The 72,089-nt window shown below is 39.8% G+C and overlaps 2 protein-coding genes across 8 annotated transcripts in view; both read right to left on the bottom strand.

Annotated features, from left to right (window-relative positions):
• Window positions 1-11,608, bottom strand: part of dgki (diacylglycerol kinase, iota) — a 71,621-nt gene extending 60,013 nt beyond the window's left edge. For 3 of the 7 annotated variants that reach the window (XM_034112350.2, XM_071201816.1, XM_034112351.2), the window contains exon 1: window positions 11,118-11,606. In XM_034112350.2, coding sequence (XP_033968241.1) covers window positions 11,118-11,335 — 218 coding nt within the window. In that variant the 5' untranslated portion in view covers window positions 11,336-11,606. Of the gene's footprint in view, window positions 1-11,117 lie in introns of all 7 variants that reach the window. The other 4 variants (XM_034112355.2, XM_034112353.2, XM_034112356.2 and 1 more) reach the window with 3 other exon arrangements.
• A 20,620-nt stretch (window positions 11,609-32,228) lies between these two features.
• Window positions 32,229-66,076, bottom strand: creb3l2 (cAMP responsive element binding protein 3-like 2). The gene is made up of 12 exons (XM_034075200.2): window positions 65,513-66,076; window positions 44,905-45,151; window positions 43,914-44,128; window positions 43,749-43,827; window positions 42,865-43,067; window positions 42,261-42,407; window positions 41,808-41,866; window positions 41,598-41,666; window positions 40,141-40,240; window positions 39,634-39,763; window positions 34,400-34,634; window positions 32,229-34,017 (listed from the first exon to the last, which is right to left on the bottom strand). Exons 1-12 carry the CDS (start codon window positions 65,609-65,611, stop codon window positions 33,954-33,956), a joined length of 1,647 nt encoding a protein of 548 aa, XP_033931091.1. The 5' UTR covers window positions 65,612-66,076; the 3' UTR covers window positions 32,229-33,953.
• Window positions 66,077-72,089: the final 6,013 nt, after the last annotated feature.

Here is a 72,089-nt window from a genome sequence, read left to right as displayed (position 1 = left end):
TGAGGCAGGAAAGCTCAAAATTAGAAGAAAGATTAGAGGATCAGAGAACAGTAACGTGAGGTTGGTCCTGGAGGGAAATTAAAGTAATGATGTCCTTTCTACCGAGACGCAGACTTAAAATAAATGGGTTCTTTTCCAAAAATACTCAAGTATTTCATGTCTTAAAAAAGGTCAGGTGTCCTGACGGTGCTAGAAAATTAAAAGCTTGTGTTTGTCATTTTCAATGTAGTTTCGTATTCTGCAGGAAATAGCAGTGAATGGTGACAAATGACAAGCTGAACCTGGGCAAAGTTTGACATAAATGAGTCATCATAATTCTTAGGTATTCTTTTTCTTTCTATTATGAGAGGCGCACAGATATAAAGAGAGCTGCAGTGATGGAGTCGGTGTCACCTCATCGGCCTCTCGACAGGTTCATTATCGGCTCCAAGCACCAGACAGATGGGGCTGTGGTGCGTGAGAGGGGAGGGGCTACTTAAAAGGTGCAGTCAGCAATCTAATACAGTTTATTTCATGTCAAATTCACCAGATATTGCTTACATTTTATACCATAGTCATTGGTCATGGGGGGGCCCGGCCATCACGTTCTTTTATTCAAATTTGGCCACTGCCGAAGTGCCCTTGAGCAAGGCACCTAACCCCCAACTCCTTACTGGCGCCGGCTAGACTAGCTGCCTCCGCTCTGACCTCTCAACTGCATGTGCATGTGTGCTTAAAGATTCTTCTTCTTCTTCTTCTTCTTCTTCATTGAAGAATGTTTACGCGTCGATGGTGTGGTTTGGATCTGAACCGAACAAATACGTTTTGGGGTAATTTGTTGAATACCTATAGTCCTGGTGTTTTCTTCAAATACACAATACCTCAATACTACTAGTATGAGCAGGAGATCAGAGGTACTTATTCCACTATTGTAAATATTCATCAAGCACATTGGAACAAAGCAGGCTCAAGGCATACACTTCTTCTCATCAGTTTGCCACAGTAAGATGGGCCTTTAATCCCCCGTCTTCCCATAGAAAAACCTTTGTAAAAACCTTCATCCAATTACATAAAGTGATTAAAGGAGATCATTATGCAGCTTACCCAACATTACCAGCCAGGCAACACTCGGACCTCCAGCTCTCAGACTCTCTCAATAACAGCTCGTAACCCAGCCCTTTCACTCAGGCCCACAATTAGCCGTCCAATCAATCATTCAGTCCACACACACTTACACCCACTGTGTGTGTGTTCGGCTTCATTCTGTTCTGCTCATTGTAAGTTGCTTTGGTTTAAAGAGTCAGCTAAATGAAATGAAACTTGAGTTTTTAAAACTGAATGAAAACAAAATCTAATCAGCATAACCTTGTTGAATCTCCCCATTATATATAACTGTCTTGAAACAAGCATTATTCTAAGTCTTAAAGGTGGGGTAGGTAATTCACTTCAGAAACACTTTGTTATATTCCATGGAATGCTCTTAACGTCCCGATAGCAATGAATATATTAAAGGCATTGACAATAATACATTAAAAAAATGCATCTGTCGAAGCCGTGGCGCTGTACAAAGCACAGACCAATCATCTGAGCCGGCCCAGCTAAAATAACTGGATGGCCTACCTGCCTGTCAGCCTTCCATCTCGTGAACAAACTTATCTCGTGCCCTCATTGGTCATGTGCGCGTTCGTGTGTATTGGAGGACGGGCTCTGGAAGGAAGGAGCAGATTTTTTCCGGCTGCGTAGTTTCAAATTCTAGCGCACTCGAGCTGGTTCCTCCATTCTTACCTACCCTACCTTTAATATTCTAGTGTTTCAATTTCTATCATTATCTTAAAATGATTATTGTTTATATGAATTATAATTCGAAAAAGATTAAGCATTTATCTTGATTCTGTTTTATTCATAATGTTTTAAAAAGTACCAGGAGTTCGTACTTTGTATGGATCCATCGAACATCAAAAAAGATAAAGAATAACCTTTTTCTAAATCATGTTTCATACAGAGCAATAAATGACATAGAAACCCAGCCGGTACACTAGCTCTGTGACAGGTATAATTTCCTTTGTATTGTGCTTCGTGGACTTTTAAGTGACGCGTGATCAAAATGATCCATTTGATAAATTACCTCATACCAATTAACAACTCAGTCACTCTCCTTCTGATACACTAATGAAATGAATAACCATGAACTCGTGAGTGGAAAGACCCTGGCATTAAAGAATACCTTGTGTAACAATAAAGCTAATTATTGTTTCCCTTTCTGTCTACCTCTATGAGCGTGTGAACTGTGTATTTTACCATTGCTTTTACGTTGACTAAACGTAGAGCTTACCCCTGCCCTGTGCCTCGTTCCTTCACATCAGAGGAATGTAAACAGACACCTACAGTATATAAAGTGGGAGGACGAATGGTCGGGGCAGCGAGTCCTGTGTTTTACCCAAAAAGAAATCACAAGACTTTCATTGCATTCAATTGTTTCAGGGCGATTAGATGACCGTCACGTGTGTATTGATGTGGGCATTAGGTTATCATCATACTTCATTTCTGGTCTGGATAGGAGACTGGTATACTTTCAGACAGGCGGAAGAAATAACTGTACAACATAAACATAAAAGGATTAACCGTCCAGGTTTATCAGTTAAAGCCAATCATGTGATATTTTACAAAAGTTGCTTTCTCCAAGGAATATACAGCAAGATTGGACTGCACCTCGGCCACTACAATTATTCAAATCTATAGAAATTAAAACACTTCTCATTTATGTATAAAGCACTTGAAAAGGTTTGGCTTATGTAGAGCTCATTTAATAGATTCTTGCTGCTCTGAATATGTATCCTGCGCAAGCCCCTGAAGAACAGAACTTGCTTAGGCATTGACAGCGGTTTTCTGGTTTAAAGTCGAGTTTTTTGGACCCAGTCATCCATTGTGGCTCAGAATGACATTCAAGATGTTGTATATGTGGGTAAGATAGGAACTATTGTGCTTTTTGTTTCGGAGGTACAAGTACGAACAGGGAACATTCTGGTTAAAGTCTTGCAGAAACCTCCTTTCACAATTAGACAAGAAGTGCCTGATGGAGAAGGAAGTCATTGACTAATCTTCAGCACGTCAAGGTTTCTCTGCAACAAGGTTCCTCTTTATAACAGCAGGCAGATCCACTTCTCTTTTCTCTTCTGCCTTTCACCTGCAGTTTTTTAAAGCTCCATTTCCAAGCAGGAAAAGCTTCTTACAGCCAGCCAGACGACTAATAAGGAGCGGCTCCTGACTGCCAATCCCCCATAATGCTTCAGCACACGGCATTATGGGCAAAATAACCCCCAACACACACACACCCTCAGACACTCCTGAAAAGGCCAGGAAAGGAGAGAGAGAGAGCAGAAATCTCACAGTTCCTAAAACAGACTTCATCATTCCCCGGCTTCTTAACAGAAAATGATTGATATGCAATTATGCATACACAAACATGAGCAGCCAACTGGAACAGCATTACTCAGAGAAGGTGGGGGGGGTGGTGTACTAACACCTCTGTCTGTCTGTAATACTGTATGTGTGTATGGAGAGATAAGAGAAGGGAGAGCAGAACATCCTAATGATTAACACAGGCTTTACACTCACACTAACGTACACATTATTCAACACGTTTGACTGAGGCAGGAAGAGATAGCCTCCCCTCGGTATCGCAGCATCCGTCCTGTCTAAAGTGCCTATATTCAGTTTGACCTCATCTTTGACCTGTCCGTCACTTCATCCAGAACATGGTTAACTTATCTTAAAGCTTAATTTTCGGCCTGAAAAATATATAAGTAATACAAATGATTAAATAATGTATATTGACAATTTAAAATGCTAAGGAGGTTCGTAATAACTCCACCTTATCACCCCAAACAATCATGAAAAGTGTTTGTTTCAATCCAAACTCCATAAACAGTCTCATAAAGTGCGCTACGTACACACGGTTCCGTTGCGTTGACGCTTGCCGGTGGGGCGCGCGTGTCTGGCGCTTGGGGTTAACGCTTGGGGTTAACGCGACCAAGAACCAATCACATTAATCTCCCGCCCCGGACACACAAAGCACGCGGTTTGATTGGCTAGCGCTTGTACTGGCATATCATTTGATTGGCTCTGGCTTCCGTCGACGCTTGAACTTTTCCCAACTTTCACCGCGAGCAACGGAGGCAAAGCGAAGCAACGGAACCACAGTGCAGTTCGGCAAAGCGTGACGTCACCCCATTCAAAGTGAATGGGAAGCGTCTTCGTTGAAGCTTCCAACAGAACCGTGTGTACGAGGTGTTATGGCCAGTGTTTTTCAAATCCAAGCGTCATATGATAAGATTGTTTTGCAGGACACTGGTGACAAATACAAGTGAACTTTAATGGAAATGTAAGTTCACGAAATCCGAAATGATTGGACAGCATTGATTTAGAGTAAATAGATGATCGAATGCTTCACGGTTAAATTCAAATGTTTGTTTGTTTTTTTATAAATAAACGTAATGACTATTTCTCTGGTGTTTTTGACAGTAAAACTATATGCAGCTCAGTAATCCATGGGAAACTCTCCACTGAAACACAGCAGCAGTCCAATAAAATGGACAACTATGTATGACTGGAATTAACAAGACCCTTGACAAAAAGCCAACTGCTGCTTTATATAGCAGCACACACTAATGAAGCACTGGTTTCAAAAATGTATCTGTTGGCCCGTTATGTCTTTTAAATTATACATATATCCATACAGCTTTCTCCCATCCTCCTTCTAATGGGAAAAGAGTATCATAAATATGCATGTATATCTGTTCTTCCATACTGAAGATGAGAGAGGGAAAATTGTGTCACCGAGCCTTGCATTTCATCAACAATTGGTGCTCTGATCGTCCACTTAAAAATTAATAAGCAGTCCAGACTCTGAGCCAAGCATTGCTGAATAACACAGACTGAGCTACAAAACCACTCTGGTTGTATCAAACATAAGGGAGCAGCTCTTACTATAGTCAAACAAAGGGTAGCGAGCTCTGTGTGGTTATTACAAAAAACACAGTTAATCTTATGTTTTATTGTATAAGGTTTGGAATATATACAGACTACATAAGGGAAGGACAAGGATATAAAACATATAGTTATCAACTACATGTAAGGATGTTTTAATAGATACATTTTAACGTGGACATGCTGGTGGGGATACATAGAAAGGTCAGGCGATCACCATGTTTTATGCTCTGGGCACCATGAATGTCTGTGTGAATTTGTTGGGCAATCCATCCAACACTTGCAAAGATATTTGATTTAAAAACCAGAATGTCAATCTCAAGATTAAAATCAAAGATCACAAAGTCAGTACAATGCATCCTCTGAGGACTATGAATGTCTGTAGAATATGTCATGACAATTAAACCACCAATGAATCTCCAAGTGGCGGACATCGAGCACTGACACATCACTATGGCTAAAAGCGAAGTTAGTAGCAAGTATCATGGCGTGCATACAAACCTGACCTATGTGACTGTGACATTTCAGAATACAGGCATGTTTGCATGGGCACCACGACTTATTGCTGATAGGGACTGTTTTTAAATCGTTGCTATTGCGTTCTTGTGAATGCTTTTAGTTCTCAGGTTTCCCTGGTCAAATTGATCTTAAGCTCAATGAGACTACCTTAGAAAATAAAGATTTAATAACCAACTGAAGCTGTACTCCTTCCAACCGATGACCTATGACACAGGGGCACAATGGATGTTTAACAACCGGTCAATTTAAACTGGAAGATAGCACTTACTAATCTGGTACAATCAGATCTCTGGGAAAAAATAACTCTGGGAACATAGGAATTACCTTCTTTAAATATCTGTGATTTTAATGACATTATTCATTCCGTAATTGCCCTAAATTTGTCAGTCTTTCAAAATACATGACTGACATGTGATCCATATTTACTTTTGGTGCTTGGATGTTAAAAGATCATATGTGAGTACTCCCTGTGATGAGCTAAGTGTATTGAACGTTGTTCCCTGTTGTGTATAATGAGTGTTTTATTCTGGGTTGGCCTTCGAAACTTAATTTCCCCAGAGGGAAAACGATGCTATTGTTCTGCACTTTGATGCGGTTAGACAATTACTGTAAGCAGCATGGCATCACAGAGGTTTCTCAAATTGAAATGTCTTTTTTTCTTTAGGTTATTGACCCGTGTAGGTTGTTTATATGAAAGACGATCACCAGATACAAAATGCACGAGTACCTTTAAGAGCCTCAAGGTAAGTACGCCTATGAAATCTGATAAAGGCTCTGGCGTTTTATTCCGCAACCTACAGTATCAGTTTTCTCTTGAGTAATACAAATATTGATTTATAATTTGTCAGCGCAGATCTGTCGCTATTTCTCCTTTCTCTCAAATCGTCACATACCTTTGACTTTGTCTCAAACATTTCCTTCTTCCCTCTCTGCCCATCTTTCTCCCTCTGCTCTCCGTCTTTTATCCTAATTGAAGGCTGGAAAGAGTTTTATATTCTGCCAGCATCACATGATGAAAGGCCTTTGATCACTGTTTACCCCTGCAGGTGGTGCACAGTGGTAGCAACATGAGATACATTCATATCTTTGTATGTGTTCCCCCTTCTTCATGTCTCTCCAGTCTTTCGTCCCTGTCCCTGCTGTATATATTTTCCCGCAGCCTCAGAGGACATGCAACCCCAAGTCAATTGGACAAGCGCGTATTGTGATCTTCTGTTTGTGAAGTGGGCTGTAAATAGTGGAGGATAATGTTACAACATCCTGTCTTGTGGCAGTTTCTGTTTCTGCATTGTTTCCCCAAGATGGCGGTGGTGAAATCTCACCACATGGGAAGCTGGTTGGTGAAACATAGCGTTTGTTTCATTGTATATTTCCCTCCTGGGCAAACAGGTCATGGTGGCATGTTGACCCAGCAGAGTCATGGTCCGAGTGTTGGTCTGCCAGGAGAATTCGTTTGGATCACATGTGTATCTTTACAGTGAAGAGTTGGCAGTGGGAAAATAAATCTGTGTGCAAACGAACAAAAAAACAAAGAAAGGAAACAACCGCTCACCACCCATTCTAGACTATTGATTTGCAACTACAGCCTAATTGTTTCATCTATTATTGAAGTAGGAATCTATAGCATCTAATAGCAAGAGTTCCATTAATGCCCATATAGATTTGAAATTGATGAGTAGATCGACAGAAATAAAGAACCCCCAACTATTCTATTTATTATATCGGTTTTTCATGCAAAAATGGAACACAATGTACTTTAAAGCCCCTTAAAATAGATGTCCTGCTTCATTTATTTATTGTACTTTATTTCCTACTTATCTACATAATCTGACAGTAATGTCTTTGGGTTTTGGATCCACAGATCAAAACATTACCTTGGGCTTTGAGGACACTTCTCAATGTTTTCTCTATTTTAAAGACAAAATGATCACTCGATGAACCTAAGAAAATGATAGGCAGTTATAGTTGCAGCCCTATCAACATTGGACGTTTACAGAACTGGATGATTCCCTTTCTGGTGAGCTGAAATGTTAACCTAAGTGAAATGCTGACCAGCTGACAGTCACAGACAGGAAGTGCCTAGAAAAAGCACTTTGTGACTCACTAACTCACTTACAGATAGAGAGTCCGGCTGGTTGAATGAGCAGCTAATTGATGTAATGTCATACAGACTATCTGTCGCGCTGACTAACTGGTACGCATGACACACAAAGCAACTGTCTTTCTGACTGTCATACGGGCGGACGGGTGAGACGTCTAATAATAGATAAAAAAGGAGGGACAGTATTCTGGGAACACACACACACCAATTGTGACGAATGTCTGGCAGATAAATTGCACGTGCTTTACGCTGCCATAAACACAAAAGCACGTGCACACACACACTGCCTTTGATGTTCAATGTCATCATTTCTCAGCTCTTTCATATCACCACATATGGTAATTCACTCCTTGGCACTGGCCACTTCAAAGCTATGTAAACTACCTTCCTTCAAACCATCTTCCCACCGGCTAATGCCATTTCCTCCACATGGCTGATCCCATGAAGAGGGAAATGCATAGATTATACATAGCGTTATCCAATGAGGCCAAAGGTCAAACAACATCAAGGCATGGCGACTTACTGCGTGTCTATGCAACTGTTATACATAGAAGAGAAAGAAGATTTATTTGACATAACAGCACCAGACTGCATTCATCGAGTCCATACAATTAGCATACAGTGGAGGATTACAAATAAAGCCAGAAGCTTGTTTCTACCAGAAAACAGTCCTTTCTTTTAACTTCCTTGAAATAAAGACTTCACTTACTTCCTTGAAATAAGTGAAGTGCTTCTTCATTAATCGTAAGAGGTTCCTCTTGTATTCACTCAAACACATTTATTTTTTAACAATAATAGTGAACAATGGCTACACTTTGTTTCATGAGCAACATGTTCTCTTTCCAAATGGAATGAATCCAACTGGGGATTTCCAATGAAGCCGTTTACAGTACACCAGCACTGAGATACATCACTGGGAGAGGCTACAGAGCTGAGGGTGACATGGGTGGAAAATAAGTTTGCCGCCTCATTGTTCTTGTGAAGTACAGATTCCCTCCTATATTTATTCTGTCATTTTTACTAACAATCCCATTTCTATCAGTATACATATAAATATATGAGAATTAAAGAGCTTAAACCCACAAAAACGTGGGTTGAGCGTTAAATGAAGTGCAGCACTTTTAACTGAATATCTGACTGAAGTTTAGGAAAGGATTAGATTGACAAGTTTAGGAAATCTTCAATAGAGCATTGAAGTCATTGTGATGTTACTAGGCAACCAGTGAGTACAAATAAATAGTCCAGCACATAACGTCCTGTAAAACCACAACCACAAACCACTGATTAAACAAATACAGCGTGTCAATTAGTGGGCTACAGATGTGTTGCTTTTATCTATGGACAGATTCCAGTCTTCATGCTAAGCAAAGTTTACCAGTTGTAGCTTCATTTGTATTGAACCGATTGAGAGCTGTTTCTTTGTGCTCGTCTAAATATTGGCAAGAAAGGGGTAGTTATCTTGAGGTGTACATTGCTGCTCGGCTGCACACATTCAAACAGATCTAGCAGCTGTTGCAGCATCTTTAAGGGCAACCTAACAAATGTATTCCCCTTAAAAAGCTTTTAAGGAGCTAAACCAAAATCGTTTTGCCTCCATCATGCACGCAAAACTAATTAAAAATGTCGGAAGCATAGCTAACAGCATCCCAACCAGTCAAATAAGAACCTTTTCGAACATTAATATTTGACTGGATTTTAATATTTCAGTTAGTGTTCTGCAGCTTAAGATTGATCAGTGCACCTTTACACGTCCCAAATGTCTCACTCATCTCTTGAATTTATGTTGATATAGTAATGAAACCTCATGGTGAAACTCTGCAGCACATATGACGAGGGTCAGATGATCATCCTTTACTCCAGATGACATAGATTTGACATGCACAATTGACCAAATCCATCCCTTTAGCAGTTATCTGCGGGGTTTCTTTGACAGAGGAAACAGATTAATCAGAACAAACTACTCCTGCAGTTATAACATGGAGAGAGTGAACCAGCTGTGGCACTCATGATGATGCACTATCTCCTGGAAACCTCACTTAACCCAAAGCGGTTCCCCTGGGGAAACACACAGAGGAAGTGAAACTCTCTAAATGACGGCACAATAAAAATGAGGATAACCTTGGTAAAGTAATTGCCTTACAGTACCTCGCTGTAGCTCAATTGGGTGTTTCAAAAGACTAAATAATGAAACGGACAAATCGTTATCTGCCAAATAGGATTATACAGTAACATCCCTAGATTAAATAGGAAGACTTTCCCTGTCAAAAGGTCTGTTTATTCAGTTTTAAAGTGTGTACGAAACATATTTAATATGATTGAGATGTCTATTACTCATGAAATAAAAAGGCTTCATGTAAAGCTTATACCTTCTTGTTTTTAATCAAATTAATTTGGGAAATTTATCAAACTAATTAGAGAAAAAAATGTGTTTGCTTTGTTTTTTTCAAATCAAAGTGCATAAATAAACATGAAGAGTGAAAATAGACCAGCTGTATGCTCAATCAATTAATATTGAATTGCTGATTGAATTTCGCAGATTATAGTAACTTAAACTGTTGATTTACTTGCCACAATTCCCTAAATAAAACAACCAAATATCAACTAGTTAATGTGACACAAACCAGTTAACATCTTTGGTTTGACCTCCAAATACAGATCCTTTTGGGAGAGACAGAGCCACAATCAAAGACCAAATTGACAGGCAGACAGATAGATGCCACACATTCCTGACAGTGACATTTGACAGCTAAAACGTGTGCGTGTGCGTGTGTGTTTGGTCTCTGGCCAGTTTTCACTATCAACAGCAGCTGCCAGTCGCACCAGGGTGTCAGGCTGCTGCTGGCATTCTCTCACACACACACACACACACACACACACACACACACACACACACACACACACACACACACACACACACACACACACACACACACACACACACACACACACACACACACACACACACACACACACACACACACACACACACACACACACACACACACACACACACACACACACACACACACACACACACACACACACATATATAAAACATACACAGACACACACACATATTTCCCCAAAAGCAATACTCCCCCTCCCCCCTATTCACATGCTCCATCACAACATGGCTACAACACCACAGGGAGATGCACACACACACACAAATAGACACACAATGTTTTAGCCAAATTGTTTTGATTCATCACTGACATGAGCTTAAATGCTGCTGCTGCTGTGTGTATCAATGACATGTTGAGGATGTGAACAGCATGGCAATAACGTGGCGAGCCCTGACAAGCTACCATACCAAAACATATGAATTTAGCAAGAAAAATATGAATAACCTCTAATATAATCCCTCACTCTCTTTGTGTCTCTGTGTTGTGTTTCTACGCTTAGGCTGACCGGCATGTCACTCTTACCATATCACTTAGCTATATAAAATAAACATGGGTGCTAGCTTTATTCATAACAGACCAACATGAGCAGTATCCTGTCCCAGCATCCTCCCCGCTTCCCCACTCACCGATACGAGGTCTGTTTTCTGAACGCCAGTCCTCTTAATTTCTCCTCCAGTGTGTCCTGCTCGATGTCGGGCAGAGTGCTGAATGTGTCGCTGCAGCAGCCCACGGAAGCTTCCTCTGAACCGGCTCCGGACTCCGAGTCTCCCCCGTCGGCTCCCAGAGAGGCCAGGCGACCGCTGAAGCCTCCCGGGCCGCGTCGACTCTTAGCTTGGGGGTCCATGCCGGTCGGTCCTGGCTGTGTTGCCCCCCGCTCTGGACCCCCTCTCTCACGGCTTGTGGGGGTACACAGGTGCCGGTGGAGGAGCGGAGGATTTAGCGGTTACGGGGGGAGTTAATGCGACCCCGTTAACGTGTTTGAGCGGCTTGACCGTTTTGATTTTTGACCGTTAACCCCCTTTATACACTGCAGCCAGGCACGGTCGCCCTGGACAACAGACCGAATTGCACTCACGAGCACCAAACCAACTGCCAGCGAGCTACATCATCTGAGAAACGTAAGGCAGGAAGTGCAGCTTCATATCCTTCACAATAAAAGCTTTCCAAAAAATAAATGTACAGCTGTTAAGAAGATTTTTCAGAACAGGCAAAACATAGCTAATGTTTCTGAATAAAATGGTTGTGGATGAAGTGAGAATCTATTCGAATTTTTCCATTACACAATGCAGCTTTTTTGTAAATATTGCTATTTTACAATTATTACATACTGTATACATTTTATTGTGTTCTGGTTTATCTATTTGTTGGATTTGTTGTCATACTTCAATTCATAAATCTATCATACATTTTTTTACATCATGCTAAAACGGTAGTTTATAAATGTAAAATATACAGGGAGCGCTTTAGTTTTTATATGAATGCAACTTTGTGATTATCCGGCAGATTTGTAATGTATAATAGCATTACCAAATAAAAGGTGTTTAATGAAATGTACACTTTTACAGAGGTTATAAATTCACACACTTCAATATGATATTCAATTATTATAACTCTCTGACTTGTCATAATGTTTATAATGGGATATTATGTCCTTCATTATGGACAATAAAATAATTTACTCTTTTAAAATGTTGCCTTCGTGTACAGTATATTTTAGATTGGCTTTTTACTGATATGGCATATTTGCACTGGGATAAACACAATTCAAGCTTGTTTGAAAAATTATTTTATTTTATCATTAGTGACCGGAAGTTGGGTGTCTGATTTTCGTGTGACATGGCAGCTTTTAAAAACTGCCAAAGAGCGAGCTGCTGTGAGGGCGGTGACAATTAACACGTTCAGTGTGTGCGGACTGTAACTGCAGCATCCATCCATCTATAAGATTATCCGTCTGTCTGTCCTTCCATCTGGCCCATGGGATGAGCAGCGTGGCATTGTGGGATATTCCCTCTCCTCCTCCTTTCTGCAGCATCATCACTCAGAAAGTAGGGCAGAGGGTGAGCTGCACACACTAATCACACACACACACACGCACACGCACACGCATACACACACACACACACACACACACACACACACACACACACACACACACACACACAAATAGCCCATATGTTGTCTTTACGGATGTGCATGTGTGATATGTTGATAATGTACTCTGACCAAATGATTTGAACCCTTTCTGTGCAGCAGTTTATCTTCCTGTCAAACACCAGGCCACATCTGTCTGCCCCTGTGTTTCTCTTCATTGCAAGAAGCCATCAGATTTGTAAATTCCTTTCTGACCTTTGTGAACTGTTTGACCTTTTCTGCAGAGCATCTGTCTGCAATCTCTGCAATTACCAACCGTTAATAATTAAAGGAAAACACACCGCATGGACATGAAATAACACACTGACATGCAGTCATTAGATGTCACAACACAACACAACATTGCGACTACACATCATCGTGATGACAAGGATTTCACTTATGAAGGTCAACAAGTATGACATACTGTACATTTGACTTGATACGTCGATATTTTTACTTTGTTTAACGTGATCTCAATGTAATAACTAACTATTTAGTCCCGGCTCACATCACTTTGACATAGTGTCATCATTTTGACTTAATACTTACATATGTTCCACTCAGTTTCCCATCATTTTGACTAAATAAGTTAACATTTTGACTACATATCACATAACTATGTCTGCACTTTTTACATTGTCTTGACTTAACACAACACTTTATACTTAATAAGTCACATAAATCAACATTCTTAATACATAATACATCATTTTGTCTAAGGATAATAATTCTTTACTTTATTATTTTTGAATAAATATGTCATTTGTTGAACTAGTATCTCCTGATTTTGACTCAACAAATCAACTTTTTGTGTGCCATTTTTTCTTGGCACACATGTGCCAAGAAAAGAGGGTTAAGAGAAGAAACCCAATCTTACAAATTAAAAAACTCTAGAAACTATTTTACTAGACTCTCATCATGACTCAAAGAGAGAAGACAATGTCGACCCTTTCTCTGTGAGCCTTGATGAAAGCATTGTCTCATTTATAGTTAACAGGTTGTGTGCCTGGAAACTCCTGCAACCCTGTGCAACAGACCACAGCTCCTTGATCTTTGTTACAAATGTTTCATCACACAGTTTGGAAACTGCTCGGTGTTTTCATATTGATTTTACGACAAAGCATCGCACCATAACTGGAGCCGTGAAGGAATGTCTTTCTGCTGTGTTACTATGGCACTGCTGCTGTGGTGCTGTGGAGCTGTGGGACTGCGTTTCGTCTTGGGACTGTCAGAGCCATTCTCATTACTAATTATGAGGCGCTGCTGCAGATCTATTTCAGGATCCTCGTCATGATGGAGGAGATAGAAGCTCCTCTGCAAGCCTCTGTTAACCCTGAGAAGCCTTTCTGTCCTAATGCACTTCAACTTTAGTTTAACGTTGCACCGAAAAGTTTGGAGGCTAGCAATTGTCTATCATGCACTGAAGTAAGCGTTACATTTTGGACAGCTTTTTTGCACGTCAGTCCTTGTTAGAAGTGGTCTTACTTCCCCCACACATAATAATTTGTACACAATGTGTTGTTTTGAACTCTTGAAGAATTTTTTCTTTTTTCCTCATACTTTCAGAGAGAATTTTTTTTAAAGAAATTGACAAAATTCTCTATGTTTGACGTAAATGGGGCCACGTTTGGAACAGCAGAACAATATCAAAATATCTTCAAACAAACTGTCACACTTTTGGGCAGCAGAATCCAGGTCTACTTTAAAACGTATCTATTTCAAACACTTTCGCATTGACAGTAGTCAAAGTTAAAAGCAGCTCCCATTTAATTCAAATGAAAAACGTTCTCTGTTGTGGATTATTTTGTTTACTGTGGATGTTTTCGAGTAAAATAATGTTTTCCTCGAGAATTCAACGTTACTTAATTGAACTTAAAATAACTATAATAAAACTAATATATTTGTATTTTACATAACTCAAACTCTCTTGCTCTCTTTGGAGTGTAACCAGCTCTTATGGAAACTAAAAAAGAGTCTACAGGCTGTACTCAATGCTAACATCAGCAAGCTAACATGCTTATAATATCAATGCTAACATGCTGATGTTTACTATCTTAATTGATTGCTGAAGCATGTTCAAATGTTATTAGCACTAAAAACAAGGTACACAATACAACATTAGATACACAATATTCAACCATGTGAAAAATATGCCATCTTATTAACATTACTGTATATTCCTTGTAGGCCTACTTAGTCCAATGCCATTATTTTGTATCCCATTGCATGTAACATTAAAGGTCACCTATTATGAAAAATCCACTTGTTCATGTCTTTTATACACAAATATGTATATCCTCTGTGTAAAGAGATTCTGAAAGTTTCAGAAAAAAAGATTTGCTCTCTTTTTGTCCTGATCCATTTATATAAAAACCTGCAGGAAAATGAGCTGATCAGATGTACGACTGGAGCGGCTGTGCAAGAGCACCGGACTCTTAGTTCACACGCAAATGTACTCGGATCACCTTCACCTCTACAAGAACGCGCTTTCCAATGCCAAGTCCTCATATTACTCCAACCTCATCAGCACTGGTAACAACAGAGTTCTTTTCTCCACAGTCAGTCACCTACTTCAGCCTCCTCAAACCCTCCCTCCAGATATCTCCATTGACCAATGTACTGACTTTCTGCAATTTTTTCACTCCAAAATTAACATCATTCACCTAGAGCTGGCCTCAGCATGCACCTCCTCAAGTGATCCACCCTGGATGTCTACCACTGGTCCATCACTCATCAGCTCCCTCTCCATCTTCACCCCAGCATCGGAATAAACCATCTCAGAGCTCATCCGTAAAGCTAAAACCACCACCTGTCAGCTTGATCCTCTTCCCACCACCCTGGTCAAGGCTTGCCTACCAGCCATATCACCCATGATCACTGACATAATTAACTCCTCCCTCACCTCTGGAATTGTACCCACCTCCCTCAAACTGGCTGCAATCACTCCCATCCTCAAAAAACCCGGTACTGACCCAGCCGATCTAAACCACTACAGGCCCATCTCCAACCTACCCTTCATTTCCAAGACCCTTGAGAGGGTGGTTGCCGCACAGCTTCAGTCCCATCTTGACACAAACAACCTCCATGAACCCTTCCAATCTGGTTTCCGCCAAAAACACAGTACTGAAACAGCCCTGGTTAAAATCACCAACGACCTCCTCCGTGCAGCTGACTCCGGACTTCTCACCATCCTCATCCTCCTTGACCTCAGCGCTGCATTCGATACCATCTCTCACCCACTACTCCTGGACCGCCTGGCTGGCATTGGGATCACTGGTGTTGCACTATCCTGGTTCTCATCATACCTCACTGACAGACAACAGTTTGTACAACTCGGTAATCATAAGTCACAAGAAAGTGCTATTTCACTGGGTGTCCCCCAGGGGTCAGTACTGGGTCCACTCCTATTCATCATATATCTCCTCCCCCTGGGCAAAATCCTCCGTCACCATGAGGTTAATTTTCACTGCTACGCCGATGACACACAGGTCTACATTTCCTCCAAACCCACCACTGCCCTCCCCCCAACCTCCCTCACCACATGCCTTGAGGACATCAGGAGCTGGATGAACAGGAACCTCCTGAAGCTTAACGGTAGCAAAACTGAGGCCCTGCTCATCGGCTCCAAATCCACCCTCACCAATTCACATATCACCCCAGCATCAAACATCATCGACGGCTTCCCCATACCATTCTCTGCCCAAGTGAAAAGCCTCGGTGTCATTCTGGACGGCTCCCTCTCATTCGCACCACACATAAAAAACATCACCCGCACCGCTTTCTTTCATCTTCGGAACATCTCCAGACTCCGCTCATCTCTGTCCCAACCCAGCACTGAAATCCTGGTCCACTCATTCGTCACGTCCCGGATTGATTACTGCAATGCACTTCTGACTGGCCTTCCCATCAAGCTCCTCAATAGACTGCAAATAATCCAGAACTCTGCTGCCCGGATCATCACCCGCACCAATTCATCTGACCACATCACCCCCATTCTCACTCAGCTACACTGGCTTCCTGTACGCTACCGTATTGACTACAAAAACATTCTACTCATATACAAAGCTGTCCATAACCTTGCCCCCATCTACATCTCTGACCTCCTTCAGGAGTACACCCCCTCCCGCACCCTCCGCTCTTCGTTCGTAGGACTTCTCACCGTCCCAAGCTATCGCCTCAATACCATGGGTGCTCGAGCTTTCAGCTGCTCGGCTCCCAGACTCTGGAACACCCTGCTACTACACATCCGACAGTCTGATTCCATAACAACATTCAAAACCCAACTCAAAACCCACCTGTTCAAACTGGCATTTTCTCTATAATCTGTACCCTGTGTCCTTTTGTGTCCTTTTGTAGTCAATTTCCTGTTGTTTGTCTTGTCTTACCCCGGCTGATACTTCACTAAATCGACCGTTTTAATTTGTAAGGTAAAATTGTAAATGTAAATTGTAAATCTGTAACCCTGTAAGGTGTCCTTGGGTGTTTTGAAAGGCGCCCCCCAAAATAAATGTATTATTATTATTATTATTATGTTGGCCACTTTGATGTCATAATGTTTTTTTGCCTTGTGTAGCATTAGCCAATCACCATCCAAGGTAACACCCCCCTTATCACCTGAATCTCCTCCTATGCCCCTTTCACACCAACGCCTTTTCAGCTCCGGCTCGGAGCTAGAGCCTGAAAAGCGCCGGGTTTTCCTGTTCACACCGCAGCGGCGCCGGCTCTTAGCTCCGGAATCCGCTTCATTTCCAGCTCCAAAAAATTGTCGGTCCAGAGGCAAGAGCTTTGGAGCTAAGAGGTGACGTCGCTTACGTCTCTCTTACGTCGAGGCGTGCAGGAAACTAAACCCTCCTCCCCTGAACATGGGTCGACTGTTATGCCTGCCTACAAGCAGTAGTGCCTATAAACACACTTTATAAAGTCAGGCAACACTAACCAGGCTTCGTGTGATTCTGTTTATTTGTACCTTACTTTGACCATCCGTTCACTGTTATCGATCGTTGTGGAGAGAGGCAGACGTGTTGTTTTGTATTATTGCAGCTATCGGATGCAAGTAGTCAGTTTAGCTTCGGTTGCTATGCTAACATCACCCGTTTTATACCAGAGAAACTTTCATAACAGCGTTGTGATACCAAACAGTGTCAATTCAGACTGACACACATTCACTTAGGCTAAGGGGAACTGGGGATATGCATCAGCTGCTTGTGGGAGTCGGACAGTGAATACTTTAGAGCGGCCGCTGCAGTGTGAGCTAACCGGGAGCTAATGGGAGAATAAACTCCAGTGGAAGAGCAGCCAATACTGCAGTGGTCGGTAAATGCTGCAGAAACACATTAATAAACAATGAACCACGGCACTCTGGAGCAAAGTATAAGGTTGGAGAAGTCGTTATTCAATTTATTCTGGCTTCGTGTGATTAAAAGCAACACGATCATCGACCCGACGCAGTTGTTGTTGTTGTGAGCGCCGTAATGGCTGCCGTTGGGGGGCAAATCAGCGATGTAAACGGTGACGTCATGACGCAGCAAGGGCAGCTCTGGGGCGCCAGTGGGCGGTGTGAACAGAGTGGTTTAATGACTGCAGTTTTCAGGGCCTGTGGAAAAACACCTGAGTGAAGAGACTTGTTTACTATATGAAGTAGATCTGAGGCCATGCAAGGAAAAACATTTTTGAAAAATCCTGTTGGAATAATATCAAGGCAGCAGGAGGAGGATTTCAGAAGTTGTATAATGTCCTCTAGGTTTTTATCATTAATCTGATGGAATTGTGTCATGGTGTTTGAATTGATGTTAAGTGGACACAGAGACAAAACATTTGCTGTTCCTGATGCAGAGGCACTGACTGCTTGTCTGATTTTCTGAATTTTGTCAGTGAAGAAGGAGGCAAAATCATTGCACGCCCTGGTGGATAGAAATTCAGAGGCTACTGACACTGGGGGGTTAGTTAGTCTGTCGACGGTAGCGAACAAGGCACGTGCGTTGTTTTTGTTTTTGTTTTTGGCAATGATATCAGAGAAGAAAGACTGTCGGGCAAATTTCAATTCCAAATTATAAAGGCCAAGTCTCTCTTTATAGATTTCAAAGTGAACCTGGAGATTTGTTTTTCGCCACCTGCGTTCAGCTTTTCGACACTCTTTTTTCTCTGTTCTCACGGTCATGGCCTTTCTCCATGGAGATATTTTCTTCCCAGTCACTTCCTTTACCCTAGTTGGAGCAATGGCATCTATAACATTTAAAAAAATTTGAATTAAAATGATCTACTAGCTCATTTACTGAGATGTTAGCAGGGGCAAGTGTGGAAGAAAAATTCCGAGTAAACATTTCACTAGTGTTTTCAGTTAAATATCGCTTTGTGGTTACCTCTTTTTGAAAAGAATTGTGAACAGAAATAGAGCTCTCAAAAAAAACACAGGAATGATCAGAGAGTGCAACATCAGTCACCACAACCTCAAAGATATTCAGACCCTTTAAGATAATTAAGTCCAGAGTGTGCCCCTTATTGTGCGTGGGCTCCGTCACATGCTGAGTCAGTCCATAGCTATCAAGAACACAAAACAGTTCTTTAGCCCCTCTGTCCTGGGGGTTGTCAACATGGATGTTAAAATCACCAACAATGACTAGACGGTCAAAGTCAATACACACTATAGACAGCAGTTCAGTAAAGTCATCAAAAAAGCTTGCACAGTATTTGCGTGGTCTATAGATATTTAGGAACAGAGCTCGAGAGGAGCATTTCAGCTGAAGGGCCACATATTCAAAAGAAGCAAAGTTCCCATAAGGTGTCTTCCTGCATTGAAGGGAATCATTGTATAAAATAGCAACTCCACCTCCTCTCTTATGCATTCTTTCCTGACTCATAAAACTAAAGTTGGGAGAGGTTGATTCGATAAGAACAGCTGCACTGTTATTTTGTTCAATCCATGTTTCCGTTAAAAACATAAAATCAAGATTGTGCTCAGTGATAAAATCATTGATTAAAAATGTTTTACCTGCCAAAGACCTGACATTTAATAAAGCTAGTTTAAGTTTGTTGAACACACTATCAGTCAGGTTTTTTGTAACAAGCTGTGGCTGACATGGAATCACTTCTAAATTTGATAAACTCACACAAACTTTTGAGCGCTTCCTGTGTCTAAGCTGATTCACCGCTCTTAATCTATTACCTATCAACACAGATATCGGCAGGTACAGAGGAAGCTGGAGCACAATCGGCCATTGTTGTTGTTGTCGGTGTGAGCTGTGAGGGGTTTCCGCACGGTTTGGCTTTATGAAGCAGGCACGCAAACGATTACGTCATGACGCAAACGATGACGCAATGACGCAGCACCAGTCGGACTCTGGGCCGTGTGAAAAGAGCTGGATCTAAACCGAAGAACCGGTGTCGGTACCAGATGTGTTCGGGGTACCTGGGCTTGACTTCAAGATGGCGGAGTGAGAAGCAGCAACGTTGCAGGCTCGTAAAAAAAGTTTAGATTTGAGTCCTTGACTGCAAAACTGACAGGCAATAGCTTATTCATGATACACTTTAAGTTATTATAGAAGCTTAAATAGTCACATTTTACTTTAACACTTTTGACATAAAGTGCCTGCTAGCATGACCGACCACGATTACAACTTAAAAGTTCTCCGTGAGGCGTGTGACGACTCGGATATTGAGGACATGGAAGCGGACAACTCTAAGGGACACACAATAAATTGGGACCACACACCAACTAAAGGACCGAATCCAAAGAAATCAAAGGTTCATGGTGAAACACAAATGGCAGAGGATAGCAGCAGCACCATTCTCCAGGCAATACAAGTCTTATCCGGAAAAATGGATGAACAGACAGAGCTGTTAAAAAAGTTTGAAAAACGCATTGAAGCAAACACTGAAGCAGCTAAAGAAAATAAGAAAGATATTTCTGCTCTTCAGAAAAAGTTTGATGATCTTCTGAAAGATAACACTTTACTACGTAAGTCTGGCGAGGAGTCCAAAGATGCGAGAGTCTGCAACGAGATGCACATTCGTTTCAAAGAGGATTTCTCCAAGGAGGACCGGGAGGCTCGCTCCAAGCTGTGGCCACTGGTTCAAGAAGCCAGGAGAAAGGGGAAGAGAGCTGTGAAAAACACCGCAGTAATTTACTGGAGGGACAGGGAGCAGGTTTTCGGTCCTCAGTAGGTATGCTGAAGTTCTCAGTTTGAGTGTTTTTTTTAGGATTGGACTTGTCTCAGGTGATATTCAAAATGTTGTGAGCTATTGCACTAAATATGTTTGTTAAGGGCTACATTACTCACTCCTGCGCATTAATATAGCATTCTTTTGCGCATTTTCTTAAGGTTTCTATCTTTGCTCTTTCAATGTTATCGTTCATATCCTTAAATGCTAGGGGGAACGTAAGGCAATTTTTCTTTTTTGTAAGGAACAAAAGGCAAATTGTGTTTTTCTGCAAGAAACTCATTCTGCAGAGGCAGATACTAAGTTCTGGAAAGTACAATGGGGAGACAACATTTTTTTCAGCCATGGAACATCACATTCGGCTGGAGTGATGATTTTATTTAACAGGTTACTTGGAAATATAATTGACCATAGGAGTGATACAAACGGTCATTGGATAATGGTTGTGACTGATGTTAAAGGAATGGTATGCTCATGACACTCATTTTTTTTAAATTATCATCCGATAAAACAGACCAGTCTCTGCCAGTCTCTCTCTTTTTTTTTTTTAATCCGATGACATTATCAGTGATTTTAAACTGATTATATACCGAAATAACATCAACACTGTGGGCGCCGCCATTTCCCGGACGTGACGTAATCCATGCGTTTGGTTTTCGAAGACACGTTGATCTCCATGTTATTTACTGTAGTTTCTCTATTCAAATATGCCTCACTGTATCGCGAAATATTGCCATAATTCGGATAGGAACAATCCACGGAATGCTCGGTTCCATCTGTTGCCAAAAGGTAAGCATAAGAAGTACATTCGGAGGCAGTGGCTAGCGAAATGTGGCCGGCCCGAACCGAGAGATTTACAGGCTCATGTATGCAGCGAACATTTCACATTTCCGGACGACTACTCTGAGAGTATGATCAAACATAACATGGGATTTAAAGAACAACCATTACTCAATGGAGATGCAGTACCATCGGTCTTTCTGGTGTCATCACCGACCAGGACACCAGTTCGGCCAGTTGAGAAATCGCCCTCTGCAAGTGTGAAGCGACGGAGGAGCAGAAGTAGTGCTCGGAGTAAGAATAAGGTATGTTATAGCGCATTTCCATTGCAGCGGCTAGCCCCGTTTTAACGTCCTTTAGCGTCCAGGCCAGGACAGTTTTTGGTGGCCTTTCCATATAGCGTAGTACCGGCTAGTGTGTATTTTACCCCAGTTTTTTCCGGCCCCATAAAATCGTGATTCTATGGCCAGGGACAACGAAGCTGAGTATGCTAAACTAGAGAGGGAATCGCTAGCAAGGGTGGTACTACATGCATACATATAGTATCTTATATCATCTTCCCATTATACACACATGCATTTCCAAACATTTGGACTACCTATGTTGCAAATGTATTATTTTTCAATTTACACACGGCATCTATTGCACGTCTGTCCGTCCTGGGAGAGGGATCCCTCCTCTGTTGCTCTCCCTGAGGTTTCTCCCATGTTCCCTTTAAACTGTGGGTTTTCTTCGGAAGTTTTTCCTTGTACGATGTGAGGGTCTAAGGACAGAGGGTGTCGTATTGTCATACTGATATGTATGGCTGAATTCCCCCATCCAATCTCTTCACATTGGTCAAAACTTGTTCCTCTGCTGACGAGTCCGAACTGAAATACTCCACCATATTTCCGTGTGTTGACAAAGTGAACGCATGGATGACGTCACGACCATCACGTGACTACTGAAAATGGCAAACATGGCGGCGGCCAGACGGAATATAAAGGTTTTGATAAAAAAGAGCTATAAAATCATTATTTACCGGGGAATATCGCTGATTTCTTCAGGGTATGGTTTAAACATAACGTTTCACTAAATACTGAAGTTTTGATTAATTATCTAATGAGTGGACCATTCCTTTAATGGCACTAATTACATACTGTTGTGTGTTTATGGATATAACAGAAAGATTAAAAACAATAATTTTCTTTCAATCTTGTGCCAAAAATTAGAGGAATGGAAAGTACTTTATATGACTGATAAGATTATAATCGGAGGGGATTTTAATGTAGTTCCTGATGAGTGGTTAGATCGTCTTCCTTTAAGGGGACATTGTCATAATTTTAATGATTCTATTCACTTGGCCTCTAAACTTAATTTAACTGATGTTTGGAGAATAAATAATCCCTCAAAGTCACAATACAGTATACCTGGTTTAACTCTTCTAACAATGGTCAGTGTTCTAGGCTCGATTATTGGTTAATCTCTACTAGTTTAACTAATAATGTCTCAAACTGTGACATTTCAGCATCACCTCTGACTGATCACTGTGTCATCTCTTTGTCCTTTTTACTATGCAACTTCAGTCCCAATCTTAAACCTATATGGAAATTCAATAATAGTCTTTTGGAGAATGCAGATTTTTGTAAAAAGATCAGACAACCGATAAAATAAACTCTGGTTTTGGATATGTCATCTCTCAGTAAATGGAAATGGTTTAAATTTAGTGTGAGACAGATTGCGATAAATTCCAGTAAATACTCCTCTAGATTAAAGAAACAAAAACAACAAGAGATGACAAGTGAAATTAATAATTTATGCCTTAAAGCTGAGTTATCATTGTATGAGCAAATTAAACTGAACAATTTACAAACTCAATTAGACAATATGTAGGCTATTTGGAAAAATCTAAGGGAGCTTTTATTTGTTCGAGAGCCCGATGGATTGAGCAAGGAGAGAAAAACACTTCTTATTTCTTCAATCTTGAAAAGCAAAGACAAGTGAAAAAGAAAATCAAAAAACTGAGTGTTAATGATGTCACTATTGAAAATCAAGACCAGATAAACGAAGAAATTAGACTTTTTTATGGCAATTTATAGGCTATAACTCAAAGTTCACTTTTTTAGTAAAATTACAGAATTCAAAAAGACAATAGATGATCCTTTTAAACAGTATATAGACGATCGACTAAAATGTGAAGAATTAGATAGTGCATTACTGCAAATGTCTGGTGGCAAATCACCAGGGCTGGACGGTATAACCATAGAGTTTTACAAATATTTTTGGTCATATGTGCGAAAAATGCTTTATAAGGCTTTCACAGATTGCATTTCAGCAGGAAACCTTTCGCCAACCATGAAACATGGCCTTATTACCTTAATTCCAAAACCAAATAAAAATAATCTTTTGTTGGATAATTGGAGACCTGCTATTACCCTACTATGTAATGATTACAAACTGTTAGCACATGTTTATGCTAACAGGTTAAACTCAGGTCTGAATCAACTAGTAGATGAATATCAATCAGCCTTTATTAAGGGCAGAAGTATTCATAACCGTTTCAGGAGGGGATATTAGAGCAATGTTTGGGAGAGCCAACCTCGAATCCTCCTCCTCCACTTCTTTCAAGCATACCGACATACCTGCGCCGCCAGGTATATGCCATCCCCCAGAGGAAGCGCCCAAGACGAAGGGGAAAGCGGGGCGGAGAAGCCGTAAGGATCAGGGCTTACCTGCTTTCTCTACGTGGAAAGGCCCCTGGCCTCAATAGCAGTGGATACTACGCTGCCCCGATGACTAGGCAGAGATGGCTCCTCCACGTCTTTCCGGATGGCCGCTCAGTGAGCCTACCGGAGCAGGCTAATTTCCCCAGGCGGATACGCAGGGGTGGCGTGGATCACAAACACCTTCGCCCACTGGATTTTACTCAAAAACCGGAAAGAGAGGAGCTTACTCTCCGCCTGGCACTCATCAATGCTAGATCGCTAGCTAACAAGACTTTCCTGCTTAATGACTTTTTTAAATCCCGGGATTTGGACTTTATGTTTCTGACGGAGACGTGGATTCGTGCTGGTGAGTTAACAGCCTTTTCGGAGCTTCTACCACCTGACTGTTCATTCATCAGCACCCCGCGGACCACCGGTAGAGGTGGAGGGCTGGCGTCGGTCTTTAAATCCAGCTTTAACTGCCGTCAAACTCCGTCGAACAACTTCTCCAGCTTTGAGCTGCAACTTTTCAAAGTACACTTACCACTTCCAGTGCTCGTTGCTTTGATCTATCGCCCTCCAAAGTTCAATAAGGATTTTATTCAGGAATTCTCAGACTTTGTAGCGGGGGTTATCTTGAACTTTGATCGATTTTTAATTATTGGCGATTTTAATATTCATGTGTGCTGTGATTCCCGACCACTCGTCAAAGATTTTATGAATCTCATTGACTCTTTTAATCTTACACAGTCGGTTAATGGCCCGACACATGAGAAGCTACACACACTGGACCTGGTGTTGTCTCATGGTTTAGATGTTTGTATCAGGGACATTTGTGACACTGGTATTTCGGACCATTTGCCTGTGTTATTTACTATGATGCTGCCTTGCTCTCAAGTTGACTCGTGCGTCCCGGAGCGACGCCTACGTGCGCTGAATCCTCTGACAGCGTCACAGTTTTCCGTTGCCTTTAATGATGCTGTGCTTTCCACTTTAAATGACTCTTGTGATGCCAGTGCTGAGGAGATTCTCAGCCTTTTTAATTCTACTTGCACGGATATTCTGGACCTGATCGTTCCATTCACGGCCAGACACCCTAAACCTGTGACTGAACCGTGGTTAACTGACTCTACCCGCGCCCTACGAAGCGCATGTAGACGAGCAGAGAGGAGATGGAAGAAGGATAAACTTCACGTCTCCTTGGGGATTCTGAGAGACAGTTTAAGCGAATATCAGAGGGCTGTTAAATGTGCAAAAACTCATTTTATTTCAAATCTTGTGTCCAAAAACAGAAATAGGCCCCAGTTCCTTTTTACCACTCTTAATTCTCTTTTAAACCCCTGTAACTCTCCCTGTGTTGTGCCATCACCTACTCTATGTGAAAAGTTTCTTTCATTCTTTAATGATAAAGTCTTGGCCATCAGATCTTCACCTCCTCCTCTCACCTTAGACCCAGCAGTGTATCCTGTGTGCTCAGCTATCTTCGAGCAGTTTGACCTGGTTTCACTGTCCGAGTTATCTGAGGTGGTTAGAAAATTGAAACCTTCACAATACCCCTTTGACAGTATTCCTCCCAGACTACTGAAAGACGTTTTTAATACTATTGGGTCATATATTTTAACTTTGATAAATATCTCTCTCACCTCAGGCTGCGTTCCAACCTTTTTTAAACATGCTGTAGTGCAGCCTCTTATCAAAAAACAAAACCTTGATCATTCTGTTCTCTCCAACTTTAGACCTATTTCTAAGCTTCCCTTCCTGTCTAAAGTCCTAGAGAAATTGGTTTTAGCACAACTGCAGTCACACCTTGTTTTAAACTGCATATCAGAGAAGTTCCAGTCTGGTTTTAAATCACGCCACAGCACGGAAACTGCTCTTCTAAGAGTTTTGAATGATCTTCTTTTAACTGCTGATTCTGGGAATTCTGCTGTGCTTGTGCTTTTAGATTTGTCTGCTGCTTTTGACACCACTGACCACCACATTTTATTATCACGCCTTGAACTGTGTGTCGGTATTAAAGGTAACGTCCTAAAATGGTTTAAATCCTATCTGTCAGAAAGGACCTTTTCTGTGCATCTTGGCCAGTATTCTTCAGCTGCAGCCCCACTAGCATATGGGGTCCCACAAGGCTCTGTCCTGGGCCCCATTTTGTTCAGTCTGTATTTACTACCTCTGGGGTCAATTTTTAAAAAGCACAACATTTCTTACCATTGCTTTGCAGATGATCTGCAGGTATACCTGCCTATAACAGCAAATAAGGAATCTAGGATTGCCTTGCTTAGCTGTCTGAAAGACATAAAATCATGGATAGAAATCAACTTCTTGACTCTTAATGAAAAGAAGACAGAGATTATAATATTTGGACAGTCTGAACTCCTGGATGGCTTTAATAGTGTGCTCGGCCCCTTAGCCTCCTACAGCCGTCCCTCTGTAAGAAATCTTGGAGTCATCTTTGACAACTGTTTTAAATTTGACAAACAGATAAGCTCAGTTGTCAAGACAAGCTTCTTCCAGCTGCGGCTTCTGGGGAAGGTAAAAGCCTATCTTCCTAGTAAGGAATTTGAACAGCTAATCCACTTATTTATCACGTCTCGTTTAGACTACTGTAACTCCCTCTATATTGGTGTTGACAAGTGCTTGATCCGTCGCCTGCAGCTGGTCCAAAATGCGGCTGCCCGCCTTCTTACTGGGAAGAGACGTTATGACCACATCACACCCGTTCTGGCAGACCTTCACTGGCTTCCTGTCAGTTACAGGATCCAGTTCAAGTACTTACTTGTTGTTTTTAAATCATTGCATGGACTGGCACCACATTACCTGTCTGAGTTGTTGCACCGCCATGCTCCTGCTAGAGCATTGCGCTCAGCTCAGCAGAATATGTTGGTGGTTCCTCGGAGCAGGAAAAAAACCAGAGGTGACAGGGCCTTCAGTGTTGCAGCTCCCAGACTGTGGAACAGCCTCCCAGCACATATCCGGACTGTTGAGTCTATTGAACTTTTTAAATCCCAGCTAAAAACTCACCTCTTTGCAATGGCTTTTAATACTAGTTGAGCATTACATTTTTATATTTGTATGTGTTTTTTTATTTATTTTTATTTTTTATATGTTTCTATTTATTGTGCTTTTTATTATGTTTTTAATTATTGTTGTTATTATCGTACTCCCATTGGGCTATTCACTATTGTAGTTACTGCCTGCCCTGTACAGCACTTTGGTCAGCCGAAGGTTGTTTTAAATGTGCTATATAAATAAATAAAGATTGAGATTGAGATAACCATACCAGACTGATATTGGATATGCTCGATTACCAGGAGTTTATTGATACTGAAGGTCTCGTACTATTTCTGGATTTTTATAAGGCTTTTGATACTGTTGAACATTCCTTTTTAATGGAAACTCTAATAACATTTCTGGGTTTTGGTGAACATGTCTGCAACATAATTAGGATGCTCTATTCGGACATCTATAGGTCTGTATCTTTGAACCCTGGAATGAGCCCTAAGTTTAAGGTGTTACGTGGTATTCGACAGGGTTGCCCGATTTCCCCAAAATTATTTATTCTGACCACCCAAGTTTTAACAACGCTTATTATAAAGAATCACAAAATATTAGGCATTACCCTCTTTGACAAAGAATTTAAAATTAGTCAATTTGCGGATGACACATCCATTTTCCTAAAGAATAAATCCATGGTAAAGGAAACTCTTAACACAATTTCAATTTTTTCAAAAGCATCAGGGTTATCTCTTAATCTTTCAAAATGTGAATTACTCCCTATCCATTCATGTGAATATTCCATTATTGACTCTATTAGAGTGGTACCTGAAGTGAAATATTTAGGAATAACATTATCTAAAAATTATATCAGGAGAGAAGATCTTAATATTTGTAACCGTATCACAGATATGAAGAAATCTCTCAGTCGTTGGTTAACTAGAGATCTTACTATTTTTGGCAGAGTTCTTCTTACTAAAGCAGAAGGTATATCTAAACTTATTTATCCATGCAACTCGTGTTTTGTCTCTTTGGCCAATATTAAAAAAACAACTCAATTATTTTCCAATTCTTGTGGAGAAATAAAACTCACTACATTAAAAAGTCACAGCTTGTTAAAGAATTTGATAAAGGCGGAATTAAAGCTTTAGACTTTGAATCGATGATTGGAACAATTAAAATAAAATGGTTGAAAGCTTTTTTGTCCCAGCCAGAATCCATGTGGTTCCATATTCCAAAGGCCATATTTAAACGTCTAGGACGGTTTGATTTTCTTTTAAAATGTGATTTTGAGGTTAATAAGATTCCGACCAAATTGTCAAATTTTCATAAGCAGATACTTCATTATTGGAAAATGATAATTACCCACAATTTTTCTCCTCATGGATCTACTTTATGGAACAATAGAGTGATAATATTATAAACAGAAAATCCTTATTTAGGAGTGATTGGCATGAGAGGGGTATTTTGTTTGTTAGTGATTTACTAGATTGCAATGGTAAACTGCTAGATGTTTTGGCTTTTTCAACGAAATACAATATAACGTGTACTGCTAAAGATTATAACAAAATCTGTAAAGCAATTCCTGTACCACTTATTGAAATTATTCATAATACTTTACTGTACTCAAATGTTATATCAGTTTTACCTAGTTTGGAATTTATTGGCGATACTCTTAAGAATAACAAATCTATTAATGCTTCTTTGAAATCCCACATTTTTCCCAATTTGAACAGAGGCTTATTTCCACAAGGGACCGATTTAGACACTTTATCTGTAATGGAAAAAGCTTCATCTTATTTTATAAAATGGCCTATTTCTCCTAAAGCAAAATAAACTCATTTTTAAATTGTTCATAAAATCTTCCCGGTTTCTACTTTTTTAAATTCAAGATTTAAATTTGAAGTGAAACCATGTTCCTTTTGTAATTTATCTGATGAATCGTTGGAACATTTATTTTTCTCATGCCCATTTTCTAAGGTGTTTTGGTCGAATGTGAGAGATTGGTTGTTACTTAAATTAACAAACATTCCGGCCTTCAAAATATATCACATTTTATATTATATTGATCATTTGGATTCTCCCATATCTGATTTGGTTAAAAAAACATGAAAACGGAGCAATGGCTGTACGCCATTGGCTGTACGGCAACTCAAGAGGACCATCATACACGGTCAAATTTCGAACATTTAAACATAGCCTACACTTCATTCTTTACTTTGTCCGTTATTATATGTAGAAGATATTACTTTTTTCTCCGTGATGTTGTTTCCATAGAATCCTTTTCCGTTTCACAGAACACAAATTGGGTTATTTACATAATTATGTTTACACTACTACTCCCATACTCCTAGCGTGTGAAAATGTTTGTGAATAACGTGTGCAAAGTCTCCGAAAACGGAGCAGTGGCTGCGATGCTAGCTTTGCGGCTAGCGGTTAGCATTTTAATATGTCCACTCAGGTGGACACTATGCGTTCAGGGTTTGAAATGAACAGATGTACATTTTGAAAAAAAAATGATAAATAAAGATGTGCAAACTTAAAATTACATTATAATAACATAAGTATATTGATTTACGGCCCAAAAAGATATTGCAGATGAAGTATTTCCAAGAATAACTAGGGCCAGGGGCCAATTTGAGGCCCCACGCACAGTTATTTGATGAGTGCTAGTGGAGCCTCGCAGCAGCGAAACCGTGCCGCACCACCCTAATAGCGCCACATAAGCGCATAGGTGCGCCTCAGATGAGGCCCCCCTCTGCAAGGGGTCCTTTACTTCCAAACTTCTCTTTCTCTCTTTCTTCTCCATGACCTCCGGAACCCAGGTTATCATGGCACTCCTTCAGGACATCGATAATTTGGTCCTTGGTGCACACAACCATCCTCTCATTGTCCTTGTACGTGTAGTACAAATCTCCAGCTGGCACATCAGGAACAAAAAAACAATCATTTAGACATGTGTAGAGATGACATTATGACTAAAAGCTGTTCAAGAAATCCAGTGGCAAATAGGGTTTAGACGTAACAACTACAGTAATAGTGTGTATACTAAGAAAAAGAAAAAGGAGAAACAAGCTGTGGAGTGTGTGGAGGGATGTGATGATGTCACATGTACAGGGGGTTTATACCTCATAATAAAAACGTATGTTCATGACTTAACCATGGTCTTATTCTGTTACTTACCTTTGATCAGGTATTGTGTGGATGCCCTCCGAATTAACGCCTTCCTTGTATCAGGCTTTTCAGCGGCGATGGTGAGATCGTGGTAACCACCATTGAGCACGTAGTGCTTTATCTCAGTATAAAAGCTCTCCATTTCTGTCATGAAAGTTAAGAACAAAAGAAAATATTACATACTACCTATGGCGCGAAAATGTCGCGGTCATTATGGGAAAGCGGAGGGTTCTAGATCGGCATGAAGGTGTTCTTTTCACCATAATGACCAAGTCGCTGCACATTATCCCGCTTATTACATGGACACATTCTCAACAAAGAAACGATATGACTCCCAATATTAATTGAAATGCTTTTGTGGATTTAGAAAATGATTTTATTGTATTTAAATGTACATGCATCCGCTAAGAAAAATAGTCCGTTGTTACTGTTTGAACCTCTATGGTTTGAACTAACGTACCAACAGCACTGAACATAATAAAAGAACATATTACCTATGGCGCGAAAATGTCGTATATATACATATTTATTACATGGCTTAGTTGAATACTCGATTGTGATTGCTCCACATTATCCCTTACTTAATAAATACTTTTTTTGATAATCTATTATATAGAAAAGTATATCATATTGATATATAATATATAATTTCTTGATAATATATAATATAATCAAATATAGCAATCAAAACGAAATAAGTAGTATTAAGTATTAGGACTAAGAAAATATTGTACATGTGAAATAGTTGTATGTATTGATTTAAATTGACATTCATCCGCTAAGAAAAATAGTCCGTTGTTACTGTTTGAACTAACGTAGGCCTACCAACGGCACTGAACATATTACATATTACCTACCATATTGCGTTATATACTTCTTACCTTCGATTTCTCTTATTCTTCTCCTCATTCGTCTTTTTGTATTGTGTTTCTTCAAGTTTTTATTGTTGGTCGAATGCACTTAAGCGTCAGCTAAATGCAATGTAATGTAATGATAAAAAAAAACCTCTATACTCTAGACAGCGTGGGTAAATTACCGTACAGCCAATCACAATGCGTGACGTCATTACGTCGTGACGTCACTGGTAAGAGACGGACCCCGAACCTCTATGCCCCGAACACATCTGGTACCCCGAACACATCTGGTACCGACACCGGTTCTGAACCTGAAAACCTCTAGCACGGAGCTTGAACCGGAATTGCGTTGGTGTGAATGAGGTAATGAACTAAGTTCTAGTTCCGGATTTTTTTGTTGTGAACGCACATTTTTGGAACTATATCGGAACGATACTGGGAAAAGTACTCCGGTGTGAAAGCGCCTATTGTGTTCTTTTTAACAAAATATCTCCCAGAGGGGCGTGGGGAGTGGCTCCTTATTTTCATCTAAAGTAACATACAGAGAATCAGCACTTTTGAAACGGGGCTGAAACAGAGGGGTTTATGGGTAATGCTGCAATGATCTGCTTGGTATTTGGAGCCAAACACTTCAGAGACATGTATTGTATATATCTGAAAACAGAATCATATAAGAAACCTGATGTTCTTATATGATTCTGTTTTCTTCAAGGTTGTGTCTTCCTGGTCGAATGTACTTATTGTAAGTCGCTTTGGATAAAAGCGTCAGCTAAATGCAATGTAATGTAATGTAATCTGAGACCTATAATATATTGATGAAAAACAGTATAATAGGGGACCTTTGAAATACCATGGTAATTTTTACATTATTTCTATACTTCAATACCATTTTGTTTGTCTTTCTTTGTCTCTAATCTCAGTAAATTCTCATAAAAAGACCACACACACAATCAGATTTTGCAAAATATGCTTTTACTAAGGAAAAATACTATATTCATTTGAAAGCAATAAGACAAGAGCTTTACACAGAAGCAACATGGAATTTAAATCTAATTTTGGAAAAATCCCTCTCCACTTGCAGCTAGTTTCAGTCTAAACTAGAAGAGAATTTCCATTGAAATGTTCAAAATAAAGTCCACATTTTGGCCTAACAACATAAACATTTAAGGATAAATCTTTGACAATCTAGCCACTGATTGATGTACAAAACTTAAAGTATGGTTATAGAAAGTGTTTTCTAGTCTCTTAATTGAACTGGTATATTTGTCTTTACAGTTGATTTCATCTTCAGTTTGTTATATACAATTTCTTATGTTTCTTCTTGCTATACTTTCAAAACTGGATAAAGAGTTTTTAACAAATGGGATGTTTGTATTTACAACTTGGATGCACAGAAAGTGGAATGGGTTTAACACACATCAGAAAACATGTTTAAATAAAGAGGAGAAATGTAAAACCCGACTTGCGATAAACTTGAAATGAACAAATAAGACTTTTAAAGCCATGACATGACAAACAAAGTGAACCAGAAACAGAAGTCAGGACAAAGCTATGTTCATCATTTATCACAATCACATCCAAAAGACTCAGGATCAATGATGGATTGGTTTATAAACTCCACATCCCAGACAGTTTTAGACTTGCTTATTTATTAACAACATATATTTACAAAAATAGATACTTTTTTTTTCACTTCTGGAAGAAAGTTTTTTTTGGCAAATGCTGAGAGATCAGAGCAGATAAATAGCTGACAGTGAAAGTGTTTCAGACAAAAGGATCACAGGAAATAAGGCCAAAGAAAGTTCATTCTGTGGTTCCAGCACACATTTCTTTAAAAGTTGGACATCAGGCGAAATACGCTTAATAATCTCTAACTCTCAGCGAAAAGGCACAAGAATATTTCCTCAAATGTCAAACAATTCCTTAGAGAAGCAAAATTGTGGGATGCTCAACAGATATTTTGAGCTTTTTATTGAACTAGATTTGAAATCTGCAGTCAGTATTCACAATATAAAACAACAGATTCGAGCTGCAGATTCATATAAGGTTTTAAAAAATAAAAACGTTTTAAAATGAGTGCAGGAACCCGTGTTAGGCCTTGGATCTTTGAAGTGTAAAGTCAGCTGAAGAAAATATATAACAATATATAAAAGAGTACAATAAAGTAAAAATAAAAAAACACAATATGAACATAAAAGTATCAAAAGGGGGCTCACTGGAATAGAATAAAACATTTAAAAGAACTACAAAGAGCAATAACTTTATGAAAAACCAAAAAAAGGTTTCTCTAAATACAAAGGTTCTCTCCCTCAGTGTCCTGTAAAAAGCCTCACTTGTCATATTTAAAATACTTTCCACTGTCTGGAATTCACTATTTCTATTTGAATGTCAATGAAGACAACTGGTGATTGACTCACGTAAAAATTATTCAGTGCATTTTTACTTCAGAAATTAAAGCAACCAGTGCCTCCTTATTATTATTATTATTATTATTATTATAACATTATTAATTAATACTATTACAGTGTGTCTGATTAAGCAGAGATGGAACAGTCAGCAGTGGAACTACTGTATGAGGTTTGCTCCAGGACACTGAACCAGGTCTAGAAGGGGGTGGGGGTCAAAGGTCATCATGAGAGTCAGGGGGGGGTGATGGTGGGATAATGTGGGGGTGTTGACATGAATCTCATGAGGTCTCGTTGACCGTCCGATCCAACTCTATCACTTTACTGCTGCTGCTCTCCAAAGACCTGAAAACACATAACATTGGATTTTAATTACAAATTAAATACCTTATTTAAATTTACATCACATTTAGGGATCCTTCATCTATTAAAATGTCCAATTTGTAGTACTTTTTAAGCTTTTCCCGTGTGTATTTCTGGGCTTTTCCTGCACCTTACAGCCATTTTTTTTAAATATTTTAAAGAAAATACAAATGTAGTGTGGTGAAGAGTCCATTATAAAGCCTTATATATAATACAATTAACTGGCTTCTAATCTTTCTGGGTAATTTTTTTATTAACAAATATTTATACATATATACATATATAAACCCTAATGTTGCTATCACTGCTAATGCTAACGTCTTCTTCTTCTGTTATATTCTAAGTATCTGCACAGTCTGTTTACCTGTGCAGGTCCAGCAGCACGTTTTTAGACGTCTGCGTTTCATTGCTATTATTTCTGAGTGGTACGAGTGTTTCCACCATGATGGGCTCCTCCACCACTTTCTGTTGCTCCGACCGACGCCAAGCTGCCATGACAACAGCCGGCGCCTCCTCCCATTGGTTGGGATATTCCCCACCAAGACCGAGGAGATGCGGCTGCTCGTCCTCGAAGGTGGACAACAGATTCCTTGACTTCACTTTAAATAAAAGAAGAATGAAAAAAGACATTTTAATTTACCTTTCTGTTATATCTCTGTATTTAACAAAAGGCAAACTTTTAACATATACAAGCAAAGTTCAAAATGTATTTGTGTAGGTATATACTGTCTATATTGAATAATGCCTTTTCGCAAGAGAGATAAAAAGTACATAACAACTACAAAGAGACACAAAATAACTATGAATACACAAATATTGAAACAGAAGAAACTACAAATACACAGAAAGAGACAAGAAAGAGACATGAAATGAGTAGAAATAGAATCTAAATCACTAAATAGATACACAAAACGAATTCAAAGACACAGACTATAAAGACCACAATGTGACTACAAAAAGACAGAAAACTACAACAAAAAGACAAAACAGAACTACAAAAAGACCCAAACAACTACACAAAACAACACTAAAAGAGGTTACACAATTTTAACATCTCTTAATCTCTACCCTCTGAGGTATTTGTGTGTGTGTGTGTGTGTGTGTGTGTGTGTGTGTGTGTGTGTGTGTGTGTGTGTGTGTGTGTGTGTGTGTGTGTGTGTGTGTGTGTGTGTGTGTGTGTGTGTGTGTGTGTGTGTGTGTGTGTGTGTGTGTGTGTGTGACACACGTTCTCACTCTCATCCCGTAACATATTGACGGACGGTCAGGGCCCCTCCCCGTCGCTATATTACGTACAGGGTACCCCTTTCCCGTCATTTTCTACGGGCAGGGCGTCCCATAGACCTTCATTGCGGACACAGCGGACCCCTTGCCCGTCAGGCTTCTACGGGCAGGGCGTCCCATGGACCTTCATAATGCCTATTTTAAGGTTCATTTGGCCATTAAAATGCGTTTTGATCATTTTATGCGAGTAATGAGTTTTTATTTCGGATTATTTGTGTAGTACATGTACATGATGTTTAGTTTGCTAGTTATGACGAAGATTACTTCATGAATGTGTACACATTCATGGTTGCTAAGGTGGTTGCTATGGACACTGCAACAGCTCCCAGACCACGTGATCAACAACAATGGCTGTCCTTCGTGTTATTCTCGGTGGAAAAATGCCTATTTTAAGGTTAATTTGGCCATTAAAATGCGTTTTGATGTCATTGTATGCGAGTAATGAGTTTTTATTTCTGATTAGTTGTGCAGTACATGTACATGATGTTTAGTTTGCTAGTTATGACGAAGATTACCTTACGTCTGTGAGGAGAATACATGGGCTCAGAGCCTCGTATTTTTAAAATCTTTTTTTCCTTCTAATTTGTTATTCTTTTCAAAATAACACACTGTTATTTACTCACCAATAACATACAATTATCCTTGCTTTTATTTATTGGTTTAATTCCATAATCTCGGTCTTTTTTGGTGTTCGTCAGGAACTGAATATCAAAATAAAAATAACCGGAAACAGACGTAGGCCTATAAGGGACAGTTCGAGCATCATTGCGATTGTCAAAATGTTTGAGTTTAGGATGGCGAAGACACTACACTACCCAGAATCCCCAGCTATCGTTGAGGACTACAGTGCCCGTGATTACTCTTCTAGGTCTGGGATTGGATGTTGGAGTGGCAGTGCGCCAAGGTTACAGCGTCAAACAGCTGTGTGAAATGGAACGAAACCACGCCAGACTATCCAAAACTGGAATCGAACGCCCCCCCAGAACTACACACTACACTATTGTGTTTCGCAAAATGTTCTATGGGACGTCTCTACTGAACTTTTTCGTTTTCCCACAATTAGAAGTTGCCAGTATTAAACACATTGGTGTTATCAAATGTAAAACATATAATTAATAAATGGATAAAAATCGCTGTCCATAATGCGCAGCATCAATATATAGCATTAATATACCCATATGAAAGCTCATTGATACTTTGTAATTCTACTCCACTACAATTCAGAGGTTAACCTGGTATTTTTACTCCACTGCATTTATTTGAGTTACTTTGCAGATTCTGATTAATGATGTGAAATATAAACAACCCTTAAATCAGACTTTAGTTACACCTGAGTAAAATTCAGATAAGGTGATTGTCAAGTGCCAACAATCAGGAGAGATATTTGATACTTGTGCTTGAGAAGACTAAACATGTATCTGCAATTGACATTAATGGAAACGAGTAATAAAGTATATTAATTACTCGTTATTCTCTACTAATAGTTAATTAAAGACTATATATTATGGCTATTTTGCACATCCCTTTCAAGATTTCAAGATTTTAAAGGTGTATTGACATATCATTTACACAACTTACGGTGTAGTTATGAAATGAATGAAAAACTTGGGTCACAGGTCCCTCAACAGTGCAGTACAAGACATCTATCAATATGTGTGTACCTCCACCATTAAACTGTCATATTCTGCACATTTCTTATTCTATCTACATACATAAGAGTATAATCCATATGTATAATATCAGTTAAAATAAGTGCTTCAACATAGTTAACATTGCAGGAAAGCAATATATTAGACATTAAGTACTTTGTATTTATCTGTAGATAGATACCCCCAACGTTTTTTTCTTATTTAAAAGAAGACCGTAATCTGTTATTTAATGTTTAAATAAAGGTTAATTTGTTTTTCTGTTTTGCACCTCCTCCTATTAATATCTTTGTACATCCTGCACTAAACTGTTTTATTGAAGAGATCACTTATAGTATCTTCTTGATTTTTTATATTCTATATTTCTATCACAGACCTTCTACTTTCCCCCTATGAAAGTATATGTACTCTTAATATTTTTTTAATCAAATATAACACATAAAAACAATAATTCAATAACGTGCTTTAACCACTAGGCACACAAGGTACACACAGACACTTATGTACAACATCTGAAGATGTGTAGTTTTATTCATGCTTTCACATAATTTTACAGCATATTGCTATACTATTTCAGAATCAGTATTTACATTCTTACATTCAAAATGCAATCCAATTCAAATCAGTAATATCTTTAAAAACTACAGTCCTTTTTTATCAGCTGTGCACCGTTATGGTGTAAATATAACCTATCTATGAATTACATCAAATGTAAAAGTCAGCCGAATTAGTGTTGATACTGCAAGGAGACGTATTGTGTGAAGAGAAATTGAGAAGTTTTTTAATTGTTGATATATTTATGATCCACGTCAAGTATTCAGTTTCGGCGGCATTTCTTCAGTTTTTCCATAGGTCTTCTCATCAGGGCTCTCTAAATAAAGAACTACGGCAGATCTGTAATATTTAATGCAGCCGAACCGTGTATTACAATGCCGTTATGTGATGACTTTCAAAGAGAAAAGCAAGAGCACTCGGAATTAAGTATTATTTTAGTCTTTTCAAATGTTTTCCGGATTTCATATAATATAAACACCAAATCCCAGCATGCATTGCGGCTAAAACATCCAATCAGCGTAGCTGAGAATCTTGGGTAATCGCTCGAAATGCCCACGTCTGTTTCCGGTTATTTTTATTTTTAAATTCAGTTCCTGACGAACGCCAAAAAAGACCGAGATTATGGAATTAAACCAATAAATAAAAGCAAGGATAATTGTATGTTATTGGTGAGTAAATAACAGTGTGTTATTTTGAAAAGAATAACAAATTAGAAGGAAAAAAAGATTTTAAAAATACGAGGCTCTGACCCCCATTTTCCTCACAGACGTAAGGTGATCTTCGTCATAACTAGCAAACTAAACATCATGTACATGTACTGCACAAATAATCAGAAATAAAAACTCATTACTCGCATACAATGACATCAAAACGCATTTTAATGGCCAAATGAACCATAACATAGGCATTTTTCCACCGAGAATAACACGAAGGACAGCCATTGTTGTTGATCACGTGGTCTGGGAGCTGTTGCAGCGTCCATAGCAACCACCTTAGCAACCATGAATGTGTACACATTCATGAAGTAATCTTCGTCATAACTAGCAAACTAAACATCATGTACATGTACTGCACAAATAATCAGAAATAAAAACTCATTACTCGTATACAATGACATCAAAACGCATTTTAATGGCCAAATGAACCTTAAAATAGGCATTATGAAGGTCTATGGGACGCCCTTCCCGTAGAAGCCTGACGGTCAAGGGGTCCGCTGTCCGCAATGAAGGTCTATGGGACGCCCTTCCCGTAGAAACCTGACGGTCAAGGGGTCCGCTGTGTCCGCAATGAAGGTCTATGGGACGCCCTGCCCGTAGAAAATGACGGGAAAGGGGTACCCTGTACGTAATATAGCGACGGGGAGGGGCCCTGACCGTCCGTCAATATGTGACGGGATGGGAGTGAGAACGTGTGTGTGTGTGTGTGTGTGTGTGTGTGTGTGTGTGTGTGTGTGTGTGTGTGTGTGTGTGTGTGTGTGTGTGTGTGTGTGTGTGTGTGTGTGTGTGTGTGTGTGTGTGTGTGTGTGTGTGTGTGTGTGTGTGTGTGTGTGTGTGTGTGTGTGTGTGTGTGTGTGGGAGGCAGGCAGGCAGGCAGCAGAGAGGATGTAGTGAAAGGTCAGCTCTTCTCATCTGTGGCTATTATTGCAGCGCTGTAGGTGGAATCTGATTATTGCCGATGTTGTAATGGGCCTCCACAGTTTTATAGTTTTGGAAGTAATGCCTCGTTTCAATAGAAGCACCAGGAGAGGTCAGTTTAGACGAGAGAGACGCAGTACTTTAGCCCGCTAGGTATTTGGATTCGGAGGAGAATTGTTGGTTTAATAACATGTTTTGACTGTCTTACACCATAAGAATACTTTATGAAAAGGGGTTTAGTTCCCCTTTAATTGTGATCACTTGTTAATATTGAGATCTTCTTCAAATTAAAATGACATGTTATCTTTAATTTGTCTCGTATTGAGCCAGTTCAGACATTCCAATGTGCTCCTTCAACCTGCAATAATTTATCTTAATAAATGATGATTATTTTTTAAATGTTGTGGGTTGCACTGCTGTCTTTAACTAGCCAAATATTCACCGTTGAACAGTTTGTTGGGTGTATGTGTGCGTTTAAATACCTGTGGTTGTGTAAGACTCTTTGACATCCAGCTGTTTGGAGGCAAGGCCGATTTCAGTGATGGTGGAGCAGGGAGACATACTGCTGGGGTAAAAACTCCCCAAAAACAGAGAGAAACACAAAACAACCACCTGCAGAGGGAGAGGGGGGAGAGAGAGAAAGGGGGAGAGAGAGAAGGGGGGAGTAAATAAATTATGAAGCAACGCTAAGCTGCTAATGAATGATGGAAGCAGATGTTCCCAATTCAATAATTTGAATCGATGTTTCACCACCACAACCTCCTAATAGCATGCGCACACTAACACAAACAAACACACACACACACACACACACACACACACACACACACACACACACACACACACACACACACACACACACACACACACACACACACACACACACACACACACACACACACACACACACACACACACACACACACACACACACACACACACACACACACACACACACACACACACACACACACACACACACACAGTACCATTAGGCATGATGATGTCTGGGTGCCGGCCATCCTGCAGGATTTAGGGACTTTTCCGGTGACCACCGCCTGCAGAGACTGCAGCTGCTGCAACAGAGACCTGCGGAGAGACACACACAGGTTAGACACACACACACACACACACACCACATACGTCTCATATATGTAACAGACACAGGTTAAGGACACACACATCTGATGAACTACAAGCATGAGGGAGAGCACAAAGAAAACATAATGAACGCAGATGTAACTTACTTATTTGTAAATGCAATGAAGTATTTTAACTTGTAACACAGATTTGAACACTACTATTGACACTTTTGACTCGTGTAAAATATCTGAGTACTTCTATAACACTATAATAAAAAGGATTGTATAGGGTTGTAGTTCATTGTTACTCTATGATTATTGTTAAGTTCCTTTCCTTTTGTGATGCTGTATTATTATTGAATTCCCTGTACATGACTTTGTTCAAAACCCTAAGAATTGTAATATAACTTTTTTAACGTTTTCAATCCTGTTTATAATCAAGTTTGTAGTTATTTCGCCATAAGATGTTGATCTTTGACTATAAAAAGGTTGTAATTGGATAAATCACAGGAGGGCTCTTTTTTTACAAGCTATGCCTTCTGCACTCTCGCTTCAAGTAACCTTGTTTTTTTGTACCTTGACTGTATATAACAATATTGAATTAGTCAAAGGACACACACACACACACACACACACACACACACACACACACACACACACACACACACACACACACACACGCGCACGCCAATGGTTCATTTAACTTTCAGACAGCAATGATAAACCACTGAGTGGAAAACAAAAACAAGACCTGATAGAGCTGTGCATCACACACACACACACACACACACACACACACACACACACACACACACACACACACACACACACACACACACACACACACACACACTGCATCCATGCATAACGAGAGCACCAACACGGTCTCTAAATTGAAGCAGCTTGAGCATTTTACATTCAAATAGCCTCATGATTATGCATGGTGAAGCTTTTAATTCAATAATAAAATTCAGTAAATGTATCCCGACACATTATTCCTCTCTAATTCAATGATTACAGTAGGCTACCTGTAGACTATTTTCAAAATGAGTAAATATGATCTCCACCACTGAATTGTGGTGATATCGACAATGTTTGATTTTTTTAGTAATGTACGGAACTGCTGATTACCGGCACACTGATTTATAACATATTAGTGGGGAAATAAAGATTCTCTAGCTATTAAACAGTGTTTCTGACTTTTGCAGTATTACCTGAAACCGAGCACTCCTTTCATTGAATAGGCTGAGTTTCGTGTATAAAAACATCTTTCTTGGCATGCACTGAATCTAAAGGCAATCCCACGTGCAGTAGTGTGTGTATTAATACAGTATGTGTGTATAATTAGTGGCTGTTGCTCTTACTTGTTGGTACACTCCAGGTTTTCCACTTTTCTGCGCAGCTCGTGGTTTTCGTTGGAGCATGTCTCCACCCTGAGGACAGAAACAGTACTGCAGGTCAGTCACTGCACTTCAATGCACATTATTTATTTTCGTTTTGTTGATATTGCATTTAACCTTAATCTCTTTTGATTTTCCAGTCCCTCTGCTATAATGAAGAAGAGGAGAACTTACTTCTTCTCCAGAGCGTCCATGTACTCTTTCTTCTTCCTGCGACTCTCCTGAGCAGAAATCTAAGACAAAGATAAATATACTTAGAGGAAGAAAGCACATTTATGTTGTTTTACAGAAAAAAATATTCAGTTTAATATTAAAGGCATACAGGTAAACAGGTGCATACAGAACAGGAGAGTTTGTGAACAATACTTTTCATGCCATCAAATTATATTTTAATCTATGCTTTATATTGAAAGCGCAATATCTTTCCTCATTCTTTGGTGGATTTGATATAAAAAGTACATAATTATTGCATGATCCAACATCAAAAATCAAACATCAAAAATCAAACAACATATTTGTGCATCTGATACAAATCTTTCACCATATTGTCTTGGTTGTAACAGCCTTAATGGATTACTAAAAAGTCATATGGATGGTGATATACGGTCTGGATGAATCAGTCTGTACCTTATTTTTGATCTTCCTGCGGATCTTCTTCAGGGCCTTCTCCTCGGCCTTGGTGAGGGGCAGCTTGTTGGGGACGGGGTACCCTTCAGCCACCAGCGTACGGCGCTCCTCCTCCGTCAGCATCAACGGGCCGGACCCCTGCAGCTTCTACACACAAACAAATATATATTTAATCACAATGATCCAAAAAACGTTTGTTGAAGCCAGGTTTTAAACGGGCATTTGCAAAAGTACCTATACTCCATATGAAAGGATACAATATAAAACAAAATTAAAAGATCTTCTCAAGAAAACCTAAAATGGTGGAAAATGTCTTTGGTATTTAGATAGTTCTGGATCATGGAGGAAGAACAGGAGAAAATGTGTGACAAAGTAAACTGATGGCAATATTTAATACAGTACAATGTGACTTTGTTTAGAACACTTCTCACCCCAAAGGCCCTTTCTCTTGATGATTACTAGAATAAAATGTGATTTAGTTGGAACAAGGTTGTCTACTCTTTCCAACAGGAATATATTTGGATGTTTATGTGTGATGAAATGTAGATTGCAGTGAGTGAATGGTAGATGAAGTAGGAACCTAACTAACTAAGATGGTGCTTACATGAGCAGCGGTGAGCAGAGGGGAGTTGGAGAGGGAGGAGGTGGCGCGGGGAGACACCTTCGGGCTGGCCTGGGATGGGGGGGGGCTGGAGGGGGAGGGGGGGCAGGAGAGGCCGGGCGGGGCGTGGACGGGACTCTGACTCCCCTCAGAGTCACTGCCGTGGGAACTGGGAGGAGTGGGAGGCATCTGCAGCACCTCCAGACCTGAGACCGGAGGAAGCGTTTGAAAGATTAAAACTAGAAGTATTTAAGGATAATATATAAAGGTATTGATGAGTTAAGCTGTTCTCAAAGGACCGTTGAAGTTCATATTTCTATTTTATTCTCAGCCTGTGTCTTTGATAACTTAAGTTATCGTTTTAGGAATTGTTAAATGGGAGCCAAATTATTCACTATGTCTGTTCCTCTGAAAAGACAACCAAACTAAGTGATTACAACGGGTGAAAACACTTAATAAAACTATTTAACGTTACAAATCATTGCTTCTCACTTTGCTCAGGTTGTTTTCTGATTACTTAACACTGAGACATCCAAAAACTAAAATAAATAATCCTGTTAATCCCCCAGATTGAAAAAGGTAGAATTGTTAAAAAGTGTCTTTAAACTGTATATAAATTCAATTTCTGACTGCTTTCGGCAGATAACCAATACACTAACGCATGGTTTTCATTTGGGATAATGCAAGTACATTACTCTACATAATATAAGTTATTTGTTGTAATTTTAATACATTTAAATGCATAAATGATGCATGCAAGACCTTTTTAAAAGGATATTTATGATACTTTGACTATGCAAAGGACATCATGATGTAACAACAAAGCTCCAGCAGGGGTCCTTGTTGCATTAGATAACTGACAAACAGTGAGTGACAAAGATTCAGACCTTTGGGTGAAAGATTGAGAAACTGGTCGACTTCATGAGGCTCCAGTTTAATCTGCGGGATGATGTTCTCCTCTTTAATCTGTAGATAGACAACAGTGTTAAACAACAGTCAAATGATCATCAAAAATATCAGTTTTCATCCCTATAGTCCCGTGTCCTCCTCACCTTGAAGGCTTTGCCCTGGCTGCTGTTGACTCTGGGCTGAGCTGGGGGGGAGGGTGGGACAGCAGGGGCCACAGCGGGGCTCTCAGGAGCCCGGGGCCCCTCACCTGGGACCAGAGAGAGGGAGAGGGTGGGGAGCAGGGAGGGGGTCTCACACAAGAGGCTGTCGATGGAGTCCTCCTGCTCCATGGGCCAATCAGCTGACTCTCCATCAGACTCTGAGGAGCAAGAGGAGACATGTCAGGGTTTCTGGGAGGTCACTTCTGATACGTTTCACGCCTCGGCTAACATCTCAAATGCATCTTTTTATCTTTTATTTTATAATGTTAAAGGAAATCTTGTTATCACTTGTAATCACTTTTTATGTAGTTTGTAAATCACTGCAAGAAGAACACATCAGATGTGCAGGTATAAAACATGTTTTACTCATGACTGCTTTTAACTGAAATTGCACTTTTATTTAGCATTTTAGCAGGAACGATTAGGAAGGACGGAAGAAAGAAAGTCATTCTCAGAAGGAATGAAGGAAATGAAAGCACAAAGGAAGAAAGGAAAAAACTAATACATAATAAAATATATATATCCTTTATTTAACCAGGTAAAAAAACAAATGATCACAAAACAATACAGGCAGACAAATACAGCGGTCCTAAAACACAAATTAAATGGCACTTTAACCAGTCAATATGCAAATAAAATAAATATTATTTTTTTATGAAACATTAAAAACTGGCACAAGTTTAAAACGACTTCAATTATGGGATATAAGAGCAATCACATCGACCAATGGTTTCTTGTTCTCTGTCCTTAAAGATGGACTTGAATAAGTAAGAGGGAGAGAAAGGGGGAAGAAAGGAAGGAATACATAAAGGAAAGGAAAGAAGTAAGGAAGAGAAGCCAGCTAATGAAGAGAATGAGGGATTACTACTTGAGTTATTAATGAAGTTATTGGTGTTTACTATAAGGGTGCTTTTATTTTGAAGGTGTTATGTACCTGCGTCGCTGCCTTGCTCTCCGGTCAGGTGCGACAGCGGGGACTGAGGCCTGCTGTCTCCGCAGAGCGAGTAGCTGTGCTCCGCTGTGATGTGGGGGGGGAGGGGGGAGGAGGGGGACAGTTCGCTGCCGTCCTCCCCCTCCATGGCCTCCACGCCTCCGCCTCTCACCCCCGAGAGAAAGGGGTCGCTGAGCAGCTGGCCCAGAAGAGCATCCTGGGAGAGATCGTCCAGGAGCTCGGAGAAGTGCTAAAGAGAGGAAGAGAAAATGTATTTAATGACAATTCAAAGCAGAGACAGATAATTATATAAAGATAGAGGGTATGACAGCCTGCCTGTAATTGCAGACTGTTTATTGCCCCCTCTCCTTGAAGTTTTCTCTGCCATCCCCCCCAGGGAACACTATAATGAAAGACTTTTATAATAGTCTTTGACTGTTTCTCTTTCTCTCAGTGTGGGTACATTTACAAATCACATGGAGAAGTTGTCCTTGCAGCACCATTTTGTAGAACATCTAAGAATAGAATAACTCAGTCTATTATTAGAATGACATTTTTTTTTTAAACAGCCCAGGGACATTTATGAAACTGTCAAGATCTGTCTGTGTTGTGTTTCGTCTTATCTTTTTCTGTCTTTGGTTTCCTGTTTTGTTTTGAAAAGTGTTCACTTCCTGTTTTGCCTGTTGCCTTCTGTCTGTTTTCCCTCCCTGATTACCCGATTGTGTGCACCTGGTGTCCCTGTGTTTTCTCCTCCCTCCTCCCCTGTGTCTTGTTTGCATGATTAGTCTTGTGTGTATTTAAGTTCTGGTTTTTCTGTCTGTCTTTGTCGGTTCGTCTTGTGTTATGACTTGGTCTTCGGTGAGTGTTCTGTTCTGTCTTTGTTTATCGTATAGCTTGAAATAAAGGAAATATTTTGGACACTTTAATCTGCATTTGGGTCCTGCTTCCTGCACACAACGTGACAGAAACATTGTGCATAAAAGGAAAACATTTAAACATAATAATGAAGATATTCAACACTACCAACATGAGCAAATTCAATTAAATAGACATTGTAACATTGTCTTTCCTACTTTTACCTTCACTTCTTATGTTGGTTTAGATTTTTGAAGTCTTTTTTTGAATTGCTGTTTTAATTAGCAAAATCCCCCAGGATAAATCAAGTATACAGATTCTGATTTCCCTGTATCTCTCAAATGCTTAACACACATGAAGAAGTGAGCACCCCGCCCTCCTCCTCCTAATCTCCCCCCCCCCCTTCACCCTCCTCCTCCACATTCCTGCTGTCTATCTCTTTCCGTCATCTCTCAACAGGGCGAGCGTGCAGATGTTGTGTCCTCCTGCTCTTCAGGTGTTGTGACGGAGGCTAACAAAGAGCCCTGCAGGTGAGGTGTAACCAGATAACATCACCTGGTTAAGTAAAGGCTACTGACACACATCACCTGTGTTAAAATGTCAAAGGAAATGTATGAAGCACCTAAAAAGGTTTGTCATTTTTGAAGCTAAATTGTTTTGCCACACTACATAGGCTTCTGATTTCTGTTAACCAGGCAGAAAATCCTAAATAAATGATATGTTATATGAAAACAAATCTGCCAATAAACTGTGATTTCAGGTATTTTCATAATAAATAAAAATGTTTATTGTTGTTTGTTTGTCTCTTGTTCCGTTTGACCAACATTGCAAAACCTTATAATATTTTCAACAATTCAATAATGATATGAAACAGAGGAAAAACTAAACAATCATAACCTAGGAGGAATCAAAGAATGGTTAGCTTTTTTGTTGCCTTTTCTCAGATTTTACCCTAAAAAACAGAATAGTACACCTTGTGCTGGTATTAAGAAAAATACACTTCATTACAAGGAAAGTTAGCTTTTAATTGCAGAGAGTGAACTAATCTCAAGTGACTAAGTCTAATACAACTAATCCACATTATTCAATGCAATAGTCTGTCCTCGCTCAAACTCATAGCCCTCTTCAGAAAATAAAAATACTTCTGATGTAAGTCTGTTGCCGGTTAGGATATCCTGAACATGTCCAATCAAATATTAGCCAGTCTGTGCTCAGCCAATGAAAAGAGTATAAACTATTTTAATTAAAAACACATGAAACTGTGACGTTATGAACTGTTGCCTGATGAGAGTTAAGCAAATGGAAGCACGTTTTCGAGTAAGAGGAAGAAAAGATAATGACTTTTTTTAAGTTTTAAAGGCCAAAGGAAAAGTGTACAGAGAGTGCAAGAAGGAAGGGAAAGGAAAGGGGTAAAAGAAAATGAGTGAAAGGAGAGAAAGTAAAGAAAGGACAGAAAAGAGGGGAGGAAAGGAAAAGTCAGACTCATGGAAATAAGAAAGGAAGGACGAAAAAGCGTAAAGGAGGAGGGAAAGGAAAGAAGGGAAGGAAAACATACTGAAGGAGAAGAAAAGGCAAAAGGGAAGGAATAGAGCAGGTAATTTAGGAGAGGTTAGGACATGAGAGTAAAGGAATAGAAGGAAGTAAGGTCAGGAATGAGGAAAAGGAAAAGAGGGAAAGGAAAAAATGAAGTGAAGGAAAGGAAAGCGAAAGAGGTTAGGAAGGGAAAAGGGCTGGAAATCTACAGTCACATCTACATTTCAGACAGGCACGAAACAACAGAGAGAAGATGGACGACAAAAAACATCCGAGCGTATAAAGTGAGAGTGAAATGAAGACGGAGGAAACAGAAGCAGGGTGGATGACCGATCGCCAAAGCATGTGGCCTCAATTACACACACACACACACACTCTTGCAACCATATGCTCCCCTATAAGGCTTTGTGTGCGTGTGCGTGTGCGTGTGTGTGTGTATAAACACTGACAGCATACCGTGAACCTACTGCAAGAAAGGAAAGTCAAATATTTACACATTAATCCACTGAATGGGTCCATTTCCATCGCCAAGATACTGTATGAGAGGGCTTCAACTAACGACATATTTTAGGGTTTGCTGGTTGTACATCTTTTTTTCAGATTTTCAAATCAGTCCTAAGAAGGAGCAAGGAAAATCAGATTGATTTTGTTTCAGTCAAAAATAGGAAAAAAAACATCATGGACGTGAACAAAAAAATGGAGTCGTTTTTAGGGTGGAGTAATTACATACAGAACCCATCTTTAAAAATAAACAACGCCATATTTTGTGGCTTTAAATGACCTTTGACATCGCCCTCAGAAGTTGCAACAGAAACCCACGGAGGGCAATTAAACCGTTTAAAAACCGTCAACCCTCAAACGCCCTTCTGTTGCTTTTTTTCTGAGTCCATCACAAATAAACATCCATAAATCTGCTTGGGAATCCTAGAAAAATACATGTTTATGACTACAAAACACAAAGTATTCATTTGAAATAATCCAGTAAAAGGTGTCTGTAGATCAATGAAGAAAAGAGCTGCTAATAGCTAATTGGGCATACTTTGAATGATGATAATTCGCCAAAATAACAAATACCGGCTTCACTGGGGCTTTAGTTGCAGCACAGAGCTACTCCACAATGTTACACTTTCCCCCAGAAAGGAATAAAGCCTCATGTTGTTTCAAAAGAGGAAATGGGAGAGGTCGAAGGAAAGGCGCTTATAGTGAGGATTTGTGTACGCTCCCTGTCATCTTAGCAGTGGGAGTGTGTGGTTAAAACGTGATGCAGGCCAGTGTAGCCCATCACACACACACACACACACACACACACACACACACACACACACACACACACACACACACACACACACACAACAGAACGCTCTTTGTCTCTTCATCCCCACACAGAGGTGTTATTTGAGGTTCACTGTAACTCGACACACTCCAGCTGGGAAACCCAACCTGAAGTCTGAATGAGAAAAACTGAGAGTTAAAACTGGAAGTAGGGCAATAATCTGTAACTGAAGACGCGGAGGGGAGAACAAAGAGGCCTCTCATATTTTCCTGAATAACATCGCTGAATGTGCAGATTGTAATCTTTTAATTAAGCTGCAATCGAAGACGGTAGACGCTGGAGGAAATGCTGATTACCTCTAGAGTTATAGGGGGGAATCAGTGTTTTTGTGAAGAAATCCTGTGTCATCCTAAGAGAGACAATCCTTTCAGAAACTTTTTTATTAGGCCTGATCTCAATTTAAATCAGAGACATGGGGATGAAGGGCGAGACGTCAAACTGGGTCAGAGATGGGCAGATGAGTTTGAGCAGAAAAATTATCTAAAAGTAGTACAATTACAAACAAAATGTATTGTAAAAACAAGAAAACTAAAGTTGTATCCGCTCCAAAATGTAATGACTTCTTCCTTGGACCATGCTACACCTTCTCCACTTACTTTCTTTAAAAAGGGGCAGGTAATGTTTCCGTATTCCTGCCAAAAGACTGACATCCTTCTTTCTGGGGGTAATTATCACAGCAGAGTGAAGAGTGAGGCTTCACAATAAAAGCCCCACAGCTGTGTTGGTCACTATTTAGCAGTTAAATGAATAGTTTAGGAGAAGGTAAAGAAGGGAAGGAATGTCCTCAGGTCTCTAATTCCTCCAGGTTTAAACTTCGGGGGGGGGGGACGAGGAAGAAGAGGAAAGAGTGACACCTTCCTCCCCTGAAAAGCAGATGTGAAAGGGTCTCAGGAAACTCTGATACAACCACACACCCACAAAGGACAAGGGTCACCTCCCTCGAGTGCGTGTATTAGTGTGTGTGTACCTTGGACTCATCTGTGTGTACTTTGGCGGATGATACGACTCCACAAATACACTAAGAAAAAAGGCACACACACACAAACGTCATGTCAGAATACACTGAATGACTCACTTGTTTGATTTGGATCGAGGCCCTTATCTATCACACATTACAAACAAGTGTGCCATTATAATCATATTAAAGTCTAAAGAGATAACTCACAATTTCACAACCAGTCATACAAATTGTACTGCAAGAACTGTGTATCGACTTCCCAAGCAGTGTTGTGCATTTATTAAATAAAGAAGTTGATTCGAAATTGATTTTATTTCAACATAAATAAACATCCATAAATCCACTTTGAAATATCTGCCGAACTTGCTCGGGTAACATCATATTTCTTTTATGTTTTCTTCAGTATCAAAGAAAGCTGGTGATAATTATGTATACATCCATGATGCATTGCAAATGCAGGAGCAGGCAATAACTCATTCGACAATATGTTTAATTATGTTTAGGCCAACATCTCAAAAATATAGGCTAAAACTAATTTCTTCTTTAAGTTTTGTGTTGAATTACTTTTAAAGTTGAATTGTCAGTAAAGTTGTTTGAAACTGCCTTGTTAATGAATTGTCACTGGTTAAAAACAACACTTTATTTATCTAGGAAGTTTCACTGAGATTGAAAATGAGTGTCCTAGGTAATACAAATAATTGAGTTGCATTCAGGCTTGATATAATATCTCTAAAGCATGCACTGAGAAGATGCATAATACCGGAAATGAAAAATGTAAAATGTTTGTGTCATTTTTTTTTTTTAAGTACAGTTCCAGGGAAGAAACAATAACTCAGCTGTATGGTGTTTGGCGCATAGAGGAAATACTTCTTGGAGCTCAGTTTTCCAGCCTGTTTCTCAGAAAAATGCAGTTTCTCTGTCTTCTTCACAACGTTCTCGCCCTCTGGTGAAATTTCCCAAAACACTTCAAGATAAAAAGCGCAAGCCATTTGAATATTTGAACCTCCGCTGCACTAGTTCTGCAGCTGTGAGCCACAGTTTGTGAGAATCTGCAGGAATGCTAACAATGTGCTGCTTAAACACTGAGCTGAAGTACATGTGTAGAAACTGTATCTGCACAATCATTCAATACTGGGCAAGAACTTTACGTTTAAAAAGGCAAAAAGAACAAGGTGAACAAACATCATATTGTTTTTCTTCAGACCGTGACCTTTGTTAAGTTCACAGGCTCAGTTGTGCTGTAAGCTGAAAGCTAACATTAGCGGGTTAGCGTAGCAAGCCGAAGTTGACCTTACTAGCATCCCACACAAACAAAGTACATCCGAGGCCAAAGGAAATCCAATAAAAGAGCTTTTTGAAGCTGTTGTATTTCAGGACCAAAGCCATGCAGGTTATAGTTACAGTTATAACGTGTTTTCGACTTTCAAAGAAGATATATCAACTCTTAAATCTGCATATTTCTCTGACTATCGTGAAAGTTTACATTTTGCATAAGCCAAAAATAATCATAATGACACCCTGTACAAAAACAGAAATGTGGTAGACATAGACATACAGTCATATCCAATATGTAAGACTAAAATATTTAAGTGTATCCGCCCTGTGTTTCCAAAAGGTCTTTCTTGGCATGCTTGACCCTCATACCATTTTTTCTGAAAATCAGGACAGTTTTTTCCAATCATGCTGCAAACAGACCGAACTGAGCTCAATAGAGTTTAAATGGCTTTTCAGTCTGAATGTCAGGCATGACAACGATTCAGATGTAATCTGTTAGGACCATGATTGGCCTTCTAAGAGCATGAAAAACAGCTGTTCAGTGATCATTCAATAATAATAGTATGGTAGCGTGTGGCATAGTGGGTTGTCCGTAGGTGTTCAGATCAGGGGGTCACAGGTTCAAACCCCACTGCAGTCAGCATGTCGTTGTGTCTCTGGGCAAGACACTTCTCCCCAAATTGCTCCTGTGGGGATTGTCCACAGTATTGAGTATGTAAGTCGCTTTGGATAAAAGCGTCTAACATGTAATGTAATGAAACACAAGCCAAAATAAATCTCTTTAAAGCACTAAACCCATTATGTGTGTACGTTAGATAACCCTGGCAGTAAACAGGACTGTATTGAAGTCTTATCATTGGTTGTAACAGCGCTGAGGCTCGAGGCTGTTGCATTGATATTGTGTGTCAGCAAGACGAATCACAGGCCTTCAAGCGGCTATCTTGGCCTTATCGGGGGGGGATGGGGAGGGGGTTGGTTTGGACTGGGTGCAACTTGATGTGTGAAAGCATAATTTCCAACAAAGTGCTTAGAGTCTCCACAAGCACACACCAGCATCTGTGTCATTACATCACTCCCTCCGTAATGTCTGCAGAGTGACCTCGCTCCACAGAAATGCATGAGACTCCAGCATTTTCTCATGAGGATAAAAGTACAACACACACTCCGTGGCCCAGATTCTAGACATGATCCCAAGAGCTTGTACGATTGCGAAGTGCCATCAAAATGACGTTTTTTAACATAATTATCGATTGTACAGTTGTAAAGATTATCAAGGAACCTTTGCAAAATCCTTCGAAGATGTTGCACGTTTCTGCACAAAACTACCACTTCTAAAAACGAAGCAACTGTCCTGATTTAATTCAGATACATCCTTAAATTACTAAGATTTAAGCTCCTAAATATCCAAAAATGACAACATCAGTCTTGATACTGTTATATATCTGACTTCTTTCTTTAGACAGGGTTGTTTTGGGGGTGGGGGATGGTTAACAGATGTAAACAACAGGATAAGAGAATAAAAGGAGGCGTGACGTCCAGCCGGGCCGCCTGTGTTTACCCTCCACCCACTCAGGAATACACAAACACACAGCTCTGAAGAGTGACAGAAATCACAGATCCATTACAAACACTAATATCCATTTCCTGTTTCACACTGTGGCCTCTCCCTCTCTTTCAGGCTGCGGCCACACGAGGACGAAAACGGCTAAACGCATAGGATTAACGCAAACTCAATCGCAAACAAGCTTCCGTCCACACGCAATAGTTATCCGGATAGTGTCTGCCCACACGAGACCGCTCCGTTTAGCTCCGACCGCTGGAGAAGCTGCAGTACATATGCAGGAGCCTGTAGGTGGCGCTGTAACTTCCTCCACAAAAGCAGCGAAGAAGCATGGTTGTCATGGTTGCCCTTCTGTTTATTCTCCGCGGTGGGGGCCGAGGGAACCGGGCAGAGTTTTTTGCCAGTCAGCGTGTATTAAAGTTTAAATCTTCCGGACAAAATTATAAAAGTGCCGGTCAAAGGTCTTCTTTGTTATTTATTGAGCTTTAAAACAAATGAATAACGACTCTATATAATATAATAATAAAATACACAGAGCCTCTCTTTTTCCTCCCTGTCTTCGGACAGCGTCAGTGTCTGTCTCATGCAGCAGCTGATCCAGTAATGAGTGACCCGGCCGACAGTAAAAATACACATATTTATAACTAGTTTAGGGAGTTTGAGAGGTAATTAAAATAGCTAAGGGTGATGATCTGACTTGAAGTGTGTGTTTTGCTGCAGCGGGAGGAGCTGCAGGTGGGCAGAGCTGCGTGTCTCCGTCCTGTCAGATTAGACTTCACTCGCGTTTAGGTCCATATCGAGAGAAAGATAAATAATCTGAATTCAGGGTGCAGTTTACTTTGACGCGGGGGTGAGCAGCAGAGGTGGGGAGAGGCGGGGCTATTGCCTCATCATTATTGCTGTAGATGTTGCACAAACAACTGTAGCATGGTCAATAGCGTCCGGAGCACGATAGCAACTCTGCGATCCGCCATTGTTGTTGTTGTTGGTGGCGAAACACTTCAGCAATGGCGCGGGGTAAACGGAGGTGAGCAGAAGAGGTGGGGAGAGGCGGGGCTATTGCGCAATCACTATCAGTGATCTGAAAATGTTCGGATAGGGCGTACACACGGAGCCGTTTGACCCCCCAGAGAGTTGCGTATGCCTTTCTATCCACCTTGGGACCCGTTATCGTTTCCTCAGTCGTTTAGTGCCATATTCGGTTGTCCTCGTGTGGCCGAACGGTCTATATGACACTAAACAGTAACGCAAACGACCAAATTCGTCCTCGTGTGGCCGCAGCCTCAGTCTCATAAATGTTTTCAAACTTGATTAAAAGAAGCCAAGGAGCGTGACAGGAAGTGTGTTCAAATTAGGAAATGTCAGAATGGAGACAGAGAGACATAGTGTGGAAAACATCCCGGGTCAAAGATCAAATCTATGAGTCAGACGTTATCTCTCTGTGTGTGTGTGTGTGTGTGTGTGTGTGTGTGTGTGTGTGTGTGTGTGTGTGTGTGTGTGTGTGTGTGTGTGTGTGTGTGTGTGTGTGTGTGTGTGTGTGTGTGTGTGTGTGTGTGTGTGTGTGTGTGTGTGTGTGTGTGTGTGGTTCTGCAGATGAACAGAAGGGGATAATGAAGAATAAACCCAGACGATGACAAATGGAAAAACGTCTCATTTTCGCCGCCTGTAGGCCCCCCCCCCTTCTTATAAAATCCCCCCCACCGTCTTTCTCCTGATGCCTCCCAAACCCAAACACACACACACACACACTACCCACACACAATACAGTAACACAAACTTTCCAGTTCTGCTCTGTCATACTGACCGATCCCAGAGTACCACGCCCACTCTTCACACACATCCAAACACACACTGACCCTCCAGATGTTACATAATGACTTCACCAGGGCTGGCTGGAAAAACTCTGTATTTGAATCCGTCTCTATTCCCTTTGCCAATAAATCCCATCGAAAGACAAAAACACAACTGATCTTGCGAACAAATATCTGTCTGTGTTGCCTTTTTATTCAAAACTACGACAAAATGTGGATAAAAATGCACTTTTGTGTTTTGTTTGACAACTGTTTTAGGGAATTATCCTAGGTAACCTTTAAAAAAACGTAAACAATATATTCTCCTTCTTGATTATAAAGACATAGTGTTGCACTAAGCCCTAAAAAAAACACAAATCGTTTTTTCCACACAGTTTCCCTCTGTTTCCAGTCATTATGCTAAACTAAGATAGCCTGCTGTACCATGTGGTTTATATTAACCAGTGTTGGGCAAGTTACTTCCAAAATGTAATATATTACATATTACTTATTACTCTCTTTTGAAAGTAATAAGTTACATTACAAAATTACTGTCTCTGAAATGTAATGAGTTACACTACTTTAGTTACTTTTCTAGTTACTTTCACCAAAATAACCGCAAAAGAATGGCTAGGTATTTTAAATGCTAAAATGTAGTTTAGTGCAGCTCATTATACATCCAGTGAAGGGCGATGTGGTATAGCATAACAACTGTGTAGGCCTAACAACTTGTATAACACGGGTTAGTTGAATACTCGATTCTTAACATGTGACACGTTGTTAATACAGTCGTACAGACCACTGTCAAGGACTATAATGAAGGTTGCTAAGGAGGATCAAGAAAGAGAAAGGAAAAGAGGTTAAAAGACGGAGTGCTGGACGTCAGATAAACCACCAGAATAAGGCAGACAGGAAGTAAACACTAACAGGACACGGAATGGGCTCTGTAGTGTGTTTAGTATATGGCCGTGTGCAGGCCCAGTTCCAGAACAAAATGACTCAGGGTGAATCTGAGGTTACAGGGGGCGCAGCAGTAGTAGGTTTACATGAGCAATAGTGGCCGCAAACAGCAATGAAAAATAGCATTGATGGTCCCCAATGAACAGATTATGGCATTTGTTATGTTTTGAAACCAAGCAAGTGAGAACATTTCAAGTCAGTTAAAAGTGCAATCCTGTAATATTTCATACAGTCCAAAGTGGACTGTGGCAAAGAAAAGCACAACAGCTTCAAAACTGTACTGATAAAACAAATGAGAACATATTGTAAATCAAGGCAAATATTATTTGAACCAGCTCATGGTTTGAAATGGCAAACATTGAAAAGCAAAAGTATTATTAAAACCATGTAGCCTACTAAACATCACCTTGGTCCCATCATATACTCTGGGAAGAGAGTATTTACTGTGCTTGAAAACTGGATCACATCATCATGTGAGGTTGACTTTGTGTGAACATTTCAGCTGCAACATTAGCTTGTTGATAAACTTGGGATATGAGATATTTGTGTAGCCATTCGTGGTGAAGGCATCTGTGCTATTGTATGCATTATTTTTGACCCAACATTTCTACAGGCATGGCAGAATATGGCACTATTTTCACATATTCTAGCCCTTGTCTATTTGTATACCACGAGCTGCAAAATGACCGCCTAACCCCACTGTACAGGCGGGTACTTGTTTAGATTTACCTGAGCAGGCTCTGTTTTGCCGTGGTATCCTGGCTGGCACCTGCGGGCCGCAGAGAGGCGGCGTAGTTTCGGGCAACGAAGAGTGCTGCTCCGGGGTTGAGGGCGGCGAGTCAGGCGGGAGTAAGCTAGTGTCCACAACGGAGGGTAACGTGATGTCCCCATCTGACCTGTTGCTACGGTCTGCAGTAGATGCAGTGTTGCTGGCGTTTAGTGATGGTTGCTTTAACCATTTTCGTATAAATGATTATCCACAGATGTGTGTCACTGCTGTGGAAGCACTTTGGAAATGATGCACGCGCAGCGGAGCAGGTCACGCGCAGCTGACACAATTTGTTGTTAGTATTTTTCGCTCCGTTCTCTTTGTGGAATAGAGGGTGAATAACATTCAACTGCCCCGAAGATCCCGACGCGAAGCCTGAAGGGTAAACACCAGGTTTACTAATCTACCCGCACAATGTGTCTGGTGTCGGAATGTCTCGCTATGTTAGTACATTGTTAAAAAACAAAACACCATTTAATTTCGGGTTAAAATGTGTTGTAACTGCGTTACTGAGCATTGTAACGGGTAATATATTACCCACATTTCATTAGTAATGCGTTACATTACTTCGTTACAGCAAAAAGTAATATATTACTGTAACTGCGTTACTTTTTAACGCGTTACACCCAACACTGATATTAACCATACACAAAGGTTGTATCCTCTAATCCAGTGGTTCCCAAACTTTTTCTGTCAGGCCCCCCCTTTGGAGAAAAAAAGTCGGGCCCCCCCAACACAAGTCAGGCTCAGTGGCGGCGTCAGAGATTTATTTTGGGGGTGCTGTGGGGTAGCTTGACGTTTCATAGAGGGTGCTCACACATTTAGGGTTTCCCATTAATGTACCGGGCGCTACAGTGGAATTTTCTACTGCAACACTCCCCACGCACGCATATACACAACGTACCCGCAACTGTTACAATGAAGGCTCAATAATCAGCTCACGGCATATAGGGGTAAAGTGCTATTTGTATAGGTGGTGTGTGGACCTCACATAGGGGGGTCCGGGGGCAAGCTCCCCCGGGAAGATTTATTTTTAAATGTTGAAGTTAAATGCATCAATCTGGTGCACTTTGAGAGCAACATGAAGAGATCTATGGATACCTCTCTCAACACCCATTTGAAACAGACCTGTACACAGATTTACTTTTTCTTTATGGATATTTTACAAATCACCCTTTTACACTTTATTCTTGTTTTACTGTCATATAGTATTTCATAGCTGTTCTTCATTTATTCTCTTATTTTTTTATAACTATAATGATCATATAAACGTGTGCCTCGGAAATAATTGTTTACATTAATGGTGACCATCTCTCGCTCGCGCACACACACACAAAATGGCTCGTTTCACACACACACAGAGCCGAGATTTAATGAAACACAGAGACCCAGACGTAATAGTACTGTATTATATTATTTTCGAATCAATAATTTTTCAAATTCTGATTTTTTTTTTTAATAACCATGTTTCCCCCCCCCCCCCCTATCATGCCTCTGCGCCTCCCACACTTTGGGAACCACTGCTCTAATCTATCTTTCTTTCAGGAGAGAAAAAACACGTGTCCAAAATTTCGATTTAATTCTTTAATTATGCCTTTAATTATCTTCCGTTTAAATGTAGTATTATAAGATGTATAACACATTGTTGGTTTCATGTGATTTGCTGACAATAAGAATAACATGAAGTAACTCCTGAATTCAACTTCAATTTGATGGTGATAGAAGTATTGAAATGGGACATTGTGGTCATTTTCTAGAATGATTAAAGCTCCTAAACACAGAAGGGTTACCTTTATTATAATAACCGGATAAGAGTTTGCTCAATCAAAGTTTTGGGCCAATTTAAGACATCTTGTCCTCAAACACAGCTGAGACGGTTTGCATCAAAAACAAGCACAGCTGTCTCATCCTAAGTGTGTGTGCTTGCTATAAACTGGGTCAACACACACACACAACTTTTTTCCATCCCTACACTGTAACACTGACCGGTCATCAAGTACCACTAAACGAACACACACACACATCCAGCCGTGACTCAAGTAGTAGTAACTCTTCCAGCTCTCCCTTTGTGCATTCTTTTAATCATATTCCTCCAACAAAAGCTGCTCCTTCTCGCTTTTTCATGTCCATCAACTTTAAATCCCTCATCACTCAAAACTGATCTTCTGTAAATCACATATGTTATGTCTTTAAGAGATCAAATCTTCTCTTGAGTGCTTTCAATGTGTTTATCCAGTTGTTTGCTGCAGGATTTCCCCCTAAAACTTTTATTGTCAAGCTCACTAAAGTCCTTATTTTATGATGGCCTCCTGCCTCCACCTCCTGCAGGATTCTGGGTAAAAACTGGGTCAATGCAAGTCTTGTTACATACCCCATAGGGATCGTTTTAATCCCTGGAAAAGAGCAAACACTGTGGGGAACTTGTTAAGGCGCGCCTCTCATCTTAATTCCTCCGTTCAAGCCGAGCTCTCTGAAGCGGATACTTGCCAAGGCATGCTTGAATGTCAAGAAACACACAAATACACACACTCACACACATATATGTTAGTGTTTGCGTGTGATTTGCCGTTAGTTTGGTGAGATAGCTGAAAGAAATCTCCCAGACAACCGATTTCCTCTCTCCCAAATCATATCATTTGCCATTACTTTTGCCAAAAATGTACCTACGACAAAGACAAAAACACTACCCAGGCCTTAGCAACTTTTAAAACATTTATATTCAAAGTAAAATAAAAAGGATTTCATTGATCACAATCTTAATTTGTGCAGAATTCTCCAAAATCAACTTTATTTTCTGACAAAAAAAGTTGGAAACATCAAACTCCAAGTGCAAAAACCAAATTAGGACTATGCTGCTAAATTGAGTATTGAGTAAGAAATGTGGTCTTCTTACTGTTGTATGCAACCCTTCGAACTTGACTGATTAGTTGGGAGAAGAAGAAAGAAAAAAGGACAAAGAAATAGAAAAATAAATGTCCAAAGACAAATATAAGGAGAACATTAAGACTTAAAGAGTCAAAAAGACACAAAGGGACAGTTAGAGAGCAAAAGAATGATGAATTATCATTCACAAAGAAAGAAGAGAAGGAGGTTAAATGGCAGACCAAAGAATGGGAGCAGTGGGGAACTTTGTGGCATTTTGGACAGGAGTCGACTCGTCTCGACTCTCAGCCCGGAGGACAGACGGGTGAGGAGAGAGAGGGAAAGGGGGGAGAAAGGTTAACTAGACAGGAGAGGTTTCTGTCCTAAACTAGCATTAATTGTACACTTTGAGACAGTATATAAGCTGCAACATCCGTAAAGAAAAACATCAAAGTGTGCACCTTACTGTTTAATAAGCAGGCTTTAAACACTTTGATGTTTCCAACTGCTAACAAGCCCCAAAAGCAATGATTCTGCAACTTTAAAGTCATGGATGTTTCTGTTTCTTGCCCCAAAACTATGAAATAGAACTCAAAATAAGAGATGGAATAAGTTAGCTGCATTTTCATTGAGCTGCAACTAAACTGCTTCCAGACTGATTTGAGGGCAGGAAGTATATCTCCTTACTCACAGGGATATTAAGCCCACACCCTGCTAACCTCAAACACAAGCTCATACACATCCATTTAAAACCTTTTATGGAGCCTGAAGCTAAACCAGAGGGGGCAGACGGGGGGAGGCAGAATCAAGAGAGAGAGACAGACAGGGGAGGTAAATTTAGCTGTGGCTCCTGCGGATTTTCCATAATGATCCCTCACACACTGATTACTACCTTCGCTTTGCTCTCAAACGGCCGCCAGCCTGCAGCACAAAAATTGAGGCCACTTTCAAAGTCAGCAGAAAAGTTGCATCAGTTCGGAGACAAACGTGTCCTTCGTGAGTCCATGTGCACACCATGTGTAAATCTACGGTGCCAAAATAGTTCAACAATGCAAGGTGGCTCCGATTAAAGCATCATGAAGTGAATAAATAAATAGGCAATCAGACACAGATATTTGCTACATTTGCCAACATTTCTATGTGTAGAAGAAACTAGTTAGGCCTTGGTAGGCCAGGCTCACTTTATGCTGCGTTTCCATTACAGTTTAGGAACTGGGGTAGTAACTATAGTAACGCAGTGTAGGCGGAGCCGTGACGTCATCTTCAATGCGAAACACAAAACCAAAATCAGCCGTTAGCTGTTAGCACTCAGAGCTCACAGCTCCTCATATCTGTTCAGAAACTAGACAAAAGTCATGGTGAATACAGTCACTGGTTTATTTATGTCTGTATAGGCTGTTGTTGTGAGTGTGGACGGTCGGAGCATATACTGCGTTAGAAAACACATATTTTTGCCTGCCGTCTGTCTGCAGACTTGTCAAAGCATTAATTCATGGTTTTTACTAACCGGTATCAGTATGTTGTTACTTCGGCATCATTTTTGAAACATGTATTACAATTAAATCACGGTAAAATATGTTCATTTTGTTGTAGTTGCCAGCGATTCTCTCACTAGTTTAGCATACTCAGCCCGGTTGTTGGCCCGGAAAGAACCTCGATTTTGGAGAGCCAGAAAACTGTGAAAAAGTACCCGCTAGCCGGAACTACGCCTAGCTGAAACGCAACCAAAAACGGGCCGTGCAGAAATATCAAATATCTACTTTAATATTGAATGTTGACTGTCTCACACAGCCACCGATTAGTCAACCGACCTTAAGATCCGGCACCACGCCTGCAGTGGAAACAGTGTGTGTGTGTGTGTGTGTGTGTGTGTGTATGTGTGTGTGTGTTTGTGTGTGTGCTGCATTATAATACACAGCTGTGTCCCTCTACCTGCCTTACAGAGGTTGTACCAGTTGCAATATAGAAAACTGGCATTCAAACCGGAATGTAACTAATTACTCAGTACTTTTACTGAAGTAAAGGAACTGAATATATAACACTGGTACAGACAACAGAGACACTTGACCTCAGATGGTCAATAAAAAGTGACTACATGTGAAATTATCATCAAAATCAATCATTTATTCATTATCTGTAAACAAGCTATGGCCGGTGTGTGTGTGTGTGTGTGTGTGTGTGTGTGTGTGTGTGTGTGTGTGTGTGTGTGTGTGTGTGTGTGTGTGTGTGTGTGTGTGTGTGTGTGTGTGTGTGTGTGTGTGTGTGTGTGTGTGTGTGTGTGTGTGTGTGTGTGTGTGTGTGTGTGTGTGTGTGTGTGTGTGTGTGTGTGTGTGTGTGTGTGTGTGAGAGAGGGACAGAGTGAGGCCACCGGAGAGCAGGATGCCCTGCCCCGACGGAGAACAGGCTGTGCACTGTGGATCCAGATGTTTACCTTTGACTCCATGAGTGTGTGTGTGCTCTTGTTGAATGAAATAAGTGTGTGTATTCAGATCCTTTACTTGAGTCAACGTTCTAATACCTCATTCAAAATTCTAAGTTAAAGAATTTAAAGGGAGTTAAAGGGTAAAAGGTTATAACTACTACTGGGTGGTTTCATCTCAAGGAATGCTTTATATAAGATCATCATATTTTTGTATATTTGTCACACATGGGACATTTTTCCAATAACTATGGACATTTCTATCCTTTAAGTAATTTTCTGATATTCTTCTGACTTTATTCACACTTTTATTATGCTTCCTTCTGCTGGAATGTTTAAAGTTGTGCTCATTTGAACTCCTTTATATGATGTTTTCTAGTTCTGTAGCAATGCATTATTTCCATAAGATCATCATGTCTGTTGTTTCACTATCCTGTGAGAACAATGTTAATCTAAAAGTCAAATGTTGCCAGGTTTCTCAGACAAACAGCCCTGTTATCAACTTTGTGACAATGCATTTTCCAGCTGATGCAGATTAAGTGGATGAACTACTGTACTCCGAAAAGTAAGTGAAGCTGTGGAGTAAAAATGTGTACTGGTGTAAAGTTCAAGTACCTCAAAATGGTACATAAGTGCAGTACCTGAGCTGTCAAAGCCATAATGTATATTAATAACAGTGCTGCACTACAGCTGGAGTTGTATTCAAAGAAACAGGTGAGTCTTTATGCAGGTATGCTGAGTGTTATATAACCCTGGAGCATGTGCAGAGCAAACATCTGCATGTGTCTTCCTCTCTCCACGAGTACACCATGTGCTGAGCAACATGCCAATGTTCCTTTTTTGAAAGGCATGTATGTGCATGAAGTAGCATTAATGTTTAAAGCCACTCCGTTTATTCCTGAATGGGAATCCAAGTTTCCTGAAACAAATGCCAAGATTTAAGAACAAGCATTTATCTCCCAGCTGTGCCTTAATGCATCACAAATAATTAAACAATTATTGTTTTCAGGATTGAATCATCAATACATCAAAGTATTTCGAAAGTATAACAGCAAGACGAAACCATGAACTGAAACAAAACTGACTAACAGGGTCTCTAAGGTGTAATAATTATGAACAAGCAGAATTTTAATTCCAAAAGAAATTGTTTTCTAGACTAATCATTTTGTCTATAAAAACATCAGACATTTTTTTAAATATCCTGTTTTGTCAGTCCAAATATCACTTCAATTTATTTTTGATCACCTTTGATCAATGATTAGCGACATCATTTCAATCATATATCATTCTCTGATTACAAAATATAAAAAATGATTGAAGCAGAACATGAAGAATCTTTACTCTTATCTAGATTTGTTTCTGAAAGAATAACTGTAGATATTTTTGATTAAGTGGTTGATTTCACCTCAAGTTGCCCTCTCTAAAAATGGATCCTCGTCACGTCACAGAAACACGTAAGACATGTCCATTATTAAGTCAGGATGACGTCAAAAAGGATTGTTGAGTTGTAGAAGAAAGACGAAGATCCACCCCCGCACTGAGCGTGTGTTATTATCTGAAACCTGAAGAACTTGATTATTAAAACCCTATTTCACCAGAGTAAAGACACAGAGAAGGTGGATTCTATTCGTGGTGCTAAATTGTGTAATGTTAAACTTCAAAAATGTGTATTGTACTGTTGTGGATACTTTTATATACCCATTTGACTAAATCTATTATGTGATTAAATAATTTGCTGTTGACGTGACATAAGGAATGTGAGAGATCCAACACTCCCATAATCCAACTTGTATTGAACACTCCCAAGCTGGTAAATCAGCATGTGTACATATTAGAGTCTAAAAATAAACCACAAGTTATTTGGACTTTAGTAGAAGTACTCATTACACAGAATAGATTGACTTGTAAAGGCAAGAAATAGAACTGTTAGAACAGTCTGGTCAATTCGGAAAATGAAGTCCCATTACTGTAATGCAGCCTTTAAAACCAGAAGAAAAAACCTTGATATACAACATTTTGTATAAAATATTGGTGTATTGCCCCTAACCTTAGAGCCTGGTATTTGGCAAGTGCCTAAAAACAAAAAAAACATTAAAATGTAAATAATACAATTATAAACAGTCGATAAAGAAAACAATTAAAACAAGCAGAAATAGAACGAGACAGGTATACAACACAAGAGTAAAAGTTAGAGTATAGTGTAAGACATTGACAGTTATTTCCTTTTTAGTATTACTATTAGTACTTTTAATTGAATACAGGATCTCCATAACTAACTGGGAACTTAAATAAAGTAAAGTACAGATGGGAATACCAGAAGTTTGATTCCCACACATGCTGCCCACAGAAGGGGAGGCTTTACGTCGTCGTGAGGAATCTCAGGTCAACAAACCCCTGGAGAGAGAAAGTGAGAGCGACCCAACAAAGAGCCTCACATTCAAACACTGCCGTCTTCATGCCGCCCCCCTCTCCCACACACACATACAGTTCATGCCTCTCCTATATATATATATATAGAATATTCTCCTCACTCAACAAGAGCATCTTAGTCCTGCTGCTCCACACAACCTGGCCTTTGTGTGCTGCAGGTATAAAGATTTATATTTCATATGTTCGGTCTGAGGATCAGAACACACGGAATGTGCCTCTGGTCATTGGTGCATACATAAACACTGTAAAAAGTAAGAATAATATTGAAATAAAATGCTAAAATCCAAGCGGCACAGCTCAATATCTTCCTAATATAGGTCAAGATGCAAAAAACCCTGCATTTCCCATAATGCAACTTTTGTTTCGTTTCGTTTGCAGAATGGAACATTTAACAGTCTTTGTATTCTATGTAGAATATTATACGATTTCTTTTTTTAATCACAAACCATTACTTGTCAGAGCTTTTCCTGTTGGGGATTGTTATTTTGGGGCCAATTTTTGTTACTTTTGTATTAGCGGTATTGCACTGCATTGTAGCATACATGATATTAATGTAAAGCAGTTAAAAATACAATATGCCTATCTGAAATGTAGTGGAGTTGAAGTGTAAAGTTATAAAGTGCAGTACTTGAGGTTCAGATGCTGCTCTTTAAAATGAACTTGTGTTTTGTGTTTGTTTTTTTGCCATTATCCTCTCCATCACGTCATTCACTTTTGGACAGCAAACAAACATAATAATCCTGTTTCAGAAAATAGCAGCATGATTAACTCTGTTGCGACTCGACAGGAATTGTACCATCGAGACATTTAAAAGGACGTACATTTACAGCTTTTGCCTCAAGTCTTTACCTGCAGGTTTTCCTAGAAGAGTGTGTGTGTGTGTGTGTGTGTGTGTGTGTGTGTGTGTGTGTGTGTGTGTGTGTGTGTGTGTGTGTGTGTGTGTGTGTGTGTGTGTGTGTGTGTGTGTGTGTGTGTGTGTGTGTGTAGTTTAGACCTCTGTGGTGTCTGATTCCTGATATGCAAGCCAGCTGGATCTTATCCCCTATAAACCCAGATGCACCCTTCCTTGTCTCTACACACGCGCATGCGAACCCACACACACACACACACACACACACACACACACACACACACACACACACACACACACACACACACACACACACACACACACACACACACACACACACACACACAGTCTATGCCTCACTCTCTCCGTCTCACTCACTCTCCTCTCGGCCCACAGAGACATATGGTTTCCGTAACTTTGCATAATGGAAACATCTTATAAACGTTTATTGAATTCTGATTGGATGTATCCGGTGTATCTATACCCATTATTCAAATCTTTGTTTTATTTAACATGTGCAAAAATGCAAACAATTCTCAAATCAGGCTTCTAAAATGTGCGTTTGTGCTACTTGTCTCTGTTCTATATGATCTAAAAGTGAATTTAAAATAGATATGTTTGAGTTTTGGACATGTTCGATAAACAAAACAAACTTTTTTTTGGATATTTTATTAGTAAAGTAATATTAAGTTGCAGTATTTTACTATAGTTAGTGATAATCCTGGAATAAATTGAACTCAGGTGGGTTTTCCCATTATTTAGATACTCTATATATTTACATTTCTCTAATGTCGATATGTAAATGTTTATAGTTTACGTTATTTCATTTGCTGTTTTCTGTTACTAAAATTGCATTAAAAAAAATGAAGGAAAGAAGAAGTTTGCATCCTGGACCTCAAGGCTCACATTTTGAAGGGAGAGCCGGGCACCCCAGACACACACACACACAGAACCCATTTCCCTCCCACCTCGTCTCAATCAAATAAAGGTGATTATTTCCCTTATCGATTACTCACATTGGTGTAGAGCCCACAGTCGATCTCCCCGGCCTCCGACAGCTCGCTCAGGTTCCGGTCCCAGTGCAGGAACGGCTCACTACTATCCAGGATCTCCATGTTTCCTCCACACACACTCCCTCTGCACTTCTGCGGGGTTTGTTGGTGTTTTTGCGAGTGAAAAAGCAGTGAAAACAGCAGCGGGGGTTAGTCGCGAATGTAGTCAAGTCGAAAGCTCCAACTCCGCCAAAGAAAAAAGGTCCCGACAACTTGTGAAATAAATGAATTAGAAACACGTCTCGTTGGGTTAAACTTTGGGGTAAATGTGTGAGAAAGTTGCAGCAGTCAGACAGAAGTGTTGTTGTTTATCATCCCCTCTCTTTCTGCAGCCCCTCTACTTTTCTCTTTCCTCCTCCTCCTCTTCACAGCCCAGACACACAGGAATGTGGATGGGCGGAGTCACACAGAAACGGAGAAATAAAATGAGAATAGCACAAAACATTCAAGGAATCAGTAAAAGTGAGAGCGTCTTTTAATTTAAATGCAATGTAATACATCGTTGATTAAACGAAGAGAACAAATATATATATATATAATCCATGGTAAAATGTGAAGTGACTCAATTGTTCCAGCTGTTTATGGCACTTGCATCAAATAGCTAAAATAACGAACTAGGCCTATCATTTCCGGTAATGGATTTCAAAATAAAACAATCACTATTCATATTTAGTAAATTGAAGTTCGATGCAATATACAGTTTTGATAACAGTAGAAAATAATTAAATTTGAAATTATAAAGAAAGAAACTATGTGTATATATTGGTTATATACTTTAGCTTTCACCCTAAATCCTGTAATTTACAATTTGTGCTTTTATTTTTAAATGCACTCAACCTATTCCGGTCTCACGCAGCTTTTTAAAAACTGGTTTGGTTTCTAAACAACTCATGGTCCCGCCCATATCGAGCTTCCTGACCAATCAGATAATTTTTACAGACTTCCTGGCCTTTAACTGACAAGTAGCGCAGCTAATCAGTAAGGACTTTGAGAAAACCTGCAACCAATCGTTTTTAGCCAACAATACCTTTAGCTTCAAACCGCCCCCACTGTCAGGGAGCCAGCTAGCGTCCACTAGAGAAATATGGTTAAATGTTCTTAATTATATATTTGAATTTATAAAACGGAGAAGTCAAATCAAGCAATCTGATTGGTTCTTAGCTGTGATATAATGAGCATATACCACGGCCTGTCTATTGCTTAAATGTACTTGTTTGTATACGTTATTTCAACTTTAATTATTCCATTATTTATTTTTTTGATAAAGTTTGTTTAGAATGGTTAGGTTTTACTTGTCCACCTCTATAAAGCGCGTTATAAGTGAATGTATGAGCAGTTATTAACACAGTGAAGTTAAATCATGAATGAAAATGAACAAAATGTGAAGACAAAAATATTTTTGAAAAAAAAGGTGTATTTTGCAACCATTACAGGGAAATTAACCAACAGTATTGACATGATAGAATCAGTCTCGGCCTAGAGAGGAAATGACAAACCGATGAGAGAGAACAACTGCCAAAAAAAGTGACAAAGCAGAAAACAGGAGTAGACAGAACATAAAAAGCAAACTATGTTCTGTTTTACTGCCCTATTCAGGGTTATCAACACAAAAACAAAATGCAGGAGGACGGGAAGAAAATAGCCAATTGAATTGAACGCGTTTCCTGCATGCTGGTCTCTTTCTTTTTTTACTCTAAAGAGTTTGAATCATCCGCATATTTTTGTCCAGTTAAACTACCTTCTTTCACAAGAGATTTGCATAAAGAGAAGTGCAAGAAATACATATAACACAGAGACAAGTCAGACCAGTACAACAAATGCTTTACTTTGTTTAAATAATAACCAATAACATTGAGGCTGAAGAGATGTTGTATTAACTAATGCAAAAGAATCATACCTTGGGTCTATGATCCTAAACGTGAGTGAGAGTTGCTCTGAAAAGTGTGACAACTTCTACAACCTCTTGTACTTTATTTCCAACACTATCTCACACATCAAACTTGCAAACGGGGCATGAGATGTACCCTTGTAACATTATTGTACAGGTAGCACAATGAAATCAGTGTGTCTTTTATACTTCACAGGTGGGTTCTTTCTGCTTGTCTTGATCATTTAAAGTCAGCAGGAGGCGCCACAGTCAATGATGTGAGTGTCGCAGTATATCCTGTCCCCCCCTATTTTTGGCCGAGTCCTTTACTTGGGTAACTTCAGGTTCCCAATCTTATTTGTGTATAAACAAGAGAATAAAAAGAAGAATTTGTCTTGCTGGGTGGAGACAAAGAGGAAAGGGCTTCAGGATTTTTCTCGAGAGTTGTCACTCAGAAAGACGATGTTGTCTGAAAAAGGGAAACAAATCAGTTTTCTAAACAAATCCAACATTAGAAGAATTTCCCTAAAAATGTAAAATTGTCTGCAGCCTTCACGTTGAACTGACGCCAGTTAATTCAGACTTTTAAACTTACATTTCTAAAATTTGAACTTATAAGATCTGACTTTTATCAAACAGTTACTTCCGACATCAAGTGTTAAATGACAATTTTAACAAAGAATTAACCAAAATCCTGCAAACACTTTCTGCAGATTTCCAGAGTGCATATTTAACAAGATAACTCTGATTTATTATCCTACAATTCATTGCAATATGAACGTGATGTTATCGAGGTTAATAAGAATGTGTAAACAACCACTATTTACAACGTGATAAATATGTTGAAATAAATGCTTTAACAAACATGTAGAAGACATTTTAATAGAGGTGATCGTAATGCATTTCATTATGCAGCATACATTTTAAAAAGCTGTGCAATGTTATATGTAGGCTAGGAAAAATGGCCAACATATTAACCAATATAAGGACTTTATATCTGTTTGTTCCATACCTGCAATGATGGTGGTAGCCTGGCGTCTGACTTGGTTCTTGTCCATGTATTCTCCATAGTCCAGTTTCCCCTCCACCAGGATCCTGGATCTGAAAGAGAATGTCCCGATCAGTTGCATAAAGGTAAATATTTTCCGAGGGCAGGGTTGGCAGAAGTATATAGTGATGGCAGATTTATTTTACTATCTTGCACTTGGAAATAACACAAAAAAAGGCAGTGCACCGAAATAAGGGGCTTGTATCTAAAACCTCAAACTGGAATGAAACTAACCGGAAATGACCTAAACATATTACTACATTCTATCGCTCAAAAATATGTTATAATGAAAAACAATCCCAACAAAATTAAAAACGTAACACTTTAGTTCAGTTTTAGAGCTTCAGATCGAGTAAAAAGTAAAACTCCAGAGAAATCATCCACTTTGGACTAAAGTGTCAACTATATGCATGCTATAAAAATAAATACTCTAACTACCTCAAATTACATTTTATTAGGGCAGTCAAGTTAAGGCGTTAATAACGCGTTAACTTCAACTGAAACAAAAAAAATTGACGCCACTAATTATTTTAATGCGCGATTAACGCATGTGTATTTGTCCTCGGCCCGCCCGTAGTTTCAGAGCCCAAAGGCTTGACGTTGTTGTTAGTTGGATGGTGGGAGATTCTAGCGAGAGATATGGATAAAAAAAAAAAAAGGTTTTAAACAGCAAGCCAAGCACACAGCTGATGCTGACAGCCCCGCTCCTGCCGCTTGCTTGCGGCAGACCACGCTTGAAACTTTGCCGGGGAGACGCCTGGACAACAACAGCGATAGCTAAATGGGTGGCTACAGCTTAACATTGTGGAGGACGAGGGGCTGCGTTAGATCATTCGGATCGCATCCAACGTGTCAACTGCACATCACAGCGCATTATTTTGACCCTAGGTGGGAACTTCAGTCTCATGCTTTGACTGTTATGAAGACAGAGGAGAGGCATTTCGCCGAGAACTGTAAACAGGCGTGTCTGTTTGAGCAACTGGCTCAGTGCAAAGAAGTAGACAGGGTTGGGAGAGAGTGTAAGAGAGAGAGAGGTTCCAGGTTGTTGTGTTGAGAATATTCAGGAGAATATTTGTCATTGTTCAAATGATAATAAACAAACATTTGCATAAAGCATATTTGTCTCTCTCTCTCTCTCTCCCTCTCTCTCTCTCTCCCTCTCCCTCCCTCCCTCCCCCTCTCTTTCTCCACATTAAATGTTATACATTAGAATGTACTCTTGTCTGTCACAGAAGTGGCGCAACTGATGCGGTATTGAGGGGAAATTATTTTTGACGGACATTTTGACCGGAGAGATTTAGATTTGCCGGTCTTCAGCATATTTTGCCGGTCGTAGTCCGGTAATTACCGGCTAACGGAACCTCTGCTTGGTTATATTTAACTTTACTCTTTGAAATGTAATTTATATATCTGAAACAAAAAGGTATATCATTACAACGATGTAAAAACATAAAATCTAAAAAAAACTGCCTGCAATGGTTTCCAACTAGGAATATTTCACGAAAGAATCTCAATGAAACACATTTATATCATTCCACTGCTGTCCATCTGCCAAATGAAGGTTTTACAATGTCATGCAAAACATTTCAAGATTCCTCGCTGACAGAAACCAGCAGCTGTGTAAGCACAGGATCATCCTGCAAGAGATTATCTTTGTACGGAGGTTTTTCAGTCTGTATTTCTGTTATGAAACTAAACCACAGGAATCTTCTGTACCCTGAGATAAATGTAACCACAGCTGCTGTTCTTTACGAGGCAAAACTGAATTTTTACAGCCACTTTTAAAGAATTTAGGACGCTGGAAATATACATTTTAGAATAGAGTATCACTCTTAGAGAAGCAGTGTTGCAGACATCACATTGTAGAACCCCCCTTCGGCTTGCTGTACGGTATAATATTAAAAAAGTAAGATAACTTAAATAAAAAATAAGTAACCAGTCGTACCCTTTCTTCACGTGCTGGTAGGCCACGTCTCTCAGACCTGGTTTGAATACGGACACTCGATGCCATGTCGTCTTCTGACTGATGTCACCTGGAGACAAAAAACAGCCCCTCGTTAAAGATGGACACAGTGCATTACCATAAACACTTACAAAACATCTTACTTATGATGTGGTTTTATTAAATGTGCCAAGTACTAGGACTGTCTTAGGGAAGAAAGCTTTTAGTTGTGCAGCTCCACTAAATTGGAACAGTCTGCAAAAATGTTTAAAACTGAGCAATTTGGTTCCCCTGCATCATTTTAAAACTCGGCTGCGTGACATGCTGTTTGATACTCATGGTACCTGTCACTGTAAATGGAGTTTGTAAACTGTACCCTGTAATTTATGTTGTATGTCGTCCTTATTGTTGTTCTGTTATTTTTATGTTACATGTGTAACCAATGTGCTGCAGGTCACCCTAGAAAAAGAAATATTTTGATCTCAAGGGGCTTCACCTGGTTAAATAAAGGCTACAAACAAACACTATAACAATTATTTTTAAACTTTATTAACTTAGCACCCTAGAGTTGTAGTTCAAAGTGCTTTAACACAAAGTAAAGAAACCAGAGAATTAAAAAAGAGATACAAATGTGTGAAATACTCCAACCTAAAACAAGGAAAGACTCAACATTAAAAAAAGAGTGACAGTTATCAGTGACAGAAATCCCACTTCTATACGTTGTTGTATCTTTTGACAATGTTGCTCATTGTTGTTTTAAAATCACATTTTATTATACTATATAATATTATGCACGTTTTTTGATATTGGCCAATAATAAACTTTCATAAGAATTGTTTTGTTTTTAATCTACTACCGTGTACATTAGGTCCCCGTCTGATCCCAGTTGAATAATATATATTTTTAAATCCTGTATAGCAGGGGTCCCCAAACCCCTGGCCGCGGACCGGTACCGGTCCGTGGGTCATTTGGTACCGGGCCGCAGAGAAAAAATAAATAACTTACATTATTTCCGTTTTATTTATTATCTGAGTTTGAACAATGTTTTATTTTGAAAACTGACCGGATTCCCTCTGTTACATCCGTCAATGCCACTAATCCGTTGCAGCTAAAATGAAACCCACAAGCTAGCAACATGAGTAAAAAACAAACATCTTTGGAAAGTTTCTTTGCGAAGGGAAAAAGGCCCAGTGAGGAGACAGAAGAAGATCCTACGACTTCCAAGAAAAAAAAGCTGCATTTAACAGACAATACCAGGAGTCCTACTTAAAATATGGATTTATCGCGAGTTTCGCGACAGGTGATGCCCGCGCACCAAGCCCGCTCTGCATAATATGCAGCAACCGGCTCTCTAATGAGGCAATGAAGCCTTCAAAACTGCCACTTGGAGACCAAGCACCCTGCATTAAAAGACAAGCCTTCGGAGTATTTTGAAAGAAAAAAGCATGAACAAGAAGGACAGAAGCAATTCCTGAGGGCAATTCATTCTCCCAGATGGTGCATGATCACCTGTGTTTGCTTTTAAAAGAGTTCGAGCGCTACTTCCCAACCACAAAGGACCCACGAACTGCCAAGGAATGGATCCACGACGCATTTGTCAACAAACCAGGTGAATCAAGCATGTCTACGCAAGAAGAAGATCAACTGCTGGAGATCGCAAATGACGGCGGCCTTAAAAGTATGT

The sequence above is a fragment of the Pseudochaenichthys georgianus genome, chromosome 23 (genome assembly GCF_902827115.2).
Source record: "Pseudochaenichthys georgianus chromosome 23, fPseGeo1.2, whole genome shotgun sequence".
Classification (NCBI taxonomy): Eukaryota; Metazoa; Chordata; class Actinopteri; order Perciformes; family Channichthyidae; genus Pseudochaenichthys; species Pseudochaenichthys georgianus.
The sequence above is the reverse complement of the archived record's forward strand: the minus strand, read 5'-3'. Positions and strand labels throughout refer to the sequence as shown.

What these genes read in the sequence shown, in the direction of transcription:
- creb3l2 (XM_034075200.2), bottom strand. Translation starts at nt 65,611, where the DNA reads ATGGAGATCCTGGATAGTAGTGAGCCGTTCCTGCACTGGGACCGGAAC. An exon ending in GCAGGAAGATCAAAAATAAG is followed by an intron (nt 41,867 to 42,260) that starts GTACAGACTGAT and finishes TCTTTGTCTTAG; the next exon opens with ATTTCTGCTCAGGAGAGTCG. An exon ending in GTGCTGCTGGACCTGCACAG is followed by an intron (nt 34,018 to 34,399) that starts GTAAACAGACTG and finishes ATGTGTTTTCAG; the next exon opens with GTCTTTGGAGAGCAGCAGCA.